Here is a 72089-nt window from a genome sequence, read left to right on the forward strand (position 1 = left end):
ATTGAGTAGTGGAACAGGCTCGAGGAGTTAAATGACTTCCCCCTGTTCCTATGGTTCAGTGTTTGTACCACATTTTCAGCTTTGGAATGCTGAAAAACCAATATAGCACAGGAAGCCAGGATATAACACAGGCACCTAGTGTATTCAGTATGTAGATCAAGTAGTCAAGACGAAGTATAGGCTTTCAATATATACAACAGACCTCTTGAGTATACAACAAACATACAGTATTCCTAAGTAAGGCGGAACTCCAGTTTGGACATTTGGAGCGAGATTTAACTGATTCAAAACCCATGCGTTTACAGTGTGTTAAAATCAGGCTCAAATGTCCAAACTGGGAGAAAACTTTGAAATGTACAATTCCACTAAGCAGAGATGATTGAAGATTTTTTATGTGGTGCATTTATGAAAGAAACAGGAACCGCAGGCAACTATTAACGCTGGATTATCATTCCTAGGGAACTCTGAGAAACGTGAGGAATTAAAGATGGACAATTCACCTGGGCTGCTGAACTCCTTAACAACCCCAGCACTGATGGTGTTGGCGTCTACAGCAGCAGAAAACACCAGAGGTACTGCCACCTTCTGCCAGCAGCCCCGAACCTTTGCGGTGCCAGTCACGATGGACAAAGGCCAGGTTCCTTTCCTGAGTCCTTCCTACACATTGGCACCCATGTACCATCAGCCGGACCGGTCCAATGTAGAGTATCCCGTCCCGCTCCTGCATCTGCACCCACAGTTTAGCATGCTGGGATATGCTGCGCTCCAGTCCTTCCCACCTTATCAGGAGGTCGAGCGTTTCCGGCCCACGTACCTGGCCTCAAAGAGAATGAAGCACCTTCCGAGCGTAGAGCCTCCTCAGATCAGATATCTTGCCTCGGACCGGGACTTAAAGAAATATCGGGCTCACAATTCCACAGGCTGCCCAACAGCTGCAAAACGGGACACAGCAGGAGGACCGGGAATCACGTCCAATTCTGACGTTCCATGGAAAAACTCCCAGCACGACAGGAATAAAAGTAAGGAAAGAGCATTCATTGCTTTACTTGTAATTTGGTTTTAAGAGAACAGTGTGGTTAATTGGGTTGAAGGTATTTTTGGGTGCTCAAGCTAGTGAGATGCTGCATCCCTCTCACTATGAGGGGAACTCATAGTACATAGTACTCATACTACAAGGAAATGCTCAGTTCAGTACATCACACGGTCCATTTGCAACCTACTTACCCATTGCCTACGTTTAACCTGGCAATTCCTGCCTCTATGGCCAACCATGTCAGGTTGACTGAGCTGAGTTTCAATGCGACTCCCTCAAATCTCTCTTGCTGTCTAGAAAATGAAGATAATGGATTGATATTTGGAGGTAGCCTTATCTGGCCTTCCATGTTGCATGAGCAAGACCCACAAAGTTAACTGGAAGTATTTGGGCCTGTAGTTTTATTTCTTTGTGTGGGCAAGTGTCACTTGACAATGGGTCACAGAACCTTCATAGAAACCCAGAGCTCACCATGAGGCAGGAGTCCGGGAGGCCATGTGATGAGAACTTCAACCATAGTAGGCCACTCTACTCTTAGTGTCAACCATGGTTCATCCCCCCCCCCCCCCCCCCCCCCCCCACCAGAGACATGAGCACATCATCTAGGTTGGCACTCCATTGCAGTACTGAGGGGGTGCTGCACTGTCAGAGGTGCCATCTTTCAATGAGACCTTAAACCCCCTCCGCCCTCTCAGGTGGATGTTAAAGATCCAACTGTTTGAAGAAAAACAGGGGAGTTCTCCAAGTGTCCCAGTCAATATTTATCCCTCAACCAACATCATTAAAACATATTAGCTGGCCATTAAATCACAATGCTGTTTGTGGGACCTTGCTGTGTGCAAATTGGCTGCGTTGTTCCCTACGTTACTTCTTTGGCTGTAATTGGGACATCCTGGGGTTGCGAATGATGCTATATAAATTTAAGTTAGCTTTCTTTACCTACTCTAGCATCTGTAGATGTCGGCACACATGAATCTGTTGCAATTATAGTTGCCCGAATGATAATCTTCATCTGTTTTTTAATTGGCTTTCATCAACAACAACAACGTAGTATGTATTTATATGAATATACAGTTAACCTTTGACTGATTTTGTAAAAGGAAACAGCATTCCTATCTTGGAAGGTTTCATGCGGTATAGATGGACTTCCTATTTGATTTTCCCCATAACTTTGAGGTTTTGAACTGAGGACTGAATATCTTGCGGCCATGAATGAGTTAAAGAAATATTCATGTCAGTGATAGAAAGTATGCTCCCAGCCTCATCCCTGTGTCAGACCCACAGGCGAGATCCTCATCATTGAAATTCTTTTGTCCTGTCCAGATCGGACACAGATTGTGTTAAGTGTGAAATGAGGCCCATTTGTTGTGGGGGATTGTTCTCATGTAAGTCTGTTATGTTGTTAATTGGCTGTGAGAGGGGTGACTGGCTGGGTTCCTGTAGCTCTGCAGGTTGCCTTTCAGGATGCAGCCTCTGTATCCAAGGGCAGTCCCCACACAGATGATTGCTGTTAGAGGAGGACTCTCATCTGCTAATGTGGCTTGTCTCATTTTCAGACCTCCTCCCCCCACCACACAGCCTCCGCTTTTATTTCCGAAACTCTTCAGTGCGGAGCTAACTTTGCATTTGAAGACTTGCTGATTGAAGTCCCTGACATTCGAGGGATTAGTGGGATGGTTTAGTAAAGCTAAACCACCATTTTTGTATTCAATTGCAGGATCAGCCTGTCAGTTACAACAGTTTGCAATTTACTTACAGCTTTAAGTCACACAGGAAAACACTGTTTTATAGTTAATTGAATAAGGTGCCTGTTAATGAGAACATAGGGTTTTAATGGACAATTCAGTTTGTTGGAACTGACCTAATGGCTTTAGCTTCCTGTTGTTAGAGGGCAGAGAGCCAAATGGGATCAGTGTATACCGATGGTGATTGGTATCAGCACTGATAGTGTTTGGTATATATTGATTAAGATCAGATAGGAACTAAGAATCTAAATGAGGTACAGTAACAAAGGGAATACGAATATATAAATTACTGAAAGTTACACTAAGGCCATACCAAGAGCAATCCACGCAATAAAAGAAAGACTTGCATTTGTATAGCGCCTCTCTGGATGTCCCAAAGTGCTTTACTACCAGTGAAGTACCTTTGAAGCGTAGTCACTGTTGTAATGTAGGAAATGTAGCAGCCAATTTGCGCACAGCAAGCTCCCACAAATGGCAATGTGATAATGACGAGATCATCTGTTTTAAGTGATGTGGATTGAGGAATAAATATTGGCCAAGACACCGGGGAGAACTCCCCTGCTCTTCTTTGAAATAGGGACATGGGAGCTTCCACATCCCCCTCGAGAGGGCAGATGGAGCCTGGGTTTAACTTCTCATCTGAAAGACAAAAGGCGTTGGGCTTATTTCTAGATGGTAGAATTTCATGAAGAGAAGTTATGCTAAATTTGTATTGGACCACAACTGATCACATTTGGAGTACTGTATATGGTTCTGGTCACCATATTACAGAAAGGACTTAGAGGTCACTGGTGAGGGAGCAAAAAATATTGACAAGGATAATGCCAGAACTGCGAGATTATACCCATCAGGAAAGGGTGAAAGAGAAGGCCAAGGGATGGCCAAATAGAGGTCTTTCATCATTTTAAAGTTTAAATGTAATTCATTTTAATTAAATTAATTTAAGGTAAAATGAAGGTGGTCATTTGACGTCTTCTGAAGTCTGCCTGGCGGTAGGCCTGGGTGGTTTGAGTGTGAGGGAACAAAGGGAGGCTTAGATTGTTTTATTGAGGAGAAGGTGCAAGGTATTTACACATGGGGCAGGATTTTATGGCTGCGCTGTTGCGGGGGTGGGGCTGTGAAATGTGGCGAGCTGTTCAAAAGTCCATTGACCTCGGCGGGACTGGAAAATCCCACCGGCGGGAGGGGCCATAAAAATTCCACCCATGGAGACAATGGCAGCAGCCTGGGTGTTAACCATGGAGACTGAGTCTGCAAAGTCCCAGAGAAGTGTTGAATGTCAGGTTGTGAATGGTTATGGTTATGAATGGAACTGTTCATTAGGTCCCAAGGTGAAAGACAGTTGGGCTCTCAAGGGTAGGTAATTAGCATTTCTACCTAGCTAAAAGGTCCAAGTGATACACTTTGTGGTGGGGAAGGATGCAGAGGAAACCATTGCAAAGATCAGGTTACAAGCCTTCTTAGAATATCACTGAATATCAGCGTTTAGAGTCTGCCTCAATTCAGGAGGGAGCAACTAGAGACCACAAAGGTCTCTATGGTTTACCATGCAGGAGTGCAGGTGAAACCTTGCGCTCAGATCCAAAAGACCAAACTTGTGGGGATTTAAGACTAGGCTGGAAGAGTCACCTAGCTTGGGCTAGAAGGATAGTGTCCAGGAAAAGAAAGCCTCAGTGTGAAAGACAATTCTAAGATTGCTAGTTGCCAGGATGAGAACAGAAAAGAACAGGAATAAACCTTCGTGAGCTAAGAGTCATTTTGGATCGATTCTGGGAAAACTGAATGACTATGTAAAGGACAGTGTAAGGTATACCTGTGAAGTGTGGTTTTTCGGTTGGACTAAGAATAAAAAGGGGTGGGAGGAGGAGGATTATTTTAGACTCTGTGGTCTAAAGAATACAAAGGTAGTGCCTAGTTAAAAGTGTTTGTATTCATTTGTTATATTAAATGTCTTAAAATGCGAAACCTTGACATGTCCTTCTTCCAGCTATTAACTGAAAGTTATTGGTCTCTAGGAGATTGTAACATTATGAGAGCAGGTTGCACTATCTAGACTTATATTCCCTGGTGAATTGAAGATGTAATTGAGGTGCTTAAGATGATTATAAGATTTGTTAGGACAAATATTGAGAAAGTATTTTCTTTGGTTGGACGAGTCCAGAAGAGTGGAGGAGGTGCACCCTTAGGATTGGAGCTAGGCTTGTTCAGGGAGCTCTTCGTCATGTGAAGAGGAGCAGAGATCTGTCCTAAAAAGCCATGGGGGCTGGGGTGAGGGGCAGGTCAATTTCAAAAGTGAGATTGATAGATTTTTGTTAGGTAAGGGTATTGAGGGTTACGGAGTCATAGCAGGCAATGGAGTTAAGCTACAGATCATCCGTGACCTAATGGAACGGTGGAACAGGCTCGAGGGGCTGAGTGGCCTCTTCCTGTGTAACATGCTACAGTGTAGAACTTGGCCACCCAGATGGGGGTTCCTGGGCAGCACTAATGATATGAGGTAAAGAACAGAATTTGACCTGTTGGAGGTCAGTGTGAGCAGTGGGATTTCTCGTATTGGCCCTGTCAGTTCCTCCGGTCACTTTCACACCCTCTTTGTCCTTTTATTTGTGTCTCTTCCTTTTCTTATGGAAATAAAGGCAGAGACTGAGAGGAGGAGGAGGAGGTGGGGTTGGGGGGGTTGGTGGGGGTGGGGGTGGGGTCTATGGTGCATTGTAAGGGCCAGCTGGTAGCAGGGTGGGCTGGATGATGGGGAGGAGATGAGCTGTTAATGTTAAAATGCATGTTGATTATTTTAATGCTTTTCTCTGCTCCTGATTGATGTTCAAGTAGGATGCTGTCCTCAAGCAGTGTGGACCTTTTTGTTCTGGATTCGCGGGCTGGTTTTTAATTTACTAGGTACACATAGACCCCAATCATTGCACCATTTTAACCTCCAGTTGTCCTCAAACAAAGCAGTTTTAGGATCAAGCTTGAGAAACGAGAGACTCCTGTTTAAATCTTAAACATTCCATCTAAAGGGCCTGAACGTTGAACTAATAAAGGGAATAACTCCTTCATACTCTTAACCAGTGAGAAAGCGACATTCTCAGAAATTGCCCATTCAAGGGGACAATTTTGTTAGCTGCTTGCTAATTATGAATATCACTAATTGTTTTGCTAAAACGGGACTCTTGTATCCTAAATTTATTTGATTTTTAATTGTCTTACACTAATTAGTGGACAGCAGGAAAGGTTAAAGGTCAGGAATAGGCTGGTTAGCAATAGCTCTCTGTGCAGGCTGTGTGTTCCTATTGGTTTAATACCAATACCAAATGAGACAACACATTTCAATTAAAAAAAAAACACTTTATTCCAACCCTTATTCCAGAGAATATCTAAGTCTTTTTCCCACTTTATCAGCACCAAGTATTGAGTTCTAAAAGCTGCCAATAGTTAGCTGAAAAAGTTCCGTTCCATTTTGGTCTCTCTTCGTTCTGTCTCTCATCTGGCTGGTTGGGTTACCTTGTAATCATTTCAAATATACTCTTTAATATTTTACTGCCCCCTTGCCCGAAGTGCAAATTCTTGCAAGAGGGATGGGTCAAAAGCAGCAAAAGGTCCTCCTGTACCCCATCTGGAGTGCCAGGAGGCCATCATCACCAAGTCTAATTCCATCTTGACCTGATAATGGTGCATGTAAACTGTCCAACAGGCTCACAGGGCAGAGGTAAGGAGAAAGAATACAGTTGATTCCTCTCTCTTTAAGCCAGAGCACTGAATCGCTGGTATTAACCCATCTACAGTCTGACTGAGATCAGTGAACTCAACTTGGACTAGAGATCAATCCTAGTAGATTTGGGTGGTATGGTTTAATACTACACCAGACATCACCCTTATTGCCAGTACATTGGGGAAGCAGCTGAAATATTGCCACATGTATGGTCAAAGGGCCAAATATAATGTTTTGTCAGTAATTTCTATTATACCTGTCATTGGTATTCCAAAAATCAGCAAAATTATTATTTATAGTGGTAATGTTACTGGATTAGTAATTCAGAGGCTGGACTAATGCTCTGGAGACATGAGTTCAAATCCCACCAGGGCAGTTGGTGGAATTCAAATTCAATTAATTAATAGTCTCCATAATGATGACACTGAAACCACTGAATTGTTATAGCGCCTTTCAGAGCAGGGAATCTGTCATCCTTACCTGGCATGGCCTACATGTGACCCCAGACCCACAGTAACGTGACTGACTCTTAATTGCCCTCTGAAATGGCCCAGCAAACCTCTTGCTTGGTAGCTCACCAACACCTGCTCAAGGGCAATTAGGGGTGGGCAATAAGTGCTGGCCTTGCCAGCGATACACCCCAAGGCTGAATGAAAAAATAAAGCACCTCTCACATCCTCATAACACCTCAAAATGCTTTACAGTCACTGCCACATAGGCACAAGCCCAGCCAATTTGCACACAGCAAGATCCCATAGACACCAGCTGAGGTGAGTTTTCAATGACTTGCACCCAAGATATGGGTCACACTGGTGAAGAATGCTTACATTTCCCTTATCTAGTTGCCCAGAGGAGGTGGTGGTAGTGATGGTTGGCCTTCTCCCTGAACCACTGCTAATGGTGCTCCCACAACAAGGAAGGAATTCCAGGATTTTGACCCACGGATGATGAAGGAAATGTAATATATGAGCAAGGTAAGAGGGGGTGTAACTTGGGGTTCTTACCCAACCCCCCCTCCACCCTCCCCCACCCCCACCCTCCCCATTGGAATTCCTCTTCTGGGTGCATTGCCATAGCCTCCTGGGCTAAGGGCCAAGCGCTGGAAAATGGGATTATTGTAGTCAGGTCTCCGTTGACTGGCATGGGCATGATGGGCCGAATGGCCTCCTCCTGTGCTGTAAACATCAATGAGTCTATGAGTCCACTATGAGGTAGCAGGGTTGGGAACTGGTGTAGAAATAACCTTGGTGATTTGCTGCACCCTTCCAGTTGAGTGCTGAGAGTATCCCATCAGACTCCATCGGTTTTTGGTGAATATATCGCTGCTGCTCATAATACAATGCCAGGTGATTAATGTTTTTAAAAAAAGATGCAGTCTTGACGGGACTTTGTGTCCTTTCCTGAGGTAAAATCCTCCTCATTCCCTACACGGAAGCAGTAACTACACTTCAAAAAGTGCTCCATTGGACGTAAGACGCCCCGAGGTCATGAAAGGTGCTAAATCAATGCAATTCCTTCCTCTTCTTTTGATTCCATCTGTCTGAATGCTGGTGAAGGCCAACAAGTGGGGATGGGCAAGGTGGTTGAGACTTAATGTTTTTCCTGGGAGACCAGTACCTGGCTAGAAGAATGAAGAGAAAGGTGAGGGAGGGACAAGAGGGAGAATTATACTGGGGTCTGGGCAAATACTGTCTGTTTTATGGGGAAAATTCTTTGGCAGCCCTTCCGAACCTGCAACCTCTAGAACAAGAAGAAGAAGGGCAACAGGCGCATGGGAACACCGCCTCCACCAAGTTGCCCTCCAACTCGTGCACCACCCTGATTTGAAACTACATTACTGTTTCCTCACTGTTGCTGGGTCAAAATCTTGGAACTCCCTAACAGCACTGTGGGTGTAGCTACAGACTGCAGTGCTTCTACAAGGTGGCCCACCACCACCTTCTCAAGGGCAACTAGGGATGGGCAATAAATGCTGGCCAGCGATGCCCACGTCCCGTGAATTATAGCATCACAGGATGGTTACAGCACAGAAGGAGGCCATTCAGCCCATTGTGTCCATGCCAGCCCTGCCTTTTCCCCATATAGCAATACTTTTTTCTCTCCAGATACCAATCTGAGGGCCATGATTGAATCTGCCTCCACCACACTCTCAGGCAGTGCATTGCAAAAGGATTTTTTTGTCATGTTGCGTTTGGTTCTTTTGCCACACACCTTAAATCAGCGTCCTGTAGCTTACATTTTACATTTACATTACACTTCCTTCCTCTCGCTCTTGACGTTTCTGCCAATGGGAACACTTTCTCCCTCTCTACTCTGACAGACCCCCTCATGATGCTGAACAACTCCATCAAATCTCCTCTTAATTGAATCTTCTCTAATAAAATGAAAGCATTGATTGAGGGCCGGGGCCTATAGGGCAGGAGGTTTGAAGAGTAGCAGAGAAGTGGTTTGGGGATGCTAAATCAGGGCATTAAGGCTTTAAAGATTACAGAAGGGAGGGAGGATTGAGGGAGGAAAGGAGTTTGGATGGCAGCGGAATAGTTAAACAGTGTGTGGGGTAGGAGGCAATGCTGTGTGATTAATCCCAGGGCATATATAGTACAGGCTTAACATGTCTCTAAGCAGAAGTCAATGATCTGTGACTAATTAAGGCCATTCAAAAGCAAACGGACAATTGAAAGAGGTTCTGGTGGCCTATTGAAGGCAATCCTTTCAAATGGTAGTTATTATAATGCAACCAGCTGTCTCTCTGAAGCCTCTCCAAGTCCCTTTCTCTCCTATGGAGATTGGAGTGGTGTAACAGCAGATGGGTTGATCAATCTCACAAGCTCACACTCACACTGATCCAGCGAAAACAGCTATTTGCACGAGTGGAGATGGGGAGTTTACAGGAATTGTGGAAGTTGTGGGATTTGTGTTTTTTTTTAAAACCAGCCCCAGCTGCTGCCAAATGAACCCATTGTCAACATTCTTTCAAATTCGACTTCAACAAAATCAAACAAGAGCAGGCAATTAATAGCGTCACCAGGAAAACAAACCGAAATACGATGGCTCTGTCGGTCTTCTCACCATCTCCTGAAGGTACTGACTATCGCTGGACCACAAGGTCTCACCGCCTGGATAGTGTTGGCCGGCTGTGCAACCATGAAGGGCATCACCAGTCAAGCCTTACCCTGTCCACACATCTGCAATTCCCACTGTGGTCACCAGGAGTGGGAACGAAGGCTGGTGTTTCTCTGCCTGAGTACTGAAACCAGTTCGAGCCGCCTAATTGTGCCCTTGGCACGAATCAGGATTTGAAACTGGGCTTTCTGATCTTCAGGTGCAGGGACGAGTGGGGGGAGGGACATGAGCCACAGTGAAAAGTGACATAAATCATTGGCAACCAAATCTCCACCATTGCTTGCAAAGAAAGACCTTGGCCAGGATATTTCAGAAGGCAGAGTTTCCCTTACCACCATCTGGGGAGTCAGCAGCAAACACACTTCTGTCCATATTGGCTGCCCCACAGCCATTTGCTGCTCCAATGAGTGTTCATTGGCTGGAGGCGGGACTTCCAACTCTCAGTCGCCATTTCTGTTATTAAATATCTCCTTAAAAGTCTGTCATTGCAAATCTACAGACTTACCTTTTAGCCCTAGTTTCCCAGTTCACTTTAGCTAGCTCTGCCTTCACACCCTTTTAATTGCCTTTATTTAAGTTTAACACACCAATCTCAGACTCTCACTTCTCCCCTTCAAACTGAACGTGAAATTCCATCACGTTATGATCGCTGTCACCTAGGGGATCCTTTACCATGAGGTTATAGATTAATTCTGTCTCATTGTGCACTCCCAGGTCTAGAATAGCCTGCTCCCTAGTTGGCTATAGAACATACTGCTCTAAGGAACTGTCCCAAATACTGTCTAATGAACTCATTTTTCAGGCTACCTTTGCCAGCCTGATTCACCCAATCCACAGGTAGATTAAATTCACCCATGATTGTTGTTGTACCTTTCTTACATGCCCCATTTATTCCTTCCTGTATACTCTGTTCTACAGTGCAACTATTATGAGGCATATAAACTAGTCCCACCTCTTACCTTTCCTATTTCTTATCTCTACCCAAACTGATTCTACATCTTGCTCTTTTGAGGTAAGGTCACTCCTCATTAATGTACTAATGACATCCTTAATTAACAGAGCTACCCCACCACCTTTTCCTAGCTTCCTGTCTTTTTGAAATGTCAAGTACCCTTCAATATTCAAGTCCTAGCCTGGTCACCTTGCAACCATATCCCTGTAAAGGCTATCAGGTATTTATTTCTATCTGTGCTAACAATTCATCCATTTTGTTACAAATGCTGCATGCATTCAGATACAAAGCCTTTAACTCTGTCTTTTTATCATTTTTGCAATCTCTGACCTTATCTGCTAGTGCACTGTTAAGTTTGTATGTTTTGCCCTTTCTTGTTTATCATTTCCTAAATCACAACCTTGCTCTAGTAACTGATTGTTTCCCTTTGTCTCACCACATTTCCTCTCACATGACCCCTTCCCCCAACTATTCAGTTTTAAACTTTCTCTGCTGCCCTAGTTATACAACTCATCAGAAGAATGGTTCCAGAACAGTCCAGGTGAAGACTATCCCAAAGATACCGCTCCCACTTTCCCAGTCCTGGTGCCAGTGCCCATGAATCAAAACCCACTTCTCCCACACCAATCTTTGAGCCGCGCATTCACCTCTCTATTCTTATTTACCCAACGCCAATTTGCTCATAGCTCAGATAATAATCCAGAGATGACATCCATACGAATGAGGAGCAGGAGTAGGCCATTTGGCTCCTCAAGCCTCCTCTGCCATTTGATAAGATCAGGGCTGATCTGATAGTTACCTCAAATCTGCATCCCACCCACCCCTGATAACCTATCACCCCACCCTCCTTGCTCACCAAGAATCTATCCACCTCTGCCTTAAAAATATTCAAAGACTCATGACCCTCTGAGAGAAAATGTTTTGCCTTATCTCCATTTTAAATGGGCAATACCTTATTTTTAAATAGTGACCCCTAGTTCTAGATTCTCCCCAAGAGGAAACATCCTCTCCATATCCACCGTGTCAAGACCCCTCAGGATCTTATACGTTTCAATCAAGTCACCACTTACTCTTCTAAATTCCAGCGGATACAAGCCTAACCTGTCCAACCTTTCCTCATAAGACAACCCAGATTACCTCTGAGGCTCTTCTTTTTAATTTAGCTCCTAGCTGCTCCTACTTCCTATGCAGGACCTCTTTCCTAGTCCTGTCAATGTCATTGGTACCAACAACAGTTGGATCCTCCCCCTGCCACTGCAAGTTCCTCTCCCAGCCCAGAGCAGATATCCCAAACCCTAGCAACCTGCAGGCGACACAGCTGTCTGGACTCACACTCTCAGCTGTGGAGAACTGAGTCTATCCCCCAGACTATAATGTTCCCTACAACCATTACATTCCCATTAAACCCCACCACTTGAATGGCTTCTCGTATCATGGTGCCGTGGTCAGTTTGTTCAGTTACCTTGCAGCCTGCGTTCTCATCTATACAGGCTGTAAGCACCTCGAACCTGTTGGACAGTTGCCAAGGCTGAGGCTCCTCCACTTCTACCTTCTTGATCCTTATACCCGCCTCACTCGCAGTCAGACTCCCCTGTCCCCCACCGCTGACCACATCAAACCCTTTCCTGAGGGGTTCCAGTCTTTCTGGAACAAAGTGTCCAGGTTACATTTCCACTCCCTGATTTGACCGATCCCAGGAACTCACCCACAGGGCGATGCTGTGATCTGTCTGCTCAGTATCACAGTGGCTGAAGTAGACCAAGGATCAAACAAGGCCTGCAGCCCTGGGTACTGGGAAGCAGACATGTCGAGAGGGCCAAGTGGGATAAGTGGTAACACCACGTATGGGTTAAAAAGGAGTATTGTGTAGATGGAAAAGTTAAGATCAAATAGTAAATATTCGGAACTGATTCCGGAGCCAAAATGTTAACGGAATTGTTTGTGGTTTCTGACACCCCCCCCTTGTTTGATGGTGTGACTCAACCACTGCCCGCCCCAGGCCTCTGTCGGACTGTGTGGGTCATCATGTGGGTAATGACCTGATAATCACTCAGGATTGTCTTTTCCCAGGAGCTTGGGAGGTGGGCCACTGTTTATTGAGCAGAATGACAGTTTATAGCAGCGCTGCTTGTGTGAACAGATGCTCCCAATAGATCAACAGACAGTCAAGCTGCTCATTTCCCAGCTTTGAATGGCCTCGCTCTCCAAACAATAATTGAATTGTGGCTTTTGCGGTGCCATAAGCAATGTTTGTAGAAGCAAAGGAAATAAATCAGGCTCCAGGACACAGTCTCAACACAGGAGTAATGCACAGACATTACACTGTGTACACTGATCTGTCACAACACTAGCTGGCATAGCGTTGCTCAAGAGTGAGGAGCAAACAGGCCACATTTCAGAGACATCTCTTCCTTCATTGCTTGTCATTTTCCAAATATTTTATAAATCACAGAAGTTAGAGACGCCAGGAAGGCGGAATGGAAGTGTTGACATTGGCCAGTTGCAGCTATAGCTTAAGTAGGATTCATGTACCTTCTCCTCTGCCCTGGAGCAGGATACCAGCACCCCACCCAAGCATGGTACCCTTTCCAGTTCCTGCACCAGTTCTCCCTGCGACATTACAGAGTGCGAGTTTAGATGACTAGTGATGGGCAGCCTGTGTGGGACACTCAGCCACTCGGCTGTCATCCAGTTCCGGCCGCTTACTGTGAACGGGGAGCTGGGACATACGGAAGAGGGGAAGTGACATGCCAGTAACATTCTGCACCCAACGCCCTTTCTAAAAGGACAGGCCAGCCCGTGCTCAGAACGACCTGAGTTACGCAAATGAGTAACTGAAATGGGCCAGGGAGTGGGTGGCACAATCCATCAGGTAGAAGTTTCTAGAATTAGGGGCTTGAGCCTTGCCAGACTGATAGCCTAAGAGAGCTTCCTCTTATATTTCCTTGTGGTTTGGGATGTTTTTAAAATGCTAATTCGTTGGGGTACATACAGAGAAACTATTTCCTTTGGTGTGAGAACACTGGGAGAATCAAGAGGGCATCATCTCCAAATTAGAACTTGCCTTTTACTGTTTTACACAAAGGGTGGGGGAAGTCTGGAATTCCTGCTTCTCCTCCGGAGTTTCCAACACAAAGATTGATAGATTTTTGTGGGATTAAATGATCAAGCATTATGGAATAAAGGCAGATGGAGTTGAGGTATAGATCAGCCATGATCTAATTGAATGGCAGAACAGGTTTGAAGGGCTGAATAGCCTCCTCCTGTCCCTATTTCCTATGTTTCCCTCCCAGGAGCACTATGTAATGAACACGTTAACACAAAGGCACAAATATCGCTCTTTAGGCTGGTCTTTTTCCCATTTCAGCCACTGCAAGTGACAGGTGACAGATGATGGAAGGTGAGTCATATGTGACGGACAGTGGGTGTTGGGTAATAGATGGTGGGTATTAAGTGATAGATTGTGCTTGATGGACAGTGGGTGGTGAGGGTGAATTGTAGTTGATGATTAATTGGTGATGGATAGAGGGTGGCGGGCAATGGATGCTGAGTGTCAATTGAGAAAGAAAGAATGACATGCATTTCGATAGCACCTTTCACAACCTCAGAGTGTCCCAATGTGCTTTACAGCTGACAAAATTGGTTTAAGGTGTACCCCCTGTTGTAAATGGGTGGCAACTATGGAAAATTGGCAGCCGATCATAGAGTGGGAAGTATTGGTTCTGGGTGGGCAGTGGGTGATATGTGACCACATGTGGCTCCAGTGTGTGGCTGGAGCCATAGTAATGAAGGTTGACCAACCTGCTTTAGATATTTTTATCTAGTGCTTGGCGCTTGGTGAAGAGGGATCCAAATCCTTGCAGTCTTGTAGGAACACAAACAGGGATAAGGGGAGGATTGGCAGTAGGGGCAGAGGTTGGGGCTAAGGTCATGGATCATGCCACTTAACCCCTAATAATCAGGTGCTGCAGAATGTGGCAAAAAGGGCTTGATTGAGGGAGTGAGGTGGAGAGTGATAAAATATCTCTCATTGACCTTTTGGTGAGGTGGTGATGAATATATAGGGATATGGGTATGGCCATACTGCCTGTCATGTGTGTGAATAGCCTGGACTCAAACATGAAGGATATTCAGTTGGGCAAAAAACTGGAGGGTAGTTGGTGCCCGTGGAAGTGTACCTTAGCAAGCGCCTCGAGAGGATGGAGAAAATCAGAGAGGAAGACAAAAGAAGATTTGGCTACCCAGTCAATTATTTCAGAAGACTTTTCGATTAGTTGGATTGATAATAGGCTGATGCCCCATTTGATCTCACCCTTCCAAACTTCCTTCTTCAAAGGCAAATAGAGTGTCACTTATTGCAAGGGGAGTGGAATATAAAGGTAGGAATGTATTTTGTACAGTTGTACAGTACTGTGTATAATGTTGGTCTCCTCATTTAAGAAAGGATGTTAAATGCATTAGAAGCGGTTCAGAGAAGGTTCACTCGGCTGATACCCGGAATGGGAGGGTTATCTTACAAAGAAAGGATGGGTCGGGCCTGTATCCATTGGAGTTTAGAAGATTAAGAGGTGATCTTATTGAAACATATAAGATCCTGTGGGGACTTGGCAAGATGGATGCTGAAAGGATGTTTCCCGTTGTAGGAGAGACTAGAACTAGGGGCCACAGTTTAAAAATAAGGGGTCTCCCATGTTAGACAGAGATGTTTTCTCTCAGGGGGTAGTGAGTCTTTGGAACTCTCTTCCCCAGAGAGCGGTGGAGGCAGGGTCAATAAATATTTTTAAGGCAGAGGTAGATAGATTCTTGACCAACAAGAGAGTCAAAGGTTATCAGGGGTGGGCGGAATGTGGAGTTGAGGCCATGATCTTATTGAATGTCAGAGCAGGCTCAAGGGGCCGAATGGCCTGATCCTAATTTGTATGTTCCAATGTGGATTACAAGAACAAATAGCATTTCTATTGTGTCTTTAGCTGAGTGAAATGCCCGACGGCGCTTGTAGCTTTAACAGGCAGATGGTGTCTCAGTTTAACACCTCATTCAGAGGAATATACTGCTCTCCCTTAGCACTGCAGGGGAAGGTCAGCATAGAATATAGACGCAGCCCACAACGTACTGACCCAGAGGAAAGTGTGTTAAACCTGAGCCAAACTGACACTTCACAGAATGGATGATTTGATTGGAAGGACAGGCTGTGCAGTTTGATGGCCGATTGTGTGTCTTTCTTGCAGATGTTAAGGCTGCACATGACTGCTCTACGTTCCTGCAGTGCCCACTGTGCCAGGAGGAGTTAAAACGAGGAGATCTTCAGCAACACCTACAGCAGGAACTGGAGAGATTAACTGCACTCAGCCCCAGGTCTGTGTCAGGGGAACAAGTTGGGGATTTGCATTCTGCTTCCCTGTCTGTTCCTGCTTTCCCTTCTGCCTCCCATGTCTTTGGAACCCCAAGGCCAGTAAACCTCAGTCTCACCCCCCCCCACCATACCCCTCAGCTCCACTACCCACCCTCAGTCTCACCCTCCCCACTGTACCCCTCAACTCCAATACCCACCCTCAGTCTCACCCCCCCACCAAACCCCTCAGCTCCAATACCCACCCTCAGTCTCACCCTCCACTGTACCCCTCAGCTCCACTACCCACCCTCAGTCTCACCCCCCCACTGTACCCCTCAGCTCCACTACCCACTCTCAGTCTCACCCTCCACTGTACCCCTCAGCTCCACTACCCACCCTCACTCACTCCCCCATCGTACCCCTCAACTCCAATACCCACCCTCACTCACTCCCCCATCGTACCCCTCAACTCCACTACCCACCCTCAGTCTCACCCCCCCCACTGTACCCCTCAGCTCCACTACCCACCCTCAGTCTCACCTCCCTACGTCTCCGCTGAAAATAACCTGTCCTCAGTGGTACAATAAACATCAGTTTGAGACAGGACTGAACCTCATCCTGGACCTGGCTGCATTTCTGATCCAGTGGTTGGGATGTGTATAATACATCTGGATATGACTGGGTAGCTATTTGTGGGTGAGACCGTGTGTAGTTCGTTTACCAATAGTCAGGGCACAGCATAACCAAGGGAACGGGACATTATTTGTGTAGACGTTAGATTTTACTGTGGATTATGATTATAGTTTACTGATTTGAGTTTCCACAATTAATAAAGTGAAAGGTTGGGTTATATTTGGAAGGAATTGACTTTCTAGAAATTAGAAAATTGTTAACATCAGTTGTGAGAGTAACGCTCTCCCTTGGGGACATCCTGCTCTCACTGGCGGAGGTCTCTTCATATCTTTCCAGTTATGGGTTTTAATTTTTCCTCCATCTGGTCAAAAAATCAAGTGAAATCAAGTCGAAACCAAATCTAAAATGATAAGAGTGAATAAAATGTGTCCATCGGAGAATCTGGATTGGGAAATCGCTGAAATCCACCTGCTTGTTTCAGTCTCCCACTCCCTCAAGTATTTATCCAACTACTTCTGTTTGCTTCATAGATCTCAGAACAGTCCATTCCACACAATCTAGACTGGCAGTGCACCTCCCCCCTCCACCACCCACCTCTACACTGCAGCCTTGATTCAAGAATTCATGGTAATCCCGAGCCTATAATACTGGGGCTCGTTTTACCCAAGAATTGCAAATCCTTGAATAATATCTACCCTGAGCCTATCCTCATCCCCAAGTGGACCCACTGATACTTTAAAATGCAACTGGCTCTATGGCTAGGATTTTCCCATCGGCGATTTGGGGGCGGGGCCCGCTCGCCGACGGGAAAATGATGTGGGGTGACGTTGGGAGGAATCCTCGACGTTATCCTGGTCCCTTTAAATTTTCAGGAAGGTGGGTGGACAGTGAAATCAGCTGTCCACCCGCTGACCTGTCAATGGCCAATTGAGGCCATTAACAGGCTAATTAACCTTGTTAAAGACCCTGTCCAGCCAAGCTTAAGGCTGGTGGGCAGGACAGGAACCCCAGTGGGATCCAGATTATTCAGGAAACCTCATCTTGTGTGACATTGTCACATGAGGGGGACATGTTAATAATTTTAATATTTTTCTATTTTTGGAGTTTTTTTACCTGTTAGTAATCTCCCTGAGACAGCACTTAGCCTCAGGGAGCAGTGCACACCTGGACAGATGGGGAATCCCCACCGCCCCCCCCACCCCACCCCCCCCCCCCACCGCACAGGAAGCACATGGCGCTTCCCATTGGGCAGCCCGCTAGGTGGGCCTTCATTGGCCCATCCACTCAAAATGGCGGCAGGCCCCATTCCGGCGGCGGCCACCCACCCACCAAGGGCTAAATTCTGCCCTATAAAGGTGGAATACCAGAAAGAGGTAACGTCACAGAATTCACAGGATCACAGAATTGTTACAGTGCAGAAGGAGGCCATTCGGCCCATCATGTCTGCACCAGCTCTCCGAATGAGCATCATGACTCAAGTGCCATCCTCCTGCCTTTTCTCCATAACTCTGCACATTGTTTCTATTTAAATAATCATCTAATGCCCTCCTGAATGCCTCAATTGAATCTGCCTTCACTACACTTCCAGGCAGTGCAATCCAGACCTGAACCACTCACTGTGTGAAAATATTTTTTCTCACATCACATTTGCTTCTTTTGCAAATCACTTTTAATCTGTGCCCTCCTGTTGTTGATCCTTTTACAAGCAGTAAGTTTCTCTCTATCCACTCTGTCCAGCCCCCCTCATGATTTTGAACACCTCCATCAATTCTCCTCCTAGCCTTCTTCTCTCCAAGGAGAACAGTCCCAACTTCTCCAAACTTTCTTTATAACTGAAGTATCTCATCCCTGGAACCATTCGTGTAAACCTCTTCTGCACTCTCTCCAATGTGTTCACATCCTTCCTATAATGCGGTGCCCAGAACTGTGCACAATACTCCAGCTGAGGTCTAAATAGTATCCTATACAAGTTTTTGTTTTATTCATTTATGGGGTGTGTGCATCACTGGCTGGGCTGGCATTTATTGCCCATCCCTAACTGCCCTTGAGAAGGTGGTGGTGAGCTGCCTTCTTGAGCTGCTGCAGTCCATGTGGTGTAGGTACACCCACAGTGCTGTTAGGGAGGGAGTTCCAGGATTTTGACCCAGGAACAGTGAAGGAACGGCGATATATTTCCAAGTCAGGATGGTGAGTGACTTGGAGGGGAACTTCCAGGTGGTGGTGTTCCCATCTCTCTGCTGTCCTTGTCCTTCTAGATGGTAGTAGTCGTGAGCTTGGAAGGTGCTGATGAAGGAGGTTTGGTGAGTTCCTGCAGTGCATCTTGTAGATGGTACACACTCCTGCTACTGTGTGTCGGTGGTGGAGGGAGTGAATGTTTGTGGATGGGGTGTCAATCAAGTGGGTTGCTTTGTCCTGGATGGTGTTGAGCTTCTTGAGTGTTGTGGGAGCTGCACTCATCCAGGCAAGTGGAGAGTATTCCATCCTGTCTTGTGCCTTGTAGATGGTGGACAGACTTTGGGGAGTCAAGGGGTGAGTTACTCGCCGCAGGATTCCCAGCCTCTGACCTGCTCTTGTAGCTACAGTGTTTATTTGGCTAGTCCAGTTCAGTTTCTGGTCAATGGTAACCCCCAGGATATTGCTTGTTCAGCACACCCTCCTTGCTCTTCTTCTCTAAGCCTCTATTACTAAAGCCCAGGATACTATCGGCTTTATTAACTTCTCTCTCCACCTGTCCTGCCACCTTTAATGATTTATGCACATATACACCTAGGTCCCTCTGCTCCTGCACACCCTTTAGAATTGTACTTCTTATTTTATATTGTCTCTCCATGTTCTTCCTACCAAAATGAATCACCTCATACTTTGTGCATCATTAGCTGCAACCTCTGCATCTTCTCCACTCCCCCCCAACCCCGTGTATGTAATACAAGACGGTTAGGAAGTGCTCCCCACTGATTCCTCCTGTCGGCACACAGACAGATAATGTAGTGCTCTCTTCAGCAGACTGGGAAGATGGTCAAGACTGTCAATCTAGAGCGGGCTCCAGTAAGGGATCTTGACGTTTTTGGGATTTCTGTGGTCTCATCAGATAATTCATCCCTTGGGAGAGTAATTCTCCAATTTACTCTTAGAATCCACTGAATTATTTACCCTGACCTCACGCACACTTCTAAACACTAACTTGGTCTTGTTTCTTTCAGCTGTGAGGAGGAAAGTGCATCACTGCAATTAACACAGGTAATTAACAGCACATCATTCTATCTCTGCCCTTTCCCTCAAAGAATGGAGTCCTCGGTATATAATGATAGTATTATTGAACTCTGCTTTAAACTGTTGGTGTCAATGCCAAAAAGAGCAGTCTTAGCTGGGACAGCACTGAGCAGAGACAGAGTAAAGCTCATCTCTATCCTGCTTTCTGCTCTGCCCCTCCACTGTCACCATTGCTGAGAGCAACAAGCATTCTGGGGAATGATGGGCACAGACTCCTGAGCTAATGCCCACACATCAGCTCCTGCTGCCATTCCTGTCGCCGTATGTGTATAAAGTGGGGCCAAGTCTTGGCACTAACTCCAGCATAACAGCAAAACACTGCAGATGCTGAAAATCTGAAATAAAAACCGAGAATGCTGGAAATACTCCACAAGTCTGACTGCATGTATGGAGAGAGAAACAGGGCTAACGTTTCAGGTTGTTGGCCTTTATTCAGAAACTGTTTGAAATGTAACATGTTTAAGCAAGAGCAGAAGCCAGAAAGGGAAGGGTAGTGAGGGGATGCAGAGAACTAAAGAGAAGGTCGATGATAGCCTGGAACGAAGCTGCCTAGAGCTCACTTGAGTCACAATCTACAAGACAAAGTAAACTACCCAATGCTTTGAGGTCAACCTGATTGCACCCCCCTCCCCCCCCACCACGAGCTCCATGTCACTGACTAATCCCTGGGGTTGACATCTTTTCCCAAGTAGAAAACAGGATAGAAGGATTAGGATGGGACAGAGGGATTTAATTTGGGAACAGAAAAGAGGTTAGATGGAATAAAGTGAGAGAATTAGGTAGAGGCAAGTGAAGAACATTAAAAAGGGACATACTGGGGATAGATAGACACTGGGTGAGTCTAATGTCTGCAGATCCCTTGGGAGCAGAATTGGAAGGGAGTGAATCTCAGGAACCTGTGGGTGTGTAGTCAGTGAGTGGAGACATGAGTTAAAATTAATGGATGGGAAGTCTTGAGGTACACAGGCCAATTTCTCAAGAGGAAATCCTTTTGAGTGCTGCACTTCACCGGGAGCACTGGAGAGTGGAAAGATCTTTACTGATTCCAAAACTGGGTCAGTCTGAACTCTCTCTGATTATCCTACATGTAAACACTGAGAAACTCAAGCTAATGTCTCCATTGTTTTCACTGTCTATTGTATCAATAATGCATCTTATCTTTCTTCAGTCTCCATCCATTAAGGAAGAAGTGAGATCTCCCAGTGGGTCACCAATGTCTACAGACGACGGCCATCATTTAGAGAGACAACAGGTGAAGCTGTGATAAGGGACATGGCACATTGTCCAATGGTTGTAAGGTTGCCTTAGTGCCATCTGACTCATTACAGAATATAAACTGCATTTTCTTATCCCAATATTATGTCCTCCACTGTCTCTTTATGGCATTTTCTTTGGTTCCTGCACATCACTGTAAAATAGCAGGTTTTTCACCATACAGCTTTGACAGCCTCAATGCCCTTAATATAAAGATCAAGGAAGGAAATAAACCAATGATTAACACCTTTATATGTGAGCATTGCTGACAAAGCCAGCATTTAATGCCCATTCCTAATTTGCTCTTGAGATAGTGATGAGCTGTACACAGCTGAGTGGCTTCCTATCGATTTCAGAGGGCAACTACATTGCTGTGGGTGTGGGTCATATGTAAGCCAGACCAAGTGAGAATCCTCCTCTGGAGGACATCACCAAGCCAGATGGGTCTTTACACCAATTCAGTAATTTCATCATCATTAATAGGACAAGTATTTTATTCTAGATTTATTAATTAATTGACTTTAAATTCCTCCAGCTATGGTGGTGGGATTTGAACTCGAGACTCCAGAGCATTGTTCCAGGCCTCTGAATTACTAGCCCAGTAACATTACCGCTATGCTATTTGTGGTAATCTGAGGTGCAATACACCTTTAAGAGAATGTGAGCAGATTGACCACGTGACTGTGTTACCCAATGGCGGTGTAACATGGGCTACAATGTAAATCAATAGTTTAGAATAGGGTCTGGTTGGAGAAGCACACATTGTGGTTAGTGCTCTGTGACTTGTGTAAATAAACAGCATGTGTTTCACCTTACATTGGGCTCTACGACTGCAGTATATTGTTTGCCAACTCACTCACCTGTAGATAGGTGTGCAACCGAGTTCACTGAGCAAAGCGACCCAACAGAAGGAACATAACCACTGGCAACGAGGCAAAACACGACCAGTCCACAACACCAAGAAAAACAGCGAAAGTTCCACTGAAGTGAATCAGCCATACCTTGCAGGGCAATTGTAAGTACAGCCTTCATCATAGTCGTCGATGTTATCTCCCTCCAGTATGCCACAGTTTGGCCATATCGAACCGTTTGATCAGACCATCTGGTCACATTATATTGAACGCCTCGCGTTCTTCTTTTTGGCCATCGACACATCGGGGGACGAGAAGAGGCGAGCAATCCTCTTATCAACACGTGGCAGTAAAACTAATTCCTAGCCTAACGGCCCCCAATGCCCCAGATTCCAAGAGCTTTGATGAGTTGGTGAATCTTGTGAAAAGCCACTTTCAGTTGAAACCCGCGGTAACAAGGCAGCGTTTTAAATTTAATTTGAGGTGTCGCGCCCCTGGAGAGACAGTCGCTTGCTATGTAGCAGCTTTAAAACAACTGACAGAGCACTGTGAGTTCAGGCCATCGATTAACGACATGTTCATAGACTGATTAGTATGTGGGATTAATGAAGACGCCATGCAAAAAAGGTTGTTGTCAGAGACGAATTTAGACTTCAGCAAGATGCTGGAGTTGGCGCTCGCAATGGAGACACAGTCAGGGACTCAGAAGCAATCAAGGGAGCACAAAATGGCGCCGTCCATTGCGTTGGGAGGGAAGCACCGGTTAGACATGGGGCGGAAGTGCAGGGCTCCACGGAAAGGTAGGAAACAGCCGGCATTAACAGACCAGCAAGAAGCAATGGCTTAACAGAGAAACCCACAATAATAATGGCAGAAATGGAACCAGACAGTCTGCAAACAAACGACAATTTAAAAGAATTGAGCATTTTTACTGCCATCTCAATGGGCACATTGTGCGATATTGTAAAGACAGATTGAGACAAGATTTTAAAAAAAGAGGTAGAAATCGTGAAATCAACATAACAGAGGAAACAGAAGAAACAGAGTCAGATATTACTCACTACACAACTTAAAAATGGGTAAGGCAGAGCCAGTCTACGTGACAGTGGAAATCACCGGAAAACCCATCCGAATGGGAGTGGACCCAGAGGCATCCACGGCAGTTATAGGGGAACAAACATTCAAATATCTGAATGGAGGAGACCACTCACTAAATCTGGACAATTCAAATGCTAAATGAAAGACGTATACAGGTGAAGACATGTGGGTAATAGGTTTACGCAAGGTCCCAGTGCAGTGTGGAAACCAGTCTGATAATTTACCCCGATTGTGGTAGCAGGGGAGGGTCCAAGTCCACTTGGTCGGAACTGGCTTAAGAAAATAAAGTTGGAGTGGACTGAGATTTTACAACTCAGAAGAAGGATCTGCAAGAATTATTTACAGAAATATGCTTCCGTTTTCAGGGAAGAGCTCGGGAAGATTCAGGGGCTGTGAGCTAAAATCCAGGTGCATCCTGAGGCAACTGCCAGATTCCTGAAGGCGAGGCCAGTTCCCCGTGCATTACAAGAGAAAGTTGATGTTGAATTGGGCAGGCTGGAAAGGTTGGGAATCTTGCAACCTGTACAATTTTCGGAATGGGCAGCACCCATAGTTCCTGTACTAAAGCCTGACCAGCGTGTGTGAATATATGGGGATTACAAGTTGACCATTAACAAAGTGGCCAGATTAGACAGGAAACTTATACCGAAAATTGATAAATTGTACTCCAACTGGCAGGGGGAACCGTATATATCAAACTCGACATGAGCCACCCTTACCAGCAAGTCGAGCTAGAAAAGGCCTCTCGAGATTTTGTGACTATCAACACACATAGGGAGTTATACCAGGTTACCCTTTGGCTTGGGCCACTTTGCAACGGACTATGGAAAATTTACTTCAAGGTCTGCCCCATGTGGTGGTTTATCTCGATGATGTCCTGGTAACAGGACTAACTGGTGAAGAACACCTGGTTAACCTGGAAGAGGTATTGAAGCATTTCTCACAAGCCGGAGTACATTTGAAAAGAGAAAAATGTATCTTCCAAGCAAAAGAAGTGGTTTATCTGGGTCGTGGGATCGACTCCCAGGGCCTTCACCCATTGGAAGACAAGGTGAGAACTATTCATGAGGCACCAGCACCGAGAAACGCCACAGAACTCAGGTCCTTCTTGGGAATGATTAACTATTATGGCTGTTTTCTCCCAAATTTGTCAACAGTACTGGCTCCGTTAAATGGTTTACTCAAGAAAAACCACAGGTGGACTTGGCAAACTGCACAACAACAGGATTTTATGGCAGTAAAGCAGTTGTTACATTCATCAGCCCTGTTGGTACATTTCGACACAGAGAAACAATTGATTTTAACCCGCGATGCATCCCCTTATGGGGTAGGGGTAGTATTCTCCCATTCCAGACAGTCACCACCCTCTGGGTAAAAAGGTTTTTCCTCACATCCCCCTAAACCTCCTGCCCCTCACCTTGAACTTATGTCCCCTTGTGACTGACCCTTCAACTAAGGGGAACAGCTGCTCCCTATCCACCCTGTCCATGCCCCTCATAATCTTGTACACCTCGATCAGGTCGCCCCTCAGTCTTCTCTGCTCCAACAAAAACAACCCAAGTCTATCCAACCTCTTCATAACTTAAATGTTTCATCCCAGGCAACATCCTGGTGAATCTCCTCTGCACCCCCTCCACTGCAATCACATCCTTCCTATAATGTGGTGACCAGAACTGCACACAGTACTCCAGCTGTGGCCTCACCAAGGTTCTGTACAACTCCAACATGACCTCCCTACTTTTGTAATCTATGCCTCGATTGATAAAGGCAAGTGTCCCATATGCCTTTTTCACCACCCCACTATCATGCCCCTCCACCTTCAGAGATCTATGGACACACACGCCAAGGTCCCTTTGTTCCTCAGAACTTCCTAGTGTCATGCCGTTCATTGAATACTTCCTTGTCAAATTGCTCCTTCCAAAGTGTATCACCTCACACTTTTCAGGGTTAAATTCCATCTGCCACTTATCTGCCCATTTGACCATCCTGTCTATATCTTTCTGTAGCCCAAGACACTCAACCTCACTATTAACCACCCGGCCAATCTTTGTGTCATCCACAAACTTACTAATCCTACCCCCACATAGTCATCTATGTTGTTTATATAAATGACGAATAATAGGGGACCCAGCACAGATCCCTGTGGTACGCTACTGGACACTGGCTTCCAGTCACTAAAGCAGCCTTCTGTCATCACACTCTGTCTCCTACAACTAAGCCAATTTTGAATCCACTTTATCAAATTACCCTGTATCCCATGGGCATTTGCCTTCTTTATAAGTCTCCCATATGGGGCCTTGTCAAAGGCTTTACTGAAATCCATATAAACTACATCAACTACACTACCCTCATCAACACACCTGGTCACCTCCTCAAAAAATTCAATCAAATTTGTTAGGCAGAAGGAACATAACACGATTAAATATATCTATCTAAAAGAAAACATTTCTGTTGTACCTCCAGGTTACCATGAAGTAACTTAGAGTTGTAAGTACAAAAATGTCACTCAAAATAACCAATCACATTCCAATTTCTGTTTGTCCACAGACTTTCCAACAAGTAAAAATCAACAGAGAGGGTCGGCTGAATGGTGAGTCTTTAAACTGAGGAACAAGGTGAACGTCCCAAACCAGGGCAGCAGACATCTGCATATGTTTGTGTGTCAGTGTGTATACATGTGTGTGTGTGGTTGTGAGTGAGTCTGTGCATGTATGTATATTTACATGGGTGTATCCATGCTTGTGATATGTTTCTCTAATTTGCTCATGGGGTGTGGGCATCACTGGCAAGGGCAGCATTTATTGCCTTAATTGCCCCGTGAGAAGGTGGGGGTGAGCTGCTTTCTTGAACCGCTGCAGTTCATGTGGTGTAGGTACACCCACAGTGCTGTTAGGGAGGGAGTTCCAGGATTTTGACCCAGCGACAGTGGAGGAACGGCGATATATTTCCAAATCAGGATGGTGTGTGACTTAAAGGGAAATTTGCAGGTGGCGGTGTTCCATGCCCTTGCTGCCCTTGTCCTTCTAGACAGTAGAAGGTTGCAGGTTTGGAAGGTGCTGTTAAATGTAGTCATGTATGTCTGTATTTACATGGGTGAATGTTTGCCAGATTTTCACTCCCAGACAAAGGAGTCTCTCCTGAAAGGGTGAAAAGTTTTCATTGGAAAGGAATAGTAGCACCATGGAAAAATTCACAGTCTCCTGATTTCCCAGATGGACAGTCTGCCCCTGCACCCAGTTGGATTGAAGAACCCAGCACCAACCCGAGTGTGATACTCAAACTTCTGTTGACGCACACCAGTCCTGATTGTTACAGTTTCTCTGTCAGCTGCTGACTGATCATTTTAATACAGTTTGACCAGTTGCCTCATATCGTGAAACAACCACAAAAACTCCACCTGCAGGAAAAGCCTTGGCTCATGAAACCTGCACAAAATATATGAACCCAGCAGTGGTGGGTTAACTGATAACTTCACTGAACTGAATTCACTCTTTGTCTTAACCTGACAGTAAAGTGTAAGGGTTTGTTTGTACTGATAACCTGCTTTGCAATTAGTACCGGGGTGCTTTATAATAGTGTTATCCAACAGCCTTAATGTCAGTGTCAGGACACGAGACAAAATCCCACTGCCACTAACCCCATCATTGACAGCTCGCCCACAGATTCCAGTGTGAAGTCAATGCAGTTTTAGTGCTTAGATTAAAATAATTTTGTCAATGAAAACTTATTAACTCTGTGTGCGGATACACAGAGTAGCTGGGGGCCAGGAGACTAGGTTGAAGATCAGCTGTTCTGGCACAAGCTCATTGTGGCTCCTGAAATGGGCACTGGTGACTATGGACTGGGATAACATCCTAGCTCAGTCGGTTATAAAACACGTCGGCACACGGTTCAAAGACTGTCCTGCGTCATTAAGGATTATTCAGCAAAGAGGCAGATTGGATCACTTACTATCCCTTTCTATAACTCTGTCTCTCTGACCTCTGCAAAGTGATGCAATCCAATTAGCTGCTACCTACATTTGCTCTTCAGCATTCAGCACAAAGGCTTTACAGAAGCAGAGAGACTCCAGCTTGCCTTCAAATTCAGAAGAATTATTGGACCATTAGTTTCAAATAACACAACGAAAATTGGTTCTATCCTTGTTCTGACCCAGGGATTATTTTAATGTACGACTGGGAAGAAAAAGTCATGCAAAGCAATCCATGGGTCTTCATAATGACAGGAATGGATGTCGGATAATACTCACCATTATAAAATATGACTGTATTAGCAGCAAAACACGGTATCATTTGAACAGGCTCACATTGTGCTTGGACATGTTTGAAGGGGGAGTTGCACTTTCCTTTGTTTCTGTGCGCCAGCAGAGAGCACACCTTACCTTGGAGTCCAAAGGTTGTGGGTTCAGTCCCATTCCAGAGCCTTGAGCGTAAGATCCAGACGGACAATTCAGAATAGCACTGAGAGAGTGCTGCAATGTCAGAGGCGCTGTCTTTTGGATTAGATGTTAAACTGAGGCTCCATCTTCCCTTCTAGGTGAACATAAAAGATACAATAACATTATTGGAAAAAGAGCAGGGGAGTTCTGACCAATATTTATCCCCCAACCAACAGCATTGGTCATTCTCTCATTTCTGTTTGTAGGAGCTTGCTGTGTGCAAATTGGGTTTCCTACATTATAACAATGACAACATTTTAATAGTGCTTCATTGAATGTAAAGCACTTTGGGATGCCTTGAGGTCATGAAGGCGCTATATAAATGAAAGCCTTTATTCCTTATGACTGGACAAATTTAAAGGGGAATTGTACTCATCCGATATGTACCCATAAAACTAAAAATGTACAAAAGGAAAGAGCTGTTATGTTGATGGGTATCTCTCAGTTTTCCTATGACAGCCTGTGTTTAATGCATTGAAACAAGTGGTGAGAAACAGATATTTATGGAAATTCTTTAATTTTAATTTGTGACCTTGGCATCCCAAGTGCTTTCCATTCATTGAAGCAGTATTAAAGTGTTGTCATTGCTTTCTCCATTGATGTCAGAGGGAAACAAGGCAATGAACTGTACTTCCCATCGTTCCACTCAAGATCACCACTTCCGACTGAGGGTTTCGGAAAAGAGGGAAATGCCGCCCCCTAGTGGACTGAATTCAAAATCCTCATTTTCATTTGCAAAATCTCTCATGGCCGCACTTCAGTTGACCTCTGCATCCTCCTCCACATCCCAACGTGTACACGAATGACAGAGTGCTCAGCCACCATGTACACTGGGCTACTCTTGTTAAATGCTTGGCGTTAGTACAACCTTTCCCGCATTTAACAACCTCCACCAGAGCTGTCAGTCGTGCCTCTGTGAATGGCCCTCATCCTCCTCTTTACTCTGGTCTGGTGGTCATCATCATCCCAGGTGATAAAGTGTGAGCTATGGTTGGCAGACATCAGTAAACGTCACTGTGTGCCCAGTGGTTGTGATTGTGTTGTAGTTTAGGATAGGGCACAGTCCCGTTAAACTCAATGCCATTGTCGTGAGCTACCATCTCATGTCATGTAATTCTTTATCTTCCAGCCAGAGCAAAGAGATGTAAGCGGATCAGACCTTCAGATGAAGATCAGGTACATGTGATTGACCTTCTCGAAGGAGGAAGGAGGGCAGGGGAGACTTTACACACGTGAAGAAACATGAGGTCCAATTTTAACCTCCTGTGCCTAAGGAGAATGAGGCACGAGGGGCTCCTGAACATCCCTTTGTAACTCTAGACTTGACTATTCCACGGCACCCCTGGCCAGCCTCCGACATTCAGCCCTCTGCATTCAAAACTCTGCTGCCCATGTCCTAACTTCCACCAAGTTCCACTCCCTCATCTCCCCTGTATTTGCCCTCTTTGTGGCATGCATTTTTTTTAGGGGTATTTTTGCTGACCAGTGTGCATGTGGCACGATTTTGGCACCGGGCACACCAGAGGCCTCCTTAAAATGGAACGGGTAATGTCATTTGACCCACAATTTTATTTTAACCCCAGGCCGCATAGATTGCGGACAGTGTTAACACACCTGGGGAAGCTTTTACAACTCTGGTCCAGGGTCTGAGGCCCAGGGAAGTGGGGTTTGAATTTTTTAAAAAAAGATTTCCCTGTGGGCCAGGAGATGCAGTAGTAATCCTCCAGGAGTACTCCTCCAGGAGTATTCCTCCAGGTGTATTCCTCCAGGAGTACTCCTCCAGGTGTATTCCTCCAGGAGTACTCCTCCAGGTGTACTCCTCCAGGTGTACTCCTCCAGGTGTATTCCTCCAGGTGTACTCCTCCAGGTGTATTCCTCCAGGTGTACTCCTCCAGGTGTACTCCTCCAGGAGTATTCCTCCAGGTGTACTCCTCCAGGTGTATTCCTCCAGGAGTACTCCTCCAGGTGTATTCCTCCAGGTGTATTCCTCCAGGTGTACTCCTCCAGGTGTACTCCTCCAGGTGTATTCCTCCAGGTGTACTCCTCCAGGTGTACTCCTCCAGGTGTATTCCTCCAGGTGTACTCCTCCAGGTGTATTCCTCCAGGTGTACTCCTCCAGGTGTATTCCTCCAGGTGTATTCCTCCAGGTGTACTCCTCCAGGTGTATTCCTCCAGGAGTACTCCTCCAGGTATACTCCTCCAGGTGTATTCCTCCAGGTGTATTCCTCCAGGTGTACTCCTCCAGGTGTACTCCTCCAGGTGTATTCTTCCAGGTGTACTCTTCCAGGTGTACTCCTCCAGGAGTATTCCTCCAGGAGTATTCCTCCAGGTGTACTCTTCCAGGCTCCACTAGGAGACCATGAGCCATTCCAGTCCCAGTCGTTACTCCTACTCCGCCCACCATGCTCTCGTTCGGAGAACCCCTGATGGTCCTAGTGACTGCCTGGAACATCACTCTAAAGTAACTGTGCAATATAATACTCTTACATTATAGTGACGATGTCACATAATACTATATTAATAATAATAATTTATTAATAATGGTTACTATAATGCATGAAATTCTGCTCTAACACAGTGTGTCAGCTGTGGCTCAGCTAGGAGCATCTTGCCTCTGATTCAGCAAGTATGAGTTCTACCCCCACTCCAGGCTGACACTCCCGGTGCAATGCTGAGGGAGTGCTGCACTGCTGGATGGGATGGTAAGGCTCTCTCAAGTGGATGTGAAATATCCCTCAGCATTATTTCAAAGAGCAGGGGAGTTCTCCCCAGTGTCCTGGCCAATATTTATCCCTCAAGAAACATCACAAAAAACAGATTATCTGATTATGATCCCATTGCTGTTTGTGGGAGCTTGCTGTGCACAAACTGGCTGTCATGTTTCATACATTATAACAGTGTCTACACTTCAAAAAGTATTTTATTGGCTGTAAAGTGCTTTGAAACGCCTGGTGGTTTAGAAATTCAAATCTTTTTTAACACCTCTCTAGTGTTCTCTGGTTAGTTGGAGCTGCATTTCCCTGGCTCCTTTCTCGTCTATCCTGTTGTAGCCAGAGAATCGCCTGAAGTGGCTTCTCTTTTCTCTCCTGGGATATTGGTTTACCCCAAGCATTTATCCTTGGCTCCCTTCTTTTCATCAACATGCTCCCCCTCATCAACATCACCCAAAATCTTGGCATCAAGTATTATACATGTGCGCTGACAATACTCGCTCCACCTCTCTTGACCCCACCTCTATCTCTAAATGATCAGACTGCTTTTCTATATCCAATATTGGGCGAGCAGAAAATTTCCCCAATGACGTTTCGAGAAGACAACAGCCACAGTTGTTGGATGCCTTCCCCAACTCCGTTCCCTAGTTACTGACTCCCTGGCAACTGTCTGAGGCTGAACCAGACCATTTGTGCCATTCACCTGTTTCAACCTCAGTAACATTGTCCAACTTCACCCCTACCTCAGCTCACCTGCTGCTGAAAACATCATCCATGCCTTTGTAACTCTAGGCTTGGCTATTCCACTGCACTCCTGGCCAGCCTCTGACATTCAACCCTCTGCAGAGTTGAGGTCATTCGAAACTCTGCTGCCCGTGTCCCAACTTCCAGCAAGTTCCACTCCCTCATCTCCTCTGTGTTTGCTGACCTATACTGACTTCTGGTTAAATAACCACTGGATTTTAAAATTCTCATCCTTGTTTTCAAATCTCTCTCTGGCCTCCCTATCTCTGGAATCTCCTTCAGCCCCACACCGCCCCACACCGCCCATTAGATCCCGTGTTCTGCCCATTATGACTTCTTGAGCACTTCTGCTTTTAATCACTTCACCACTGGCAGCCGTGCCTTCAGCTGCCTGGGCCCCAAGTCTGGAATTCCCTCCCTAAACCCTCTGCCTCTCTACTATCTCTTTCCTTCTTTCAGATGCCCATTAAAACCTACCTCTTTGACCAAGGTTTTGGATATTGAGTCTTTTGTCTCCTGAAGATAAAAGCAAAATACTGCGGATGCTGGAAATCCAAAACTAAAAACAGAAAATGCTGGAAAAACTCAGCAGGTCTGACATCATCTGTGGAGGGAGAAACAGAGTTAATGTTTCGAGTCCAATATGACTCTGCTTCAGAGTTCTGAAGAGCCATACGGACTCGAAATGTTAACTCTGTTTCTCTCTCCGCAGATGATGTCAGACCTGCTGAGTTTTTCCAGCATTTTTTGTTTTTACCTCTAATGTCTCCTTATCCAGTTCAGTGTCAAACTTTCTTCCATAATGCTCCGGCAAAGCGTCTTGGGACATTTTATTACTTTAAAGGTTTGACTTAAATACAAGCTGGTGGGGTATGAGGTACAGTCACACTCTCATTTGCAATCTCTTCAAATACAATGAAGCAATTTACTTTGCTCGTCCACAAAGCCTGGGATTACCCCACACATCTCTCTCCATACCAGATGTTAGGCTGTGTGAGTTTATGATTCCTGCTCCTTTTCTTTAAGCTTTTCCTTTTGAGCCCCACATGGCCAACGTGCTTCATTGGAGAGCATCAGCCCTGTCACAGCTCAGTGTTAGGTCACTCTTGTTCTCTCCTGTCTTGCAGATTGATGGCCCTTTTCCTAAGGACCCCAGGAGCCTGGATGCAGAGGGAGAAAGCCCAAGTGCAAATCAATACATAGAATATGCATGGCCTGGTCTGGGCAGGAACAGCACACCGCAATTCCTTGGCTTGAGAGGTAGGTCATAGCAACGAGTCAAGTTCCCAAGTATGGAACAAGGGGCTGGATCTTACGTGACCCCTGCCGAGCATGTCAGGGGCGCGGGGTGGGTGGCTAACTCACCCCCTTCCTGCCCACCCCCAAAACACGCGAGGTGGGCGGGTGCCAAAATGGGCAGCCCACCCGTGATGTGTAAATAGGTAACTGAGGATCGGATAGTCTTGTTATAGGCTTGACGGGGGCAGTCAGGTGGGAGTGGGCAGAACAATGGTGGGAATACGGGGGCGGGGGGGGCACCTCATTCAGGGGGTGCCCTGCGTGCAGGTGGGGTACTTAATGGTCTAGTGAGATACCAATCACCTACACACTGGGCTACATTTTATGGGATGTCACCCCCCCAACCTCCTCCCACCCCACCCCCCACCCCACCCCCTACCCCACCCCCCCACCCCACCCCCCACCCCCCTACCCCACCCCCCACCCCCTACCCCACCCCCCCACCCCACCCCCCACCCCCCTACCCCACCCCCCACCCCCTACCCCACCCCCCACCCCACCCCCTACCCCACCCCCCCACCCCACCCCCCACCCCCTACCCCACCCCCCCACCCCACCCCCCCACCCCCTACCCCACCCCCCCACCCCCTACCCCACCCCCCCACCCCACCCCCCACCCCCCTACCCCACCCCCCACCCCCTACCCCACCCCCCCACCCCACCCCCCACCCCCCCACCCCACCCCCCCACCCCACCCCACCCCCCACCCCCTACCCCACCCCACCACCCCCCACCCCCCCACCCCACCCCACCCCCCACCCCCTACCCCACCCCACCACCCCCCACCCCACCCCCCACCCCACCCCCCACCCCCTACCCCACCCCCTACCCCACCCCCCACCCCCTACCCCACCCCCTACCCACCCCCCACCCCCTACCCCACCCCCCCACCCCACACCCCACCCCCTACCCAACCCCCCACCCCACCCCCCACCCCACCCCACCCCACCCCACACCCCACCCCCTACCCAACCCCCTACCCCACCCCACACCCCACCCCCTACCTTGTCTTCAAAATCCCACACCCCATGAAAGAACATAAAAAGATTCTGCCTTTGTCATTTCCGGCTGTTCCTTTATATCGTTCCTAGGTCAGTTTATAAGAGTCTATAGTTCCCTCGGTTTCCTGTTCTCATTGTTTTAATCTTGTGACAATCTCTTAGACCTTTCATATTTAGCTAACTTGCCATTTCTTGTTCTGCAACACTTTGATATTGGAACCGTATTTATCAGCCTTTTATGGAATGATTAACCCTAAATCAACACATCACTATTCAAACTGCCACAAACTCTTTCAAGACATGCAAACTTGCAGCTATTCACATGCTACTGATGTCACAATAAATAATCATTTCTCATATCTGCTGCTTTATAACAGAATCCAGTTCTTGCACAACACAGAGTCTAACAAGTAGAGACAGCGATGGAGATCTGGACACTGATGGGGATGAACTGCCAGTTTGCACTAAGTTTAAGTATCCTTCACTCAGGCTTTTGAGCCAATTCTGGCCCAATAGCATATCTTCAAACAAAACATCGGTAGTCACGTGTGTCTCAAACTTGGACTGACAGCTGTTTCAATGTCTCTCTGTCACAGAGCAACAGGTATTTACAGTGTCTCTGTGTCACAGAGCAACAGGGATTTACAGTGTCTCTCTGTCACAGAGCAACAGGTATTTACAGTGTCTCTCTGTCACAGAGCAACAGGTATTTACAGTGTCTCTCTGTCACAGAGCAACAGGTATTTACAGTATCTCTCTGTCACAGAGCAACAGCTGTTTACAGTGTCTCTGTCACAGAGCAACAGGTATTTACAGTGTCTCTGTCACAGAGCAACAGGTATTTACAGTGTCTCTCTGTCACAGAGCAACAGGTATTTACAGTGTCTCTCTGTCACAGAGCAACAGGTATTTACAGTGTCTCTCTGTCACAGAGCAACAAGTATTTACAGTGTCTCTCTGACACAGAGCAACAGGTATTTACAGTGTCTCTCTGTCACAGAGCAACAGGTATTTACAGTGTCTCTCTGCCACAGAGCAACAGGTATTTACAGTGTCTCTCTGTCACAGAGCAACAGGTATTTGCAGTGTCTCTGTCGCAGAGCAACAGGTATTTGCAGTGTCTCTCTGTCACAGAGCAACAGGTATTTACAGTGTCTCTGTCACAGAGCAACAGGTATTTACAGGGTCTCTCTGTCATAGAGAAACAGGTATTTACAGTGTCTCTCTGTCATAGAGCAACAGGTATTTACAGTGTCTCTCTGTCATAGAGAAACAGGTATTTACAGTGTCTCTCTGTCATAGAGCAACAGGTATTTACAGTGTCTCTCTGTCACAGAGCAACAGGTATTTACAGTGTCTCTCTGTCATAGAGCAACAGGTATTTACAGTGTCTCTGTCACGGAGCAACAGGTATTTACAGTGTCTCTCTGTCACAGAGCAACAGGTATTTACAGTGTCTCTCTGTCACAGAGCAACAGGTATTTACAGTGTCTCTCCGTCACAGAGCAACAGGTATTTGCAGTGTCTCTCTGTCACAGAGCAACAAGTATTTACAGTGTCTCTCTGTCACAGAGCAACAGGTATTTGTAGTGTCTCTCTGTCACAGAGCAACAAGTATTTACAGTGTCTCTCTGTCATAGAGCAACAGGTATTTACAGTATCTCTGTCACAGAGCAACAGGTATTTGCAGTGTCTCTCTGTCACAGAGCAACAGGTATTTACAGTGTCTCTCTGTCACAGAGCAACAGGTATTTACAGTGTCTCTCTGTCACAGAGAAACAGGTATTTACAGTGTCTCTCTGTCATAGAGCTACAGGTATTTACAGTGTCTCTCTGTCACAGAGCAACAGGTATTTACAGTGTCTCTCTGTCACAGAGCAACAGGTATTTACAGTGTCTCTCTGTCACAGAGCAACAGGTATTTACAGTGTCTCTCTGTCACAGAGCAACAGGTATTTACAGTGTCTCTCTGTCACAGAGCAACAAGTATTTACAGTGTCTCTCTGTCACAGAGCAACAAGTATTTACAGTGTCTCTCTGTCACAGAGCAACAGGTATTTGCAGTGTCTCTCTGTCACAGAGCAACAAGTATTTACAGTGTCTCTCTGTCATAGAGCAACAGGTATTTACAGTATCTCTGTCACAGAGCAACAGGTATTTGCAGTGTCTCTCTGTCACAGAGCAACAGGTATTTACAGTGTCTCTCTGTCACAGAGCAACGGGTATTTACAGTGTCTCTCTGTCACAGAGAAACAGGTATTTACAGTGTCTCTCTGTCACAGAGCAACAGGTATTTACAGTGTCTCTCTGTCATAGAGCAACAGGTATTTACAGTGTCTCTCTGTCACAGAGCAACAGGTATTTACAGTGTCTCTCTGTCACAGAGCAACAGGTATTTACAGTGTCTCTCTGTCACAGAGCAACAGGTATTTACAGTGTCTCTCTGTCATAGAGCAACAGGTATTTACAGTGTCTCTCTGTCATAGAGCAACAGGTATTTACAATGTCTCTCTGTCACAGAGCAACAGCTATTTACAGTGTCTCTGAATGATTTATCAGCACCAATCTAGAAAGCTAGGGAAAGCTTCAAAAAAGCTGAGGATTTAAGAATGCCTCTGATTGATGTGAAAACAGAGTTGCACAGGCTTCGTAACTTAATTTGAAGTAATTGAGAAGATTCACCAATGGCCCTTTTCGGAGGCTGTCTGGAGTGGGGAAATAGAAATATGAAGAAAGGCTTAAGAAATTGGGGCATTATTAATGAGAATAGAGAGGATTAAAAGGTGAGCTGATAGAAGTGGTTAATATTATGAAGGCAGAGGACAGAATAGGTGGGAACAGATTGTTCCTAGTGGCCCTGGAGCCTAGAACGTTGGGATACAGATAGAAGATTAAAGAGATTTTGGATAGGAGAGCAGGAGAAAGCTTTTTACGTTGAGGTTGTGGAACGTTCCACCAGAGTCAGTGATTAACAGACACCATGTCAACATTTAAGAACAGGTTGGATAATCGGATGAAGGAAAGGAGAATAAAAGGACGAGAGACAGGGTGTGCCTGTGGGATTGGGACTACTGCTTGTTTGGAAGGTAAAGCATAAACTTGGACTGGTTTGACTGAGCATGCCATCTCCGTATTGGAATTTCTACACAATTCCTACCCATTCCCCCCTTGCCTTCAGCCCAACTTGCAGATGACACAAAGATTGTCCGAGTAGTGGATAGTGTAGAGGATAGCCAAAATCTCCAAAACGATATAGATGGGTTGGTGGAGTGGGCGGTAAAGCGGCAGATGGATTTTAACTTAGAGAAGTGTGAGGTCGTACATTTAGGGAGGTCAAACAGTTACAGGGATTACAAAATAAATGGGAATATATTAAGAGGGGTAGATGAAGTGAGAGATCTTGGCGTACAAGTACACTGGTCCCTGAAGGCAGCAGTTCAAGTAGACAAGGTTGTAAAGAAGGCATATGGAATGCTCTCCTTCATTGGCAGAGGTATAGAATATAAAAGTAAGGATATAATGTTGGAATTGTATAAAACACTGGTGAGGCCACAACTGGAATATTGTGTGCAGTTCTGGTCACCACATTACAGGAAGGATGTGATAGCTCTGGAGAGAGTGCAGAGGAGGTTTACAAGAATGTTGCCAGGGTTAGAAAAGTGTAGCTACGAGGAGAGATTGGATAGGTTGGGGTTATTTTCCCTGGAACAAAGAAGGCTGAGAGGTGACTTGATTGAGATGTACAAAATTATGAGGGGAATGGATAGAGTGGACAGGATAAAATTGTTTCCCTTGGTGGAGAATTCTAGAACCAGGGGACACAGATTCAAGATAAGTGGCAGAGGGTGTAGGGGGGACATGAGGAAGAACTTTTTTATGTAGAGGGTAGTGGGTGTCTGGAATTCGCTGCCCAAGTTGGTGGTAGAGGCAGAAACTCTAAACTCTTTTAAAAAGTACCTGGATCTGTACCTAAAGTGCTGTAAGCTGCAGGGCTATGGGCCGGGTGCAGGAAGGTGGGATTAGAAAGGGCACCTGGGTGTCCTCGGGCTGGCATGGACAAGATGGGCCGAATGGCCTCCTTCTGTGTTGTAACTTTTCTATGGTTCTATGGTTCTAACTTCTGCTAGATTACAGTTTCTAGTGGATGTGATCTAATTTGCTGCATATTGTAGAGGTGGGCGGCTCTTCTGCCCAGGGTTTCCAAAGCTGGGATTCCTTGCAGCAGCAGTAGCATTCTGCTAGGGGCAGCGTCTAGAGCTGGCACGAATGGTTATGTCCGGTGCTTCACAAAGGACACGCTGTATCGACACTCCTTGTGTTCCAGAACTGGCGCAACACAGCACACGACACAAGGCAGCAAATTCATAATCAGTAAGTATCAGAGCACCACAAATAGATCAATATAGGTTGTGAAAGCTGATGCTTTGGTCAGCAAGTGTGTCTCCGATCTGTTTGATTGGATCCAGGTTCCCGGAGATGTTCTCAATGTTTCCTTGACCAGGACATTGTGCAGGTGCTCAACAGTGGAGGGCCTGAGCAGCAAGGCACAGAGACTGATGGAATCACAGGACAGACACCTGGACAACGTGGTGATGAGGCAAGTTCAACTCTATTGGGGATAGAAAGAAACCATGCCAACAGAGTGAGTTAGTTAGTGATGACCTCTCGTTTTTGCAAGTGATTTGAATCCAGTTACATATATAAAGTATTCCGATGGGTCTCTCAAGTCTCTGTCTTGTGGGTTGTGGACGGTTGCACCTTTAAAGGGTCAGTCCAGATGGAGTGCCTGATGGACCCCTGGTGTCTTTCTCTGATGAGCTATTTTTTTATTGTTGGGTTGAGGGATAGGCAAAGAGAGAAACTCCATCATCGATTCATAAATACAATCATACAATAATTACAGCACAGTCTGTGCTGCCTCTCTGCAGGAGCTGGTTCCATCCCCCTCACCCTTTCCCCATAGCCCTGCAAATATTCTCTCTTCACACACTCAGCCAATCCTCTTTTGAAAATTACCATTGAATCTGCCCTCACCCTTAGCCAATGCTTTTCGGATCCCAACCACTCGCTGGATAAAGGCAGTTTTCCTGTGTTGCCTTTAGTTCTTCTGCCAATCACTTTAACACTGTGACTATTGGTTCATGGCCCTTCTGCCAATGGGGAACAGTTTCTCTCTATCTCTCTGTCCAGAGCCTTCATGATTTTGAACACCTCGATTAAATCTCCTCTCAGCCTTCTCTTCTCAAAGCAGAACAGCCCCAGCTTCTCCAATCTATCTGAACCATTGCAAACCTTTTCTGCATCCTCTCTAAAGCCTTCACATCCTTCCTAAACTCTAGTGGCCAGAATTGGACACAACTGAACAACTTAATGTTTGGACTGATGGTAGATGAACACATATCTATGAGGCTTATAGAGAAAGAAAAGACTTGCATTTATATAGCACCTTTTATAACCTAAGGACATCCTAAAGTGCTTTACAGCCAATGAAGTACTTTTAAGTGCACTCACTATTGTAATGTAGGAAACATTGCAGCCAAATTTGCACACAGCAAGCTCCCATAAACAGCAATGTGATAACCATGAGATCATCTGTTTTTAATGATGTTGACTGAGGGAGAAATATTGGCCTGGGCAGCAGCAACACTCCTCTGCTCTTCGAAATGTTGCTGAGGGATATTTTGCCTCCATCTGGGAGGCCTTTTGTTTAAAGTCTCATCTGAAAGATTGCACCACTGACAGTGCAGCACTGCCTCAGTACCGCACTGGAGTGTCAGCATAGATTTTGTGCTTGGGTCACTGGAGTGGGGCCCTGAATAGGTGGCCGTGTTAATTGAGGGAGGAAGTCTTGTTGCAGTTTTGGAGGTTGTGCTTATGTGGTCTGAGACAGTGGTCTTCCTATGCCTACTGAGCCCAGATGGTCCCATTGTACAGGTTGGTTCCAGGTGAGGGAGATATAGAGGTGGTCTTGATGTACAGTGGGTTTTCGGACGGGTTTCACCCACGCACACACTTCAAGAAATGTTTGCTTCACCGTGTTCCACCCTCTACAGGATGATAAACACAGATGAGGAGAGAGGCGTAACTTCAGAAATCCTGAAAACACGAATTATCGAGCTCACCCAAAAGCTGCTGCGGAGGGAGACATACAGGTGCCACGTGTGTATGGTAAGCAGCGACTGCAGTTGTTGCTAATTACTTTCATTCCAATTTTCCCCCCTCCTCTCCCAAGAGTGTGGGCTCTGATTGGCTTTGCTCTCTCCCGAGTGGCACTGAGGTCAATTATAAGACTGCAGCTGATGCCCGAATGAGTTCAGTTGACCCAGCACAGACTGGAGCTCTCTACTGGATCAGTGCTACGGAAGGTACAAGTTAGTCTGATGGGCGAATGGTGACTGCTGTCAGAAAGGCCCCGAGAGAGAGAGGACAGGCTCCAGCGCAATGGTGATGCCTTCCACAGTCCAATAGCATGCTGACAGTCACTGTCTAGGCTGACCTATGGAATATAGGTAGTGGGAGGAGAACGTCTGGAGTCTTTAAACTAAATTTTAAAAGGAATTTTAGGACATGATCAAGAAATGGTTAAGGAAAAGTATTCTCTGTATCTTGTCTAATGACGAGGTGAGAGCTGTTCAGTTTTGTAGTGCGTTTAGGCGCTGGTGTTGTAACACTTCTCATTTTGCCTGCAGTGGAGGTGGGAGAGAAAGGTTTCAGGGAAAGAAATCATTTAATTTGATTATTTCGAAGGTTTATAATGCTGAGATTCACTCTTTCAAGCTTAGCAAGCTGGGGCAGGCCATCCTGGGGGTAGGGGGGGTCTTCTGAATCTTGCAGTTTCTTTATTCTGTCAAGAAGCTGAACCGAAGCCAGTTTCAAGGAGTTGACCTTGTCAACTGCATGCGTTTAGCAGCTAACTAAATGCAGGTTACATCATATTTCTTTAAGCCCTCCTTCTTTCCTCCAATCACCTACCTTGTGACTCCCTCGCCTGAGGCTTGGCCTCTCCCAGAAAGGCTGCTTCTGCCAAGGGGGAGGTAATCAGACCAAATATAGCCTTATCCCCTGCCACTGCTTCTAGCATTAGATCATCGGGAGGCCCTTGCTGAGATCAGGCCATGACTCAATCAGTTCCCGACCCCTCCCTATGGAAAGCAGTCCCGAGGGGCCAGGTCCGTGGTGGGTGGCAACCTTCATCTTACCGTCCACTTTCAACTCTCACACGTACGCTTTGATTCCCACCCCATAGAAACAGGAGTGCAGGAGGTGCTCCCAAATCCGGGTCAGAGTCTTGCCAGTCATTTAAGAATTCCAACAATTAAACTGATTCTGTTGATTGTGACAAAAAGCGAGATGAGACTGTCTGGAATTGAGCAATAAGCCAACCATGATCTCACTGAATGAGAACAGGCACAAGGGGGCTGAATGGCCTGCTCCCATTCCTGTGTTCCTGTGGTTTGGTCCCCTTATCTAAGGAAAGATATACTGGCGTTGGAGGCAGCCCAGAGAAGGTTCACTAGGTTGATCCCGGGTATGGATGGATTTTCTTATGAGGAGAGGTTGAGTAGGTTGGGCCTGTACTCATTGGAGTTTAGAAGAATGAGAGGCGACCTTATTGAAACATAAGATTCTTAGGGGGCTTGACAGGGTAGATGGTGAAAGGTTATTACCCCTTGTGGGAGAGTCTAGGACCAGAGGGCATAATCTCAGAGTAAGGGGTTGCCCATTTAAAACAGAGATGTGGAGGAATTTCTTCTCCCAGAGGATAGTCAATCTGTGGAATTCTTTACTGCAAATGGCTGTTGAGGCTGGGCCGTTAAGTATATTCAAGGCTGAGATAGACAGATTTTTAATCAGTAAGGGAATCAAGGGTTATGGGGAAAGGCAGGAAAGTGGAGTTGAGGATTATCAGATCAGCCATGATCTCACTGAATGGCGGAGCAGACTCGATGGGCCGAATGGCCTACTTCTGCTCCTACGTCTTATGGAATGAACCAAAACCATTGGCCTCTTTCACCTGATCCATTTAAAATCTCTGCCGCTTCTTCGGTGATCCTTCGGTGAATTTAGTCTCTCTTTCTGAGCAAGGTGAGCACACTATGGAAACAAAAAACTCCACAGAATACTTTCCTCTTCTTCAAAACTGCTTCCCAAGGATTTTTTTTTGGATTACAGGGCACTTCAGTAGATACTAAAAATTAACGGAGAGCCAGTATCAGGCAGCCAGGGGACAATACAAGATTAATCAGTCTCCTCACAACTGCTTCCTGATGTGTCAGTGATAGAGGAGTTCTATAGACGAGTAGCTATCAGTGAGGGAGCAGGATATGGGAGAATATCTACAGCGAGGGAGCAGGTTGTGGGTGAGCAGCTATTGTGGTGGAACCTGCGGGTCTCTAGACCCCAGGGTCACCATCACATTACACTTCATATGCTCAATGGCGATAATAGTGCTAAAGTCTAGGTGGGTATTCATTGTTGCACTGAGCTGATGTACAGAATACAGAAGGAAGTTCATTGTCAAGGCTGATGGTCTTTCCATGTCTAATTCTCTCTCCCTCTCACCCTTTCTAGGGATCGTATTCAGTGCCTTTGGCATCAATTCAGTGTTGGCACATTCATTGTGAGGAATGCTGGCTTCGTACACTGGTAAGGTCATTGTCAGACTCAAAACAAACATGACACGCTATTTTTTCCTAGTTGTGAAATATCTGCTTTTTGAATGAAAAGATTTTCATTCCCACATAAACCACTGGGAGAATTAACAGATCATGTGTTTGATAATATCATGCCTCACAAATTTCTGTCCTTGAAATGAGGATTGTTGATGGGGGTGGGTGTGTTTGGGGGATGGGAGTGCAGTTCCATAGTACCTTACCTTCATGTGTGAGCTGCCATCATTCTGGCCAGCAGACTATTCAACTGTGGAAGGTATCACAATCAAGCCTACATACTATTTCAGGCACAAGTCAAAGATTAGAGGTCAGGAAAATGAAGTGGGCTATTTTACACTTCCCACCTCAGGGTCACTCAACCTCATGATTGGACTCCATCTGTTATCTCAGTTGAGAATAGCTAACTTGGCACAGACAGGATTTTCGAAGTTGAGACAATATAAATGGCATGGATTAGTCATCATGAATTAACAGGCTCTTATATCGTTAAGGTAAAGTGCTTGTGTAATAAACTTCCTGTACAACAAATGGGGGTGGGAACGTCACCCGGCCCCAGTCTCCTGGGTACTGTGAGCAGGAGTGGCACTCTGTATGGTGGGCACTGGGTTGGTCTCCCCTTGCCTTATCATAGGACTGGTTTCCCTTTCCTGGATGGATGATCTTCCCTTCCTCTCGAACTAATCTTCCCTTTAACCATGAAAATGGTCTCTCCTTCCTCTCCGTACCTTATTTTAAAATTCTCAACCTTGTTTTCAAATCCCTCCATGGCCTAAGCCCTCCCTATCTCTGTAATCTCCTCCAGCCCCACAACCCTCCAAGATATCTCCGCACCTCTCATTCCGGCCTCTTGTGTAGAGGTTCCCCCCTTTTCCCTCAGAGACCCTCCCCAAACTCAAGTTCGTGACACCAGATTCACAAGTATAATGGCTTGAGCAGAATGACTAGTGAGACAAATTTCCTCTGATAATTCACAATCGCTTTATTAAATTACCCACAGCCCTCAGAGCAGGGCTGCATTCAGCAATCATGAAATACAGTTACGTTACCCAGAACACTGTCCCATCAGAGGATAAACCCCCACCTTGTTCCTAACTTAATACTTAAATCTTTATATCCTAACCTAATACTTACAATCACACCTCGGTTGGTCTTCCAATGGTGTTGTAGGTCCCTCAGTGGAGCTGACCAGATTCCTTGACTGCCCACAGGGGTCCCTATGATTTCTGTCCCCATTTCTGCTGCTTTCCTGGCCAAACCATTTCAATGTCCAGTAATTAACACTCTTAGTTTACTCTACGCATAGTCCAGACAAATATGATCAACTCAGGCTGGTTGAGACAATACAGTCTTTCCATGGAAAATATATCCCAGACAAATATGATCAGCTCTTACATTGTCTAAACAATTCTTAATTTTCCTGCTGTTTTGAGGCAACACAATGACAGAACCTGGCTCCAAGGTTGATGGAGGTTTGAATGACCCAATTGCTCTCCCCGAGATGAACCAATCATCGTTACAATGCCAGATTCCAGCACCATTGTCTGTGATGCATGCCTTAGTTGCATTACAATTCCTTGATTGTGTTACATCCATGGCATGTTCCTTGTGCCCTGGTACTGGGTAATCAGTCTCTTAATTGCGTTAGTCAATGGCAGGTGATGGCATTTTCCTGGTACCATTGTCCCACCATAACAATCAGTTAATGTCCAAAGCCTTTTGATGAGCCAATTGTCCTTTACTAAGTGTCCAAATTAACCCCTTGCTGCCCAGCCCTGTGCTGTTGGCTGCAGTTTGGTTTCTGTATTGTGTGGTACAAAACATGAGGTCAAAACATGTCTATGGGTTTGGGTTTTACACTCCATAACTTTCCCAGTTGGAGGGGATTCCAATCCTATACTTGAGCATCACTGATTTTAATGGTTCCACCACTGGTGGCTGTGCTGTCACTTGCTTGAGCCCTGAGCTCTGAAATATCCTCCCAATGTCTTGCCACCTTTAAAACACCCTTAAAACCTACCTCTTTGACCAAGCTTTGGTCATCTGACCTAATATTGCTTTATCTGGCTCGGTTTCATGCTTTGTTTTATAATGCTGCTGTGAAGTTTCATTACATTAAAAGCACAATATTAATATAAGATGTTATTGTTGTGACAGGGGCTGGTTTCCCTTCCCCTTGGGATGGACCTTCCCTTTTGCCTACTTGAGATGTTGAGGGCTCTGAGTCTGACCTCGTTTCATTGTAACTGGCCCATCCTGAAAACAGACCAAGAAAAGTGTGTAAAACCTGTAAATTCCTCAATTCTGTTCTCTGTTCATTACAGGGGTCAAAGAAGCTGTGCCCACAGTGTAACACCATCACATCACCAGGTGATCTGCGCAGGATTTACCTGTAACTCCTGGACTCCCAGCGAAACAAGCCTTTGATCCGGGGAGTGGGGTTTCCAGGGTCCACTGAGCAGATTACTGCTTTGCTGCTCAGAACAGTCTTCAGTGTGTAAATTCCTGAAACTCGAGGATATGTGAACAATTCGAAGCTTCTCCAGAGTGATCAGCAGCTCACTGTTTGGGGTGTAGATCTTTCACCAGTCCACAGTTGACTTGTTGATTCTTTCCACAGACCCCCAGCGTTTTCAGACTCCCGGCATCTGCATTTTCCTTTTTGTTTGAAGTTTAAATAATCTCCACCCATACTTTATTTTCCCCTCTCTTTCCTTTCAATCCCTCACTTCCTGCACCAGTCCCCAAGCAGTCAGGGGCCGATAGTTGGCATGGTGACAGGGCTTGTACCAGTCAGCGACCTCTGTTCTGATCCCTGTCTAGTGCGTATGTGTTCGGGCAGGAGAGGGCACAACTACGATGCGCTCTCTCTCTCTGTGCAGTTGAATCAACCGCCTACACTCATGAACTAGCACTACAGAACAACCCAGACCTTCCTCTCCTCATCATTTCACTCCCTGACAAGTCCTCAACCCAGCAACTCCTAGGTTCCCCTTTCAATATTTCCCCGCCCCCAGCTGAGATACACATTGACCTGCCCTGATAAACGTAAGAGAGCTTTTTGTTGTCGGACATTTGAGGGATGTACCCGTGCAGTTCCCCATGGTCCATCGGTGAGGCCAGGGATTTAAACAGCTTGTTGACTTACTTGCACGTTGACGTGTTCCACTTTGACCTTTGATCCTAGCTCTTTTAGAGCAGTGGCATTTTTGACCCCTGGTGTACGGTTTTGTCTGCTTTAATTATACCCGAAAGTGTCGACACTGACCAGGGCTGGGATTTTCTGCTCTCCCCCCCATGGTGGGAATCGTCGAGGGAGGGACGGAGAATTTGACAGACCAGCCAAAGGTCTGTTGTCTTCAGGCAGGAACTTGACTGCAAAATCCTGGCCTAGGGTTGCCAACTGTGATTAAATGGAGGTTTCATCACATGATTTGCCCCCACTCTCCAGCCATTAGTCGGCCAACACATCCATCCTTGTGACAGACGGCCTTCCTGTGCTAATAGGAAAGCAAAAAGACTCATTACCCCATTGGATGATGCTTGATTGTCAGCAAAACAGCCTCCTTCCCCCCATTTTCGATATTCTTAAATCTGGTAAAGAGAAATGTTCAAAGAAAATGACAGAAAACACCACCCCCCCCAATCTTTTTTGAATGTCCCGATGATTTATCTCCAGTGTTGCACACAGCAGCGTCCTGGAGATTGATCTTCAGTTCCTGGAGACTCCAGGCCAGTCCCAGAGGAATGGCCACCCTAAGACTGACAGAGTTTTTACACTAGCAGACTAACGGCAAATGTGAAACACTGTCGGAAAGTGACAGGGGGAAATTTTCTTTCCAGATTCTGGGAATCTGAATCGTAAAAACAAACTGCGGGAAATACCCAGCAGCTCGGGCAGTAGCTGCAGAAACGGTTCCACATCCTGTGGCAATTCACCAGAACCGGAATTAAACTTTGCCCCGTGTTGCTAACTTGGCCTTTTTTACATATTGACTTGTGCATGTGTGTGGGCGTGCTTATTTATAGAGAGAAGCAGGCCTCCACTGAATTGTCTGCCAGCACATGTGAGGAGTTTGTCTCCAAAGGTCCCAAGTCTGTGACACTGTCTCTCAGCAGGAGATCCTCCCTTCAGCAAAGGAGATGCTGGACAGAGGCAGTGTAGCAAAAACAGCTGGAAAAACTCAGCAGGTCTGACAGCATCTGCGGAGAGGAACACAGTCCACGTTTCGAGTCCGTATGACTCTTCATCAGAACTAACTGAGGCAGTGTAAGCCTGGTTACACCCTCTGCAGTGTGATGTTAGAAGGTTTCAGCACTTTAGAGATGACAGGCTGCCTCATTCTATTGTAGTTTCCAGCGGCAGGGACTGCTGGTTAGCTGTAGGGGGCAGGGCTGCATCACCTGTGAAAGTAGAATCCAATGTTAAACAGCTGCCTTCAGTGCCACAGGGTTGGGAGAGGGAGTGGGGGGGTGGTGCCTGAAATTAAAGCATTCACACAACTGGAGACTTTAATACATGGAGCACTTCTCCACAGATGTAACTATACTGTTCCTATATGCTAGCCGTGTAATCACAGGGTTGCTTAGTGAAGAGAAGAATGTGTTTCCTGGTGTGTTTACAGCACTCTCCTCTGTGGAGTGTCCCTTTAATTTTATTCAAGGCAGCTTCTGTAGCAGAGTTCATGGTTGAAACCACTTTTGTTCATCTCTCCAAAAATTGGGTGAGAGGATGGGGAAACAAAAAGCAAACTGATGTGAAGACCAAGCGCAGGAGCCAGCAAGAGGAGAGCCCTCCCCCCTCCCTTCCTTCATGAATTGTCAGACAGTGTGTGTCTGGATCAGGCACCATGTGGAGTAGCTGTCTGCAAGGGGACTGAGGGCATCACCATTGACGATGACCCTGTAAGAACCTCCACATCCAGAAGGGATCACTGGACGGGGGTTCAAGACTGAGGCAAAATGGCAGCATCATGAACAGCTGCCTCCAACAGCTGAGTTATCTCAGCCCAGCGCAGGGAACCAACCTGGGACATAAGCTGAGTTATCTCAGCCCAGCCCAGGGAACCAACCTGGGACATAAGCTGAGTTATCTCAGCCCAGCGCAGGGAACCAACCTGGGACATAAGCTGAGTTCTCTCAGCCCAGCCCAGGGAACCAACCTGGGACATTACTGCTCAGTGCATTTAGCAAAACCAACTCTCAGAAGTTCATACTAACTAGTGGAAAACTATTTGCGGTACATTACACAGCTGTTCCTGTGATAGTAACACACAAACAGCCTGATAAATTGTTCCTGTATAGTCAACAGTATTGTAAACAAATGTTTTATACTTTCCTGGGATGTGGGTGTCACTGACAAGTCCAGCATTTGGTGCCTATTCCTAATGAACTGAATGTCCTGCTCGGCCATTTCAGAGTCAACCACATTGCTGTGGGTCTGGAGTCACACGTAGACCAGACCGGGTAAGGACAGCAGATTTCCTTCCCTAAAGGACATTAGTGAACCAGATGGATTTTTACAACAATTGATGACAGTTTCATGGTCACTGTTACTGAGACTCGCTTTCATTCCAGATTATTAATTGAATTCAATCCACCACCTGTCCTGGCAGAATCTGAATCTGTGTTAAATGAGTAGCTATAGGCTGCACTGAGCTTATAAATTATGTTTTTAACAGTTCACTGCAGCCCAAACTACAGCCGAACATTATCTTGCTTTGCCAGCAGTCACTTTCCAAAGATAAATGATTTTTGGTACAGATGAGACTTACACTCTATTGTTCACAAATGCCCAATGCAGAACCACCTGTAAAACAATATCATTTCTGAAATTGGGGTTAAGATATATTAATAAAACAGTGAAGAAGATCCTTTACTCTGTATCTAACCCCGTGCTGTACCTGTCCTGGGAGTGTTTGATGGGGACAGTGTAGAGGGCGCTTTACTCTGTATCTAACCCCGTGCTGTACCTGTCCTGGGAGTGTTTGATGGGGACAGTGTAGAGGGAGCTTTACTCTGTATCTAACCCCGTGCTGTACCTGTCCTGGGAGTGTTTGATGGGGACAGTGTAGATGGAGCTTTACTCTGTATCTAACCCCGTGCTGTACCTGCCCTGGGAGTGTTGGATGGGGACAGAGTAGAGGGAGCTTTACTCTGTATCTAACCCGGCGCTGTACCTGTCCTGGGAGTGTTGGATGGGGACAGTGTAGAGGGAGATTTACTCTGTATCTAACCCCGTGCTGTACCTGTCCTGGGAGTGTTTGATGGGGACAGTGTAGAGGGAGCTTTACTCTGTATCTAACCCCGTGCTGTACCTGCCCTGGGAGTGTTTGATGGGGACAGTGTAGATGGAGCTTTACTCTGTATCTAACCCCGTGCTGTACCTGTCCTGGGAGTGTTTGATGGGGACGGTGTAGAGGGAGCTTTACTCTGTATCTAACTCCGTGCTGTACCTGTCCTGGGAGTGTTTGATGGGGACAGTGTAGAGGGAGCTTTACTCTGTATCTAACCCCGTGCTGTACCTGTCCTGGGAGTGTTTGATGGGGACAGTGTAGAGGGAGCTTTACTCTGTATCTAACCCCGTGCTGTACCTGTCCTGGGAGTGTTTGATGGGGACAGTGTAGAGGGAGCTTTACCCTGTATCTAACTCCGTGCTGTACCTGTCCTGTGAGTGTTTGATGGGGACGGTGTAATGGGAGCTTTACCCTGTATCTAACTCCGTGCTGTACCTGTCCTGTGAGTGTTTGATGGGGACGGCGTAGAGGGAGCTTTACTCTGTATCTAACCCCGTGCTGCACCTGCCCTGGGAGTGTTTGATGGGGACAGAGTAGAGGGAGCTTTACTCTGTATCTAACCCTGTGCTGTACCTGTCCTGGGTGTGTTGGATGGGGACAGTGTAGATGGAGATTTACTCTGTATCTAAGCCCGTGCTGTACCTGCCCTGGGAGTGTTTGATGGGACAATGTAGAATCAGCTTTAATCTGTATCTAACCTCACCTGAATATTTGGTGCTGATGCTGGGAAAAAATACAAAGGCGATGTTTTATTTTCCCATCCTTAGATAGTTAATGCTATAATGTTATAATTATGTTGTTGGGGATCCTGTTGATCTATGTACACAATCACCAATTGACAACTGTATATATTGGAAATTTAACCTCCGTTTGAGAAGTGCTCTTAGAGCCTAACTCTTTGTGTATTGAAGAACAGTTCCCCAAGGGTTAAATACATTGAACTTTTCCCTTGTGAGTGCTACTTAACCATTAGATTAAACGCTTTCCATCTGCTTTGTGTTTGGAGATGTAACTGAATGTTGAGAAGTGATAATGGAAATCACAGCTCAGCAGAAGGCCCTTCAGCCCAACGTGTCTGAGCCCGTGCTACCTCTTCAACTGGAACCCATTTCTCTGCCACTTTCAACGCCTCCGTTTATAATCTTCATTTTGAAATACTCATCCAGTTCCGTTCTAAATAGCATTAGACTGTCTGCCTCAGTGGTCCCTTGTGGTAAGAAATCCCAGCTGCAAAAGAAAGACTTGCATTTATATAACACCTTTCACATCCTCAGGATCTCCCAAGGCACGTTGCAGCCAATTAAAATAATTATTGAAATGCAGTGACTCTTCTATTTTAGGAAACGCGGCAACTTATTTGTATAAAGCAAGATCCCACAAGCAGCAATGTGACCATGACTGGATCATCGGTTTGGTTGAGGGATACATCATTTCGGACCCTTGGGGAGAACTTGCCTGCTTATTTTTGAAATAATGCTGAGGGATCTTTTACATCTGCTTGAGTCGCTGGACAGGGCTTCGGTTTAATGCTTTATCCAAGAGTCGGCACTTTGGACAATGCAGCCTTCCCTCAGCACGGTACCACAGTGTCAGCCTAGACTGTGGGCTCAAGTGTCGACTACTGGTTATATGTGGCATGGAGCAGTCTGGAGGCAGGGCCATGTGACAGGATCAGCAATCTGAGCTGCAAGGACATTCAAGGTCCTTTTTAAGCCTGTACCAGAGTTGGCACCACTAATCTGCACTGCCAGTCTTCCGACTATATTAATGAAACCATCACGACAATCTGGTCTGTAATGGGTTCAGTGAGTTCCTGGGAAGTCTTCCGTGCTGCCCCTCTCCACTCCAGTGTTACAACAAAATGCAGGGCATCCATGGAGGACTGAAACGATCAAAAATTCAGACACACACCCATATCGCACCTCTTTCAATCCTGAGCAACTGCAGTCAGTTTGTCTCCAACCCCATATAGTTCGGCAATAGGTTAAATCTGCACTCCAGTTGCTACTGACAGTCCACTCTGCTCCTGCTGATCTCTGGCTAGGACAGAGCGATTGTCTAATAAGGAAATGTTGAGCAGGTTGGGCCTATACTCATGAAATGTGATCTTATTGAAACATATACGATTGTGAGGGGGCTTGACAGGGTAAATACTGAGAGGGTGTTTCTCCCTCAGTGGGGGAATCTAGAACTAGGAGGCAGGGTTCAAAAATAAGGAGACTCCAATTTAAGATGGAGGTGAGGAGGAATTTCTTCTCTATGAGAGTCGTTAGTCTTCAGAATTCTCTTCCCCAGAGAGCAGTTGAGCTGGGTCATTGAATATATTCAAGGCTGAGTTAGATTTTTTACCCACAAGAGACCCCAGGGTTACAGGGTAGGGGGCAGGCAGGAAAGTGCAGTTAAGGCCACAGGGCAGCCTTGACCTTATTGAATGGCAGAGCAGGCTCAAGGGACCAATTGGCCTATTCCTACTCCTATTTCTTATGATCTTAGGAGGTCATTCCTGACAGAAATGAGAAGGGGGCAGCGGCCCAAACAGTGACGACAACTAAGGTCTAATATGAATAGTTGGGGCTGGGCCTGTAGTTCAAACAGAGGGTGCAGCAAAATTCAGATCAGGCTGCCTGTCTGTAATGTCTCAACACAGTGAGGGTATTGTCCATTCCTAATGAGTATATTAACAGGGATGGATTGGGGGGGATGGATTCACATTCCCAGTCGAGGCTGCACCCTTGTGACCTATTGTGTGAGTCCCTTTATTAATTAGTTTCAGAACCCCAGGGTGTAGCTGACTCACTGCTATACAATCCTTCTGCTAAATCTTATCAATGGAGAATACCGCAACCAAGTATACAACAGGCCTCACCCCTGCCACGTAGTTCAAACTATTTTTTTTTAAAAACCACTTCAGAAAGAAGATATCGGATGAAGAGTTTAAAGGGCTGCCCTGTGGGATGATCATGGTTCAGAAATCCCCGCCTGTCGACTCGCTCATCCTAGCCCGCTGACCAGGAGCAGGGAAAACAATCACTCACAGAGCACGAGCCAAGAGGGAGTTAGACATGTCAGGAGTGGCAAAGTGGTACCAAGTCCAGGAAGCATATCCATCCCATCTTTTGTTTGATGTCCACTAAGCTATGCAACTTCTTACCATAAGGGGCGACTTACTCTGCCGTACTACCCTCCAGGATCTCTGCACTCCTCCAATTCTGCCCCTTCCATAACCCTGATTTCCATTTTGTCACCACTGCTGGCCATACCTTCAGCTGGCATGACCCTGTGCTCTGAAATTTTCTTCATAAGCCTCCCCACCTCTCGTTCCTCCTTTAAGACGCTCCTTAAAGCCAATCTCTCTGACTAAGCTTTTGGTCATCAGCCCTATTATGTCCTTATGTCGCTCAGTGTTAAATTTTACTTGATTGCCACCGATTTCAACATTCACTCCCTCCAGCACCTCTGCGCAGTAGCAGCAGTGTGTGTACCGTTTACAGGATGCACTGCAGGGACTCACCGAGGCTCCTCCGACATCAACGGGCAACCCCGTAACCTAGAAGGACAAGGGCAGCAGATACATGGGAACACCACCACCTGGAAGTTCCCCTCCGAGTCACTCACCATCCTGACTTGGAAATATATCGCCGTTCCTTCACTGTCGCTGGGTCTAAACCCTGGAACTCCCTCCCTAACAGCACTGGGTATGCTGAAACCACATGGACTGGTTCAAGAAGGTGACTCAGCATCACCTTCTCAGGGGCAATTAAAGATGGGCAACAATTGCCGGCCTAGCCAGCGATGTCCACATCCCAAGGAAGGATTGAAAAAAAAATCACTCATGAAGAATCTTGGGATGTTTTACTACATTAAAGGTGCTTTATAAATACAAATTGTTGTGTTGAAATTGGAAGCTGATGCCTTTGAGAGGAATTTGTGATTCAGCTACACCTAATGGCCAGCAGAGGTCTCCATCTCTCACCCCCCTGATCCTTAAACCCTACCTTGCCCCAGCCATACAGCCAGTTTCTCCTGAGTCTTTATTTTCAGACCCACTCGTGGTGACTTAACCTCAGGAAGTCAAGTGAAACATTGCAAAGGGGGAAGGATGCAATGTCCAAAACTTGCTATTAGTTCTGTTATGCTCCCAGCCGCTGTTAAGACTGGACAAGTCAGATCCTAGAGTGAAACCTGGCTTGATGGATCCTAACTTTATTTTTAGAAACGGTGGAGGAAAGTTACTGAACAAATTCACAGGAGTCTGCTGATGCAAAGAATAAAATATTTATTAAAACAGGAAAAGTGAACTATATTACACCAGACAAAAAGATTAGAAAGATCTCAATATAAACACAAGGAGGCAAATCAAATTCACACTATATCTTTACCCCAGCAATATCTTTACAGACAGATAAACTAATGAAGAGTTACCACCAGCTCGACACAAAGGCTTCTGGCTTGGGGTGAGCACAGTTGCAAACTGTTTTCCTCCTGCGAATTCCTGAGCATTCACTTGATGCATCTCACCCAACTCATATCTCTCCCCGAGACACCCAAAAACTGCGCACTCAATTCACTTTCTTCAACTGCAGAGTAAACAAATGAGCTTCCTAAACTCAGTCTTCTAGTAGCAGGTCTGCTAAACTGGTCACTTTATGGAGTCATATAACTGATTCAGTTAACTGTTGTCCCACTAGCCTTGCAAGTTCTCTTCTCAGAGATCTTGAGATCCCTGTCTTCTCTCTCTAACACACACTAAATTCAACTCTCAACTCCTGTCTTTCTGTGTCTGTGTCTGGTTACTGTTGCTACGCATTTTTCTCTCTTTTCCACTGAACTTTCAACTCTCATCTCTTTAACTTCAGGGACCGTAAAACCTCATTAAAAATGTATATATACAAACAAATCTAGGAGATCTGAAACCTTTAGCCACTAGTCTATCCGGACACCCAGGCACCAAGGTTCATTGCTAAATGAAATTGAAACCATTTTTAAAAATCTTTCTTAACACACAGATATATATATAAAAATTCAGCTTAAAAATATACATTGTATAGTTTCAAAATTGTAAATGTTCATCTTGTACTCGGGCTTATCAGTTTGCTCCATGCAAAAAACTGGGCATCTTTTTCACAGGCATTTAATCATCTGCACTATTCAATGCTGGACAACCATCCTCCAGGATTAGCGCCCAACCGATCATCTGTCTACATCCATGTATTAAAACACCCAATCCCATTTCCAATCGGATTTTTATCCAACTCATTACTGCTGGGGCTCATCAGCCTCAATGTTTGTCACTCTACAGGGCAAGGAATTTTCTACAATGGCCTCTCTTACTCGAGTCTTCGTAATGCCAAACCCATGTCCCTGTTGAAAATGATCCTTTTTTATCCCCTGCCCTAGATACATTGTCTCCAGCTGCCTGAGCAGGGAACAGACCAGCGGTACTCTGAATCCAGTCACTGGGACATGTACGAATATTGGCTTTCACCTCCTTCTCAGTAGGAAAGCACTGGGGCTGCTACTCATTGCTCCTAAAGCAGGACAACTGAGACTAAGACACTGCACGGATCATACATCACCATGTTATTAGCATGATGGCTCTGCAATCTGCCATCAGCTGATCGATATATTTATTGAAAGTTGACTTTAAGTTCACCTGATGTCTCGGTGGGTTAGTGCCATGCTCAGTGCCCACTGAGTTCAGTGTTTGACAGGGTACAGGGAGCTTTATATCTAACCCTGTGCTGTACCTGCCCTGGGAGTGTTTGATGGGGACAGTGTAGAGGGAGCTTTATATCTAACCCTGTGCTGTACCTGCCCTGGGAGTGTTTGATGGGGACAGTGTAGAGGGAGCTTTACTCTGTATCTATCCCCGTGCTGTACCTGCCCTGGGAGTGTTTGATGGGGACAGTGTAGAGGAAGCTTTACTCTGTATCTATCCCCGTGCTGTACCTGCCCTGGGATTGTTTGATGGGGACGGTGTAGAGGGAGCTTTACTCTGTATCTAACCCCGCGCTGTACCTGTCCTGGGAGTGTTTGATGGGGACAGTGTAGAGGAAGCTTTACTCTGTATCTATCCCCGTGCTGTACCTGCCCTGGGATTGTTTGATGGGGACGGTGTAGAGGGAGCTTTACTCTGTATCTAACCCCGCGCTGTACCTGTCCTGGGAGTGTTTGATGGGGACAGTGTAGAGGGAGCTTTACTCTGTATCTAACCCGGTGCAGTACCTGCCCTGGGAGTGTTTGATGGGGGACGGTGTAGAGGGAGCTTTACTCTGTATCTAACTCCGTGCTGTACCTGTCCTGGGAGTGTTTGATGGGGACAGTGTAGAGGGAGCTTTACTCTGTATCTAACTCCGTGCTGTACCTGTCCTGGGAGTGTTTGATGGGGACTGTGTAGAGGGAGCTTTACTCTGTATCTATCCCCGTGCTGTACCTGTCCTGGGAGTGTTTGATGGGGACAGTGTAGAGGGAGCTTTACTCTGTATCTAACTCCGTGCTGTACCTGTCCTGTGAGTGTTTGATGGGGACAGTGTAGAGGGAGCTTTACTCTGTATCTAACCCCGTGCAGTACCTGTCCTGGGAGTGTTTGATGGGGATGGTGTAGAGGGAGCTTTACTCTGTAACTAACCCTGTGCTGTACCTGTCCTGGGAGTGTTTGATGGGGACGGTGTAGAGGGAGCTTTACTCTGTATCTAACCCGGTGCAGTACCTGCCCTGGGAGTGTTTGATGGGGGACGGTGTAGAGGGAGCTTTACTCTGTATCTAACTCCGTGCTGTACCTGTCCTGTGAGTGTTTGATGGGGACAGTGTAGAGGGAGCTTTACTCTGTATCTAACTCCGTGCTGTACCTGTCCTGGGAGTGTTTGATGGGGACTGTGTAGAGGGAGCTTTACTCTGTATCTATCCCCGTGCTGTACCTGTCCTGGGAGTGTTTGATGGGGACAGTGTAGAGGGAGCTTTACTCTGTATCTAACTCCGTGCTGTACCTGTCCTGGGAGTGTTTGATGGGGACAGTGTAGAGGGAGCTTTACTCTGTATCTAACTCCGTGCTGTACCTGTCCTGGGAGTGTTTGATGGGGACAGTGTAGAGGGAGCTTTACTCTGTATCTAACCCCATGCTGTACCTGTCCTGGGAGTGTTTGATGTGGACGGTGTAGAGGGAGCTTTAATCGGTATCTAACCCCGTGCTGTACCAGTCCTGGGAGTGTTTGATGGGGATGGTGTAGAGGGAGCTCTACTCTGTATCTAACTCTGTGCTGTACCTGTCCTGGAAGTGTTTGATGGGGACGGTGTAGAGGGAGCTTTACTCTGTATCTAACCCCATGCTGTACCTGTCCTGGGAGTGTTTGATGTGGACGGTGTAGAGGGAGCTTTAATCAGTATCTAACCCCGTGCTGTACCAGTCCTGGGAGTGTTTGATGGGGCCAGAGAAGAGGGAGCTTTACTCTGTATCTAACCCCATGCTGTACCTGTCCTGGGAGTGTTTGATGGGGACAGTGTAGAGAGAGCTTTACTCTGTATCTATCCCCGTGCTGTACCTGTCCTGGGAGTGTTTGATGGGGACAGTGTAGAGAGAGCTCCACTCTGTATCTATCCCCGTGCTGTACCTGTCCTGGGAGTGTTTGATGGGGACAGTGTAGAGGGAGCTTTACTCTGTATCTAACTCCGTGCTGTACCTGTCCTGGGAGTGTTTGATGGGGACAGTGTAGAGGGAGCTTTACTCTGTATCTAACTCCGTGCTGTACCTGTCCTGGGAGTGTCTGATGGGGACAGTGTAGAGGGAGCTTTACTCTGTATCTATCCCCGTGCTGTACCTGTCCTGGGAGTGTTTGATGGGGACAGTGTAGAGGGAGCTTTACTCTGTATCTAACTCCGTGCTGTACCTGTCCTGGGAGTGTTTGATGGGGACAGTGTAGAGGGAGCTTTACTCTGTATCTAACTCCGTGCTGTACCTGTCCTGGGAGTGTTTGATGGGAACAGTGTAGAGGGAGCTTTACTCTGTATCTAACCCCATGCAGTACCTGTCCTGGGAGTGTTTGATGGGGATGGTGTAGAGGGAGCTTAACTCTGTATCTAACCCTGTGCTGTACCTGTCCTGGGAGTGTTTGATGGGGACGGTGTAGAGGGAGCTTTACTCTATATCTAACCCCATGCTGTACCTGTCCTGGGAGTGTTTGATGGGGACAGTGTAGAGGGAGCTTTACTCTGTATCTAATCCTGTGCTGTACCTGTCCTGGGAGTGTTTGATGGGGCCAGTGCAGAGGGAGCTTTACTCTGTATCTAACCTCATGCTGTACCTGTCCTGGGAGTGTTTGATGGGGACAGTGTAGAGGGAGCTTTACTCTGTATCTAACCCCGTGCTGTACCTGTCCTGGGAGTGTTTGATGGGGACGGTGTAGAGGGAGCTTTACTCTGTATTTAACCCCGTGCTGTACCTGTCCTGGGAGTGTTTGATGGGGACGGTGTAGAGGGAGCTTTACTCTGTATCTAACCCCGTGCTGTACCTGTCCTGGGAGTGTTTGATGGGGACAGTGTAGGGGGAGCTTTACTCTGTATCTAACCCCGTGCTGTACCTGTCCTGGGAGTGTTTGATGGGGACAGTGTAGAGGGAGCTTTACTCTGTATCTAACCCCGTGCTGTATCTGCCCTGGGAGTGTTTGATGGGGACGGTGTAGAGGGAGCTTTACTCTGTATCTAACCCCGTGCTGTACCTGTCCTGGGAGTGTTTGATGGGGACAGTGTAGGGGGAGCTTTACTCTGTATCTAACCCCGTGCTGTACCTGTCCTGGGAGTGTTTGATGGGGACGGTGTAGAGGGAGCTTTACTCTGTATTTAACCCCGTGCTGTACCTGTCCTGGGAGTGTTTGATGGGGACGGTGTAGAGGGAGCTTTACTCTGTATCTAACCCCGTGCTGTACCTGTCCTGGGAGTGTTTGATGGGGACAGTGTAGGGGGAGCTTTACTCTGTATCTAACCCCGTGCTGTACCTGTCCTGGGAGTGTTTGATGGGGACAGTGTAGAGGGAGCTTTACTCTGTATCTAACCCCGTGCTGTATCTGCCCTGGGAGTGTTTGATGGGGACGGTGTAGAGGGAGCTTTACTCTGTATCTAACCCCGTGCTGTACCTGTCCTGGGAGTGTTTGATGGGGACAGTGTAGGGGGAACTTTACTCTGTATCTAACCCCGTGCTGTACCTGTCCTGGGAGTGTTTAATGGGGACAGTGTAGAGGGAACTTTACTCTGTATCTAACTCTGTGCTGTACCTGTCCTGGGAGTGTTTGATGGGGACGGTGTAGAGGGAGCTTTACTCTGTATCTAACCCCGTGCTGTCCCTGTCCTGGGAGTGTTTAATGGGGACAGTGTAGAGGGAACTTTACTCTGTATCTAACTCTGTGCTGTACCTGTCCTGGGAGTGTTTGATGGGGACGGTGTAGAGGGAGCTTTACTCTGTATCTAACCCCGTGCTGTCCCTGTCCTGGGAGTGTTTGATGGGAACAGTGTAGAGGGAGCTTTACTCTGTATCTAACCCCGTGCTGTACCTGCCCTGGGAGTGTTTGATGGGGACGGTGTAGAGGGAGCTTTACTCTGTATCTAACCCCGTGCTGTACCTGTCCTGGGAGTGTTTGATGGGGACAGTGTAGAGGGAGCTTTACTCTGTATCTAATCTGTACTGTATTTGACCTGGGTGTGGGTGGTGCTGACACTGGGTGTGTTCCACTTCCTATGCTAGTAACCTTGACTTTGATGAACAGCAATTTTACAGATGTTTTCGCCTGACTGTGACTTGCTAGTCTACTCTCACTTGATGTCATCACACACCCAATGATGAGAAACGTACCCTGTGATATGCTATTGAGATAGTGTTCGTTTTATAACTGTGTAAGTGGGATAAGCAACACAGTGATTGGACATTTCCCACTATACCTTCTTTCACACCAGTTAATTATTTAATATAATAACCTGTTAAACCAACTCCAAATCATTTACTAGGTTAGTAGGCATGGAAAAAAATCTGAAATAAAAATCGGAAAGGCTGGAAGTCCTCTTGCCAGGCAGCTGTGGAGTGAGGAATTGAGTGAATGTTTCAGGGAGATACGTGACATTCTGTCAGAAGAGCAGAGGTTTAATTCACTTTACATTTGTTGTACTTGCCTGATGGGTAGAGAGATGGTGCCAGGTCTCAGCCCAAACTCCACACACGCGTTTTACCTTTCAGCCCCAAAGGCACTTGGACAATGTCAACAGATCCATTGACAGAAAACAGGAGATGGGTCTGAACTGAAAATCGCCGTCTCACTATGTCTCAGTTCAGCTCAAGCTCTCGTTTCCCCGGGTAACCGATAGGCTCCATCACCGCCCTGTAGGACCAGCCCAAATCCAATCTGATACTCCTTTGAGGAGCAGTAAAAGATTCTGAAACTAAACTTTGTGCTAGTTTTAATATGCAATATTCACTCGAAATGAATATTATTTTGTGCCTATATACTCGACTAATTTGTTTTTGTTTTATTTTTCTAAAATTGGACATTTTGATTAGCTTTGTTGCTTTGGCAGTGCGGAGGCTGTTATCCTGGGATTCCAGCCACATTGTCCCATTTCACGTGCAGCCTGGTGGAGGTGCTGGAATGGAACCTGTAGGCGTGTTCCTCCTGCTGAGCAGAGAGAGACGAGGTTCACTTTACCAGATTTGGCAGCAGTTCAATCAGCTCACCAAATCCAAGCTGAGTTGGTGATTCTACATTCTAGGTTCCTGCCCCCTCCCTCACCCATCCCTCCTTCGTGTGAGTTCAGTTGAAGTTTGGTATTGACGGCTGGCAGTGGAAGATCAGAAATCTGTTTCATGTGGTGCTCCAGGGGGAGGTGTGCCCTCCGAGGAGCAGGTGAGTCTACATTACACAGCAGGCATCTTGGCCAAGAGACTCAGCCTGACTCACGGGGACAGTATCAAAAGAGAAGCATTGCTATGGTGATTCCAGAAATACACACACCCAATTTCCCTTAAAGGGACAGCACGTTTTGTGTCAAGGAGCAAGCCGGGAAAATGGAGTAGCTGGCGTCTTTCAAAGCTGTTTCATTTTTAAACCACTCTGCCATCCCTTCCCCAGGCTCCCACACCAAAATATCGAGTCTTTTTTACTCCCCTCCGTCTGACAGGACTCGCAGGTTAAGAACGTTGAGGGAGATCGAGCAGGTTAAGGAGCAATTGTGAAGGTCAAGGCGTTGGGGATGATAAGTTTCCATCGTTGTTTCCGGCTGAGTTGGCTGACTTTAGCTGAGGCAGCCGTAGAATTGCTGCTAGTGGCATCAGCGCCATTGGTCTCGTAGAGGGGGGGGTTCACACTTTGTGGAAGAGAGAGGATGGGTTCCTGCTACTGATCTTGGTCCAGTGACCCCAGGGGCAGTAATTTGTACGGGGATGTCAGGGGTGGGGGAATGGATCGACCAAGGCAACATTAGAGTCACAGGTGAAGGATTGGGTGAGGCAGTGGAGGTGAGTGACATACAGAGAATTGTACTCGAGCATCAGTCACAGAATCACATTACACCGATGATGAAAGAAACACACCGAATTGCTTCCGGGAATATTAGACTTTAAAAATAAGACCCGAGCTTTTAAAAATACACACAAACCACTGGCTGGAATACTGCAGAGTGACTCCCTGAGAGGTAATGGAACCCCACCCTGTTGCCAGACAAGGTACTTCTAAGCAGATCCAGAACCTAATTGCTCCCTCCAGTAGAGACAATGGGATATAATGGGAGGTGAGTATCATCTCATCAAGAAATCCTGTGAGCAATGTCCAGAGAGATTTGTGAATTTGCTTCCCACTTGGGACATACAAAGAAGGGGTTAAGAGTGAGTTAAAAGCTGCCCCGGGGTCTGTCTGTTGGTGGCTGTTCTGAGAGGTTTGACTCAGGAGTGACAGCTCCACACACACTACCCCTACAAATCACAATTTTGCAGCTACCCCGATCTCTCTCCCTCTCTACCGAATTCAACACTATTGGAACCTCGAATCCAACTATTCATCTACCAGAATATTTTGTACTGGAATCTCGAATTGCAACAGCCTCAATGCTCAGTCACCTACTCCCCGTGACTCAAGGGTGTTCCATATACATTTTATATATATATATACTTTTTCACTTACTTTAAGCTAAATTCTTACTTTTAACCTGTATGACCGTATGTGCATGTGTTTTATCCTTTCTTGCCTTTAGTAGTTAATAAACTCACTTGTACCCTTAACTCAGGAAAGTCTGATCAAACTGGCTCCTTCAAAACCACAACGAACGGGTCTGGAGAAAAGGTATCCACGAAAGAGATCCTTTTCAGATTAAATCTTGTTGTGACTAACAGAAGGGGTGGGGAGAGTGGTGAGGGTTGAATAAAGATGAGGAGCCAGTTCATCCTTCCACCCCTGAGGCATAACAATTTGTGGGTGTTCCAGCCAGATGGTGATAAATTGAGGGGTCTCGCCTGGATTAACAACCTTGGGGAACCTCGCTGGGGGGGAGGCTCGTAACAACAGAAAGAGGCCATTCAGCCCATTGTATCTGTGCCACCTCTTGAAAAGAGTTATCCAATTAGCCCTTCTCCCCCTCCACCCCTTACTAACATCTAGGGGCTTGTGCCAAAATTGGGAAAGTTGTCCCACAGACCGGTTAAGTAACAGCCTGACACAGTCATGGTCATACTCATGGAATCATACCTTACAGACAATGTCCCAGACACCACCATCACCATCCCTGGGTATGTCCTGTCCCAACAGCAGGACAGACCCAGCAGAGGTGGGCATATACCACTGTAGTATAGAGTCAGGAGGGAGTTGCCCTGGGATCCTCAACATTGACTCTGGACCCCATGAGGTCTCATGGCATCAGGTCAAACATGGACAAGGAAACCTCCTGCTGATTACCACTTACTGCCTCCACCCCCACCCCCTCAGCTGATGAATCAGTGCTCTCCCATGTTGAACATCAATTGGAGGAAGCACTGAGGGTGGCAAGGGCACAGAATTTACTCTGGGTGGGGGACTGCAATGTCCATCACTGAGAGTGACTCGGTAACACCACTATTGACTGAGCTGGCCAAGTCCTAAATGACATGGCTGCTAGACTGGGTCTGTGTCAGGTGGTGAGGGAACAAACAGGAGGGAAAAACATACTTGACCTCGTCCTCACCAATCTACCTGTCGCCGATGCAGCTGTCCAAGACAGTATCAGTAGGACTGACCAACGCATAGTCCCATGTTCACATTGAGGATACCCTCCATTGTGTTGTGTGGTGTTATCAGTACATTAAGTGGGGGAGATTTCAAACAGAGCTATAACTCAAAACTGAGCATTGATGAGGCGCTGTGGGCCATCAGCAGCAGAATTGTATTTAACCACAACCTGTAACCTCATGGCCTGGCATATCTCCCACTCTACCATTACCATCAAGCCGGGGATCAACCTTGGTTCAATGAAGTGTGCAGGAGGGTATGCCAGGAGCAGCACCAGGCTGTTAAAGATACCTAAAAATGTGGTGTCAACTGGTGAAGCTACAACACAGGACTACTTGTGTGCCAATAGCTGAAGCAAGGTGCGATAGACAGAGCTAAGTGATCCCACACTAATAGATCATATCTAAGCTCTGCAGTCCTGTCACATCCTGTCGTGAATGGTGGTGGGCAATTAAACAACTCACTGGAGGAGGAGGCTCCACAAATATCCCCATCCTCAATGATGGAGAAGCCCAGCACATCAGTGCAAAATATAAGGCTGAAGCATTTGCTACAATCTTCAGCCAGAAGTGCTGAGTGGATGATCCATCTCGGCCTCCGGAGCTCCCCAGCATCACAGATGTCAGTCTTCAGCCAATTTACTTCACTCCACGTGATATCAAGAAATGGCTGAAGGCACTGGATACTGCAAAGGCTATGGGCCCTGACAATATTCCGGCAATAGTACTGAAGATCTGAGCTCCAGGACTAGCTGCGCCCCAGCTAAGCTGTTCCAATAAAGTTACAAAACTGGCATCTACCCAGCAATGTGGAAAATTGCCCAGGTATTCCCTTTCCCCAAAAAGCAGGACTAATCCAACGCCACCAAGTACCACCCTATCAGTCTACTCTTGATCACCAGCAAAGTGATGGAAGGGGTCATTGACAGTGCAATCAAGCAGCACTTACTCAGCAATAACCTGCTGACAGACACTCAGTTTGGGTTCCACAAGGGCCACTCAGCTCCTGACCACATTACAGTATTGGTCAAAAGAGCTGAACTCAAGAGGTGAGATGAGAGTGGCTGCCCTTGACATCAGTGTCCATACGCAGCAAGGCCTGGACAATATTCAGATTTGAGCTGATAAGTGGCAAGAAACCTTTGCACCACACAAGTGCCAGGCAATGACCATCTCTAACAAGAAAGAATCCAACGATTCTCCCTTGACATTCAACGACATTACCATCACTAAATCCCCCACTATCAACATTCTGGGGGTTACCATTGGCCAGAAACTGAACTGGACTAGCCATATAAATAATGTGGCTACAAGAGCAGGTCAGAGACTAGGAATTATGAGGGATATAACTCACCATCTGACCCCTCCAAAGCATGTCCACCATCTACAAGACACAAGTCAGGAGTGTGATGGAATACTCTCCACTTCCCTGGATGAGCGCAGCTCCAACAACACTCAAGAAGTTTGACACCGTTCAGGACAAAGCAGCCCACTTGATCGGCACCCCATCCACAAACATTCACTCCCACCACCACCGACGCACAGTGGCAGCGGCGTGTATCACCGACAAGATCACACAGGCTCCTTTGACGGCACTGTCCAAACCACCTAGTAGAAGGGCAGCAGATGCATGGAAACACCACCACCTGCAAGTTCCCTTTCAAGCTACACAACATCCTGAAGAGGAACTATATCGCTGTTCCTTCACTGGTTAAAAATCATGGAAATCCCCTCCTTATAGCACTGTGGGTGTTCCTACAATATATAGACTGCAGCAGTTCAAGAGAGCAGCTCACCACTACCTTCTCAAGGGCAACTAGGGATGGGCAATAAATGCTGGCTTAGCTAGCTCATATCCTGTGAAAGAATAAAAAAAAAAGCACAAACAGATGTCATCTGACTTTCTGAAAACCATTTTGAGAGATTACAGTGTCCATTATTTCATGTTGCTTCCTTTTTCAACTCGAGTCCATTGCCCAATTAACTTTACGGGCATGACATTACAGCCACACTAGTTAAAACCACCTTTGCATTGGTCTGGAATTTGCAGCCAGGCGATACAATGGTGATTGCTGCTGATCTTGGCGAAATCTCTCTGATGTGGAGTTCCCCTTTCCCAATGTTCGTTTGCATCTGATGCCAAGTCCTGGAGATCTCCATTCATCCAGCAGCAGTGATGTCATCAAGCAAGATAAGCAACCAGTCATAAGGAAGCATTCTCACAGACAGCAACCTGTGAGTAAAAAAAACATTCAAATGCTTCACTTTTTAAATTTTACAGATAGCAAAATAAATAGATGGCACATGCGTCTGAGATTAGGGCAGAATCTAAAATATCATCACGAAAAAATTTATTTTCAAAATGTGGAATTTCTTATCAAAATGAAGAAATTTGACAAATATAAAAGCGATCTTTCATGGCCAGTGAGGCCCTTTAGCAGTAATTATGAGTGAGCACGCCTCTAAAAACCCTGTTGCATCTCATTCAACAAAGCATAGATATTTTTCAAGGATTTTTTTAACGTGACTAAGAGCGTAAGAGGGGAAATTTTCACCAGCTCAGTGATTTCTAATAGATTGCAGTTGGGTGAGGCCTCAGCAGTGCATACAATCACTGAGAGCAACTATTGGATCTCCACGTTAATCTGTGCATGTGCAGACGCCAGAGGTTGCTGACAGTTTCAGAGGAGTAATGACGGTGAACGCTGGTACATTGTCCACTTTACCACCAGAAAGATGGGCCCGACAACCATTAAATGAAAGTGTTCAAAGAAAATTAACCGAACGCACTGTCCTTTTAATACACCTGTGATTTCTCTCCCTGGCAAATTGCAGCAATGTCCTGGAAATGAACATTTTTGGAAAATTCAGGAGAATTCTGGTGGGCTGATCAACCCGACCATAGAGATCGTCTATGTTGCAAGAGTGACTGACAGGTGCAGCACTGCCCCCGGACAGATACTGAGGGAGTGCAGCACTGCCCCCGGAGAGATACTGAGGGAGTGCAGCACTGCCCCCGGACAGATACCGAGGGAGTGCAGCACTGCCCCCGGACAGATACCGAGGGAGTGCAGCATTGCCCCCGGAAAGATACCGAGGGAGAGCAGCACTGCCCCCGGACAGATACCGAGGGAGTGCAGCACTGCCCCCGGACAGATACCGAGGGAGTGCAGCACTGCCCCCGGACAAATACCGAGGGAGTGCAGCACTGCCCCCGGACAAATACCAAGGGAGTGCAGCACTGCCCCCGGACAAATACGGAGAGAGTGCAGCACTGCTCCCGAACAGATACGGAGGGAATGCAGCACTGCTCCCGGACAGATACCAAGGGAGTGCAGCACTGCCCCCGGACAGATACCGAGGGGGTGCAGCATTGCCCCCGGACAGATACCGAGGGAGTGCAGCACTGCACCCGGACAGATACCGAGGGAGTGCAGCACTGCACCCGGACAGATAACGAGGGAGTGCAGCACTGCACCCGGACAGATACATGCGGGAGTGCAGCACTGCTCCCAGACAGATACTGAGGGAGTGCAGCACTGCTCCCGGACAGATACCGAGGGAGTGCAGCACTGCCCCCGGACAGATACCGAGGGAGTGCAGCACTGCACCCGGACAGATAACGAGGGAGTGCAGCACTGCACCCGGACAGATACATGCGGGAGTGCAGCACTGCTCCCGGACAGATACCGAGGGAGTGCAGCACTGCGCCCGGACAGATTCCGAGCGAGTGCAGCACTGCGCCCGGACAGATTCCAAGCGAGTGCAGCACTGCTCCCGGACAGATACTCAGGGGGTGCAGCACTGCTCCCGGACAGATACGGAGGGAGTGCAGCACTGCCCCCGGACAGATACTGAGGGAGTGCAGCACTGCCCCCGGACAGATACTGAGGGAGTGCAGCACTGCCCCCGGACAGATAACGAGGGAATGCAGCACTGCCCCCGGACAGATACCGAGGGAGTGCAGCACTGGCCCCGGACAGATACTGAGGGAGTGCAGCACTGCCCCCGGACAGATACTGAGGGAGTGCAGCACTGCTTCCGGACAGATACTGAGGGAGTGCAGCACTGCTCCCGGACAGATACTGAGGGAGTGCAGCACTGCCCCCGGACAGATACTGAGGGAGTGCAGCACTGCTTCCGGACAGATACTGAGGGAGTGCAGCACTGCCCCCGGACAGATACTGAGGGAGTGCAGCACTGCCCCCGGACAGATACTGAGGGAGTGCAGCACTGCTCCCGGACAGATACTGAGGGATTGCAGCACTGCCCCCGGACAGATACTGAGGGATTGCAGCACTGCCCCCGGACAGATACTGAGGGAGTGCAGCACTGCCCCCGGACAGATACTGAGGGATTGCAGCACTGCCCCCGGACAGATACTGAGGGAGTGCAGCACTGCCACCGGACAGATACTTAGGAAGTGCAGCACTGCTCCCGGACAGATACTGAGGGAGTGCAGCACTGCGCCCGGACAGATACTGAGGGAGTGCAGCACTGACCCCGGACAGATACTTAGGGAGTGCAGCACTGCCCCCGGACAGATACTGAGGGAGTGCAGCACTGCCCCCGGACAGATACTGAGGGATTGCAGCACTGCCCCCGGACAGATACTGAGGGAGTGCAGCACTGCCACCGGACAGATACTTAGGAAGTGCAGCACTGCTCCCGGACAGATACTGAGGGAGTGCAGCACTGCCCCCGGACAGATACTGAGGGAGTGCAGCACTGACCCCGGACAGATACTTAGGGAGTGCAGCACTGCTCCCGGACAGATACCGAGGGAGTGCAGCACTGCCCCCGGACAGATACCGAGGGAGTGCAGCACTGCCCCCGGACAGATACTGAGGGAGTGCAGCACTGCCCCCGGACAGATACCGAGGGAGTGCAGCACTGCCCCCGGACAGATACTGAGCGAGTGCAGCACTGCTCCCGGAAAGATACTGAGCGAGTGCAGCACTGCTCCCGGACAGATACTGCGGGAGTGCAGCACTGCTCCCGAACAGATACTGAGGGAGTGCAGCACTGCCCCCGGACAGATACCGAGGGAGTGCAGCACTGCCCCAGGAAAGATACTGAGCGAGTGCAGCACTGCTCCCGGACAGATACTGCGGGAGTGCAGCACTGCCCCCGGAAAGATACTGAGCGAGTGCAGCACTGCTCCCGGACAGATACTGCGGGAGTGCAGCACTGCTCCCGAACAGATACTGAGGGAGTGCAGCACTGCTCCCGGCGAGATACTGAGGGAGTGCAGCACTGCTCCCGGACAGATTCCGAGCGAGTGCAGCACTGCTCCCGGACAGATACTCAGGGGGTGCAGCACTGCTCCCGGACAGATACTGATAGAGTGCAGCACTGCCCCCTGACAGATACCGAGGGAGTGCAGCACTGCCCCCGGACAGATACCGAGGGAGTGCAGCACTGCTCCCGGACAGATACTGAGGGAGTGCAGCACTGGTTCCGGACAGATACTGAGGGAGTGCAGCACTGCTCCCGGACAGATACTGAGGGAGTGCAGCACTGCCCCCGGACAGATTCCGAGCGAGTGCAGCACTGCTCCCGGACAGATACTGAGGGAGTGCAGCTCTGCTCCCGGACAGATACCGAGGGAGTGTAGCACTTACCCCGGACAGATACTGAGGGACTGCAGCACGGCCCCCGGACAGATACTGAGGGAGTGCAGCACTGCTCCCGGACAGATACTGAGGGAGTGCAGCTCTGCTCCCGGACAGATACCGAGGGAGTGCAGCACTGCCCCGGGACAGATAATGAGGGAGTGCAGCACTGCTCCCGGACGGATACTGAGGGAGTGCAGCACTGCTCCCGGCGAGATACTAAGGGATTGCAGCACTGCTCCCGGACAGATATCGAGGGAGTGCAGCACTGCCCCCGGACAGATACTGATGGAGTACAGCACTACCCCCGGCAGATTCTGAGGGAGTTCAGCACTGCTCCCGGCCAGATACTTGGGGAGGGCAGGCAATACTCCCGGACAGATACCGAGGGAGTGAAGCACTGCTCCTGGTCACGTACGGAGAGAGTGCAGCACTGCTCCCGGACAGATACTGAGGGAGTGCAGCACTGCCCCCGGACAGATACTGAGGGAGTGCAGCACTGCTCCCGTTCAGATACTGAGGGAGTGCTGCACTGCCCCCCAACAGATACTGAGGGAGTGCAGCACTGCTCCCGGACAGATACTGAGGGAGTGCAGCACTGCCCCCGGACAGATACTGAGGGAGTGCAGCACTGCCCCCGGACAGATACTGAGCGAGTGCAGCACTGCTCCCGGACAGATACTGCGGGAGTGCAGCACTGCTCCCGGACAGATACTGAGGGAGTGCAGCACTGCTCCCGGACAGGTACTGCAGAAGTGCAGCACTGCTCCCGGACAGATACTGAGGGAGTTCAGCACAGCCCCCAGACAGATCCCGAGCGAGTGCAGCACTACTCCCGGAGAGATAGTCAGGGGGTGCAGCACTGCTCCCGGACAGATACTGCGGGAGTGCAGCACTGCTCCCGGACAGATACTGAGGGAGTGCAGCACTGCTCCCGGACAGATACTGAGGGAGTGCAGCACTGGTTCCGGACAGATACTGAGGGAGTGTATCACTGCTCACGGACAGATACTTAGAGAGTGCAACACTGCCCCCGGACAGATACTGAGGGAGTGTATCACTGCTCCTGGACAGATACTGAGGGAGTGCAGCTCTGCTCCCGGACAGATACTGAGGGAGTGCAGCACTTACCCCGGACAGATACTGAGGGACTGCAGCACGGCCCCCGGACAGATACTGAGGGAGTGCAGCACTGCTCCCGGACAGATACTGAGGGAGTGCAGCTCTGCTCCCGGACAGATACCGAGGGAGTGCAGCACTGCCCCGGGACAGATACTGAGGGAGTGCAGCACTGCTCCCGGACGGATACTGAGGGAGTGCAGCACTGCCCCCGGACAGATACTGAGGGAGTGCAGCACTGCCCCCGGACAGATACTGAGGGAGTGCAGCACTGCCCCCGGACAGATACCGAGGCAGCGCAACACTGCTCCCGGACAGATACTGATAGAGTGCAGCACTGCCCCCGGACAGATACTGAGGGAGTGCAGCACTGCTCCCGGCGAGATACTGAGGGAGTGCAGCACTGCTCCCGGACAGATGCTGAGGGAGTGCAGCACTGCTCCCGGACAGGTACTGCAGAAGTGCAGCACTGCTCCCGGACAGATACTGAGGGAGTGCAGCACTGCTCCCGGACAGGTACTGCAGAAGTGCAGCACTGCTCCCGGACAGGTACTGCAGAAGTGCAGCACTGCTCCCGGACAGATACTGAGGGAGTGCAGCACAGCCCCCAGACAGATCCCGAGCGAGTGCAGCACTGCTCCCGGAGAGATACTCAGGGGGTGCAGCACTGCTCCCGGACAGATACTGATGGAGTGCAGCACTACCCCCGGCAGATTCTGAGGGAGCTCAGCACTGCTCCCGGCCAGATACTTGGGGAGGGCAGGCAATACTCCCGGACAGATACCGAGGGAGTGAAGCACTGCTCCCGGTCACGTACGGAGAGAGTGCAGCACTGCTCCCGGACAGATACTGAGGGAGTGCAGCACTGCTCCCGTTCAGATACTGAGGGAGTGCAGAACTGCTTCTGGACAGATACTGAGGGAGTGCAGTTCTGCTTCGGCGAGATACTGAGGGAGTGCAGCACTGCTCCCGGACAGATACCGAGGGAGTGCAGCACTGCTCCCGGACAGATACTGAGAGAGTGCAGCACTGCTCCCGGACAGATACTGAGGGAATGCAGCACTGCTCCCGGCTAGATACTGAGGGAATGCAGCACTGCTCCCGGAGAGATACCGAGGGAGTGCAGCACTGCCCCCGGACTGATACTGAGGAAGTACAGCACTGCCCACGGACAGATACTGATGAAGTACAGCACTGCCCCCAGCAGATACTTAGGGAGTGCAGCACTGCTCCCGGCCAGATACTTGGGGAGTGCAGGCAATACTCCCGGACAGATACCGAGGGAGCGAAGCACTGCTCCCGGTCACGTACGGAGGGAGTCCAGCACTGCCCCGGGACAGATACTGAGCGAGGGCAGCACTGCTCCCGGACCAATACCAAGGGAGTGCAGCACTGGTTCCGGACAGATACTGAGGGAGTGCAGCACTGCCCCCGGACAGATACTGAGGGAGTGCAGCACTGACCCCGGACAGATACTTAGGGAGTGCAGCACTGCTCCCGGACAGATACCGAGGGAGTGCAGCACTGCCCCCGGACAGATACCGAGGGAGTGCAGCACTGCCCCCGGACAGATACTGAGGGAGTGCAGCACTGCCCCCGGACAGATACCGAGGGAGTGCAGCACTGCCCCCGGACAGATACTGAGGGAGTGCAGCACTGCCCCCGGACAGATACCGAGGGAGTGCAGCACTGCCCCCGGACAGATACTGAGCGAGTGCAGCACTGCCCCCGGAAAGATACTGAGCGAGTGCAGCACTGCTCCCGGACAGATACTGCGGGAGTGCAGCACTGCTCCCGAACAGATACTGAGGGAGTGCAGCACTGCTCCCGGCGAGATACTGAGGGAGTGCAGCACTGCTCCTGGACAGATTCCGAGCGAGTGCAGCACTGCTCCCGGACAGATACTCAGGGGGTGCAGCACTGCACCCGGACAGATACTGATAGAGTGCAGCACTGCCCCCGGACAGATACTGAGGGAGTGCAGCACTGCCCCCGGACAGATACCGAGGGAGCGCAACACTGCTCCCGGACAGATACTGATAGAGTGCAGCACTGCCCCCGGACAGATACTGAGGGAGTGCAGCACTGCTCCCGGCGAGATACTGAGGGAGTGCAGCACTGCTCCCGGGCAGATACCGAGGGAGTGCAGCACTGCTCCCGGACAGATGCTGAGGGAGTGCAGCACTGCTCCCGGACAGGTACTGCAGAAGTGCAGCACTGCTCCCGGACAGATACTGAGGGAGTGCAGCACAGCCCCCAGACAGATCCCGAGCGAGTGCAGCACTACTCCCGGAGAGATACTCAGGGGGTGCAGCACTGCTCCCGGACAGATACTGCGGGAGTGCAGCACTACCCCCGGACAGATACTGAGGGAGTGCAGCACTGACCCCGGCCAGATACTTGGGGAGGGCAGGCAATACTCCCGGACAGATACCGAGGGAGTGAAGCACTGCTCCCGGTCACGTACGGAGAGAGTGCAGCACTGCTCCCGGACAGATACTGAGGGAGTGCAGCACTGCTCCCGGACAGATACGGAGGGAGTGCAGCACTGCCCCCGGACAGATACTGAGGGAGTGCAGCTCTGCTCCCGGACAGATACCGAGGGAGTGCAGCACTGCTCCCGGACAGATACTGAAGGAGTGCAGCACTGCTCGCGGACATATACTGAGGGAGTGCAGCACTGCCCCCGGACAGATACCGAGGGAGAGCAGTATGGCCCCCTGACAGATACTGAGGGAGCGCAGCTCTGCTCCCGGACAGATACCAAGGGAGTGCAGCACTGCTCCCGGACGGATACTGAGGGAATGCAGCACTGCTCCCGGCGAGATACTGAGGGAGTGCAGCACTGCCCCCGGACAGATACCGAGGGAATGCAGCACTGCCCCCGGACAGATACCGAGGGAGTGCAGCACTGGCCCCGGACAGATACTGATGGAGTACAGCACTACCCCCGGCAGATTCTGAGGGAGTTCAGCACTGCTCCCGGCCAGATACTTGGGGAGGGCAGGCAATACTCCCGGACAGATACCGAGGGAGTGAAGCACTGCTCCCGGTCACGTACGGAGAGAGTGCAGCACTGCCCCCGGACAGATACTGAGGGAGTGCAGCTCTGCTCCCGGACAGGTACTGCGGAAGTGCAGCACTGCTCCCGGACAGATACTGAGGGAGTGCAGCACTGCCCCCGGACAGATACCGAGGGAGTGCAGCACTGCTCCCGGACAGATACCGAGGGAGTGCAGCACTGCCCCCGGACAGATACCGAGGGAGTGCAGCACTGCTCCCGTTCAGATACTGAGGGAGTGCAGCACTGCCCCCGGACAGATACCGAGGGAGTGCAGCACTGCCCCCGGACCGATATTGAGGGTGTGCAGCACTGCCCCCGGACTGATACCGAGGGAGTGCAGCACTGCTCCCGTTCAGATACTGAGGGAGTGCAGCACAGCCCCCAGACAGATCCCGAGCGAGTGCAGCACTACTCCCGGAGAGATACTCAGGGGGTGCAGCACTGCTCCCGGACAGATACTGCGGGAGTGCAGCACTGCTCACGGACAGATACTGAGGGAGTGCAGCACTGCTCCCGGACAGATACTGAGGGAGTGCAGCACTGGTTCCGGACAGATACTGAGGGAGTGCAGCACTGCTCCCGGACAGATACTGAGCGAGTGCAGCACTGCCCCCGGACAGATTCCTAGCGAGTGCAGCACTGCTCCCGGACAGATACTGAGGGAGTGCCGCACTGCTCCCGGACAGAAACTGAGTGAGTGCAGCACTGCCCCCGGACAGATACTGAGGGAGTGCAGCACTGCCCCCGGACAGATACTTAGGGAGTGCAGCACTGCCCCCGGACAGCTACTTAGGGAGTGCAGCACTGCTCCCGGACAGATACTGAGGGTGTGTATCACTGCTCACGGACAGATACTTAGAGAGTGCAACACTGCCCCCGGATAGATACTGAGGGAGTGTATCACT

General features: G+C 48.0%; 1 long non-coding RNA gene across 1 annotated transcript; it reads left to right on the forward strand.

Annotated features, from left to right (window-relative positions):
* Window positions 1–894: 894 nt before the first annotated feature.
* On the forward strand, window positions 895–21030 carry LOC144668987 (uncharacterized). The gene is made up of 4 exons (XR_013573578.1): window positions 895–1019; window positions 15791–15917; window positions 19728–19764; window positions 20966–21030. It is a non-coding gene; the product is annotated as an uncharacterized LOC144668987 (long non-coding RNA).
* The last annotated feature ends 51059 nt before the right edge of the window (window positions 21031–72089 follow it).

Source organism: Cetorhinus maximus, chromosome 28 (genome assembly GCF_964194155.1).
Source record: "Cetorhinus maximus chromosome 28, sCetMax3.hap1.1, whole genome shotgun sequence".
NCBI classification, from domain to species: Eukaryota; Metazoa; Chordata; class Chondrichthyes; order Lamniformes; family Cetorhinidae; genus Cetorhinus; species Cetorhinus maximus.